Source organism: Pteropus vampyrus, unplaced genomic scaffold, assembly GCF_000151845.1.
Source record: "Pteropus vampyrus isolate Shadow unplaced genomic scaffold, Pvam_2.0 Scaffold620, whole genome shotgun sequence".
Classification (NCBI taxonomy): Eukaryota; Metazoa; Chordata; class Mammalia; order Chiroptera; family Pteropodidae; genus Pteropus; species Pteropus vampyrus.
In genome coordinates, this window is record NW_011889401.1 from 314215 (window position 1) to 376323 (window position 62109).

Below are 62109 nucleotides of genomic sequence, written 5' to 3' on the forward strand. Positions count from 1 at the left end.
CTGGGAGTCCAGTCGTATGAGGTGTCTATAGTCAAATTCATAGAAACGGGGTAGAATGGTGGTTGCCAGGGGCTGGAGCGGGAGAATGGGAGCTAATGGGGAGCTTCAGATTTGCCAGGGAATGCCTGCAGCCACCAGAAACTGTTAGGGGCAGGCAGTGAAGTGTCCCCTAGTCTCTAAGGGGAGCAAAATCAGCTGGCACTCTGATGCGGACTTCTGACCTCTGCGGTGGCGCCTGGACACACTTCCGTGGTTTTTAATGTGTCATGCAGCCACGGGAAACCAATACAGAGAGTGGTTAGAGGCAGGGTGGGGCACAATAGAGTGGCCAAGGACGGCTCGGAGAAGGTGCCATGTGAGAGAACCCCTTTCTTAACGGACAGGTCACACACACCTAAAGGAAGAGTGAGAGGCCCAAGGCTGGCCTGTGTCTGGTGAGTTGCAGAAGGGAGGGGAGACTGGTCACAAGAAGGGCGGGTGGGCCTTAGGTCCCTTAACGACCTCGGCAAACAAGTGGGCCTTTTGAGTAAGGAATGACTTGATCAGACTGATTTAAAATTGATCCTGTCCTGCCTGAACATGGTCACTGTAAATCATGAGGATCAGCAATGGGTACAGAATGTTTTTGTAAATAATGTTCAATCAGAATCAGGTATTTCGTCCCTGCAGTTTACAGGAAATTGAGAAGTTAGAGGACACCATGAGGAAACAAGGCAGATCCAGAACATGGGACAACTGGCTTCGACTTCTCGAAAACTAAAGAGGGAGAAAGTGGAGGGAGTGTCGTCATTTAAAGGAGACTAAAGATGCATAATCTCAAATGAGCCGTGAGCCTCGGCTGGACGTTGCTGTGGTAGAATGTCTGCAGAGACTGGCGCCAGCGATGTCCCCTGCCCCGTTCCACATGCTCTTCTCGCAGAAGGATGGGACCCATTTCCTCCACTGGGATCTGGACTGGCTGCGTGGCTCTGGGGCCTGGGCCTTAAGGCTTCCATTTTCAGTCTCTTGGAAGCCAGTTGACACGGGGTCCGGCACACCCTACTGACCTGCCCGTCATTGGAATGAAGCCATCTGGACCCTCGTCAGAAGAGCTGCCCCAGTCAAGACCAAGAGCACGAAGCCCAGCTGTCCCCACCAAAACCACCCTGTGCAGTTATGCAACTGGAAAAAAGGGTGCTCCCTCTGAACTGGCAGAGATAGGTTTCCAGGATCGATTGCTAGGTTTAAAAGCAAGTTGCAGGAGAGTACACAGTCAGCTGTCTTTGTACTTGCATGAGAAACACTGGAAGACTGTGTAAGACTAAAAGTTGGTTACTTACAGGTAACGTGAATATTCAGCCAATATGCAGCAGTGTGACAGCACTGCTTAAAACAGTGATTCTTCTGTCCTAGCGGGCCACTCTCTGAGCCCTGAATTCCCTCCCCACTCTGTTCTCACGGTTGATACTGGGTTGCCTCATGAGCCAATGAATGAAGAGTTATTCCTGGCAGGAAACCGGTTTGGCAGGCCAGCAGATAATGAGGTGAGTGGTAAAGGTAGGAAGGAGACTTTGCAAACTAGATCTTTTAACATCTTTATTTTGGAACCATGTGACTGTTACCTACTTAAAATAAAAATTTTAAGTTAAAGAAGTCCCTATCACAGTACCGTTTTATGGATTTTAAACCATCAATTGCTGTCTTGTTGGCTTACCCCAAAATGTCCGCTCCATGACAATATAGGTCCTGCCTGTCATGTTCACTTCTGTGTCCCTGTTACCAAGAACCAAATTGGTATGAATATTTGGTCAATGAACACAGATGTATACTTTGATGAAAAAAGATACTGAGCAAAAGCCATGGGATGCAGAGAAGGCAGTGCTCGAGAGAATTTCTAGTTGTAAATGTCTCCATTTAAAAAGAGATCAAATCAATAATCAAACTATATTTTGAGAAACAAAGAAAATTTCTTAAAAAGCAACCAAACTCAAAGCTAGCAGATGAAAGGAACTTACAAAAATTAGAGATAAAACAATAGAAAAACAAGTCAATGAAAGTAAAAGTCAGTTTTCTGAAAAGATCATCAAATTGACAAGCTTTTGGCTAGACTGACAAAAAGACATAAATCACTAAAATCAGAAATGAAAGAATAGTATTGACCCTACAGAAATAAAAATGATAAGAAAATACTATTAACATTTACACACCAATCAATCAGATAACTTAGATCGAATGGACAAATTCCTAGAAACACAGAAATAACCCAAAGTAACAAAAACCAAAACTGGTATGGAATGAACGGCTTCCCCAGTGTCTTCTACCAAACATTTGAAGAATTAACACCAACCCTACTTCAGCTCTTCCAACAAACTGAAGAGAGAACACTTCTTAACTCACTCTGTGAGGCCAGCATTAAACTGACACTAAAGCCAGACAAAAACGTCACAAGAAAAGGAAATTAGACCAATATCCCTTATAAATATAGATGCAAATGTCCTCGACAAAATACCAGTAAACCACACCCAACAGCATATTTAGACGATTATCATGACTGAGTGGGATTATTCCCACAAATGCAAGCATGCTTCAACATAAGAAAATCAGCATAATGCACATTAACTGAACTGGGAAAAAAACACGATTACCTCAACTAATGCAGAAAAGGCACTTAAAACCCAGCCCCCTTTCATCATCAAAAAACTCAGAAAACTAGGAATAGAAAGGAACTTCCTCAACATGATAAAAGACATCTATGAAAATCCCACAGCAAACATACTCAATGGTGAAAGGCTGAAAAGTTTTCCCAAGGTCAGGAACAAGATGAGAATGTCCCTCTCACCGCTTCTACTCAACATAGTACTGCAGGGTCTAACCAGAGCAATTGGGCAAGGAGGAAAAAAACAAGACATCCAAACCGGAAGAAAAACTTGCTCTGTTTATAGATGACATGATCTCATAATATAGAAAATTCCAAAGAATCCAAAAGCTATTAGAGCTAATAAATGAATTTGGTGAAGTTGCAGGGCACAAGACCAATACACAACAAACAAAAGAGAAAATTAAGCGAGCAATTCCACTTACAAATGCATCCAAAAAAAAAAAAGACCCTAGAAATAATTTAACCAAGGTAAAAGACTGGTACACTTGTAAAACTATAAAAAATCTAAAAACTAAACTAAAAACTAAAACTATAAAAAAACTACATAAAAACTAAACTTGTAAAAGACTTGTAAAACTATAAAATAATTTAACCAAGGTAAAAGACTTGTACACTTAAAACTATAAAACATTGCTTAAAGATATTAAAGAAGATACAAATAAATGGAAAGACACCCCATGTTCATGGACTGGAAGACTTAATGTTGTTAAGATGTAAATATTACCCAAAGTGATCTATGGATTTGATGAAATCCCTACCAAAATTCCTAGAGCCTTCATAAACTATATAAATGTCTAACCAATAATAAATTTTTTAAAAAAGGGAAAAATTCCTAGAGCCTTTTTTTTTGTAAAAGTGGAAAAGCCAAACCTTAATTTATATGAAATTGCAAGGGGATTCACATAGCCAAAACAATCCTGAAAAAGAAAAAGTTGGAGAACTCACAAATACTTCTAGATTTCAAACTTACTACAAAGCTTCAGTAGTCAAAACAGTTTACTACTGGCATAAAAATAGCATACAGACCAATGGAATAGAATTGAGATTCCAGAAATAAACCCACTAAACATAGTCAACTTATTTTCAAAAAGGGTGTCAAGTCCATTCAATGCGGAAAGAACCACCTCTTTGGGATAGCTGGAGTTCCACATGCAGAAAGATGACATTAGACCCCTACCGCACATTATATACAAAAATAAACTCAAAATGGATAAACAATCTAAATATAAAAGCTAAAACCATAAAACTCTTAGAAGAAACGTAGAGGTAAATCTTTATGATCTCAGATTTGGCAATGGAATCTTAGATATGACACGAGCAATAAGAAAAAACATGGATAAAATGGACATCAAAATTAACGATTTCTGTTTATCAAAGAACATTATAAAGAAAGTGAAAAGACAACCTAGAAAATGGGAAATATTTGCAAATCATATATCTGGTAAGGGATTAACATCCACAATATATAAAGGATTCCTCTAACAACGAAACCCAATTCAAAAAAAAAAAAAAGACTTTTCTCCAAAGAAGATATACAAATGGCCAATAAGCAAATGAAAGATTCTTGACATCATTAGTCATTAAAGAAATAAAGATCAAGACCAAAATGAGTTCACCTCACACCTACTAGGATGTCTTTAATAAAAATTTTAAAAGAAACTAAGTATTGAGGAGGATGTGGAGGAATTGGAACCCTTGTGCATTGCTGGTGGGAATGCAAAATGGTGTGGGAAAGAGTTTAGCACTTCCTCAAAAAGCCAGACGCAGAATTACTATATGACCCACCAATCCTACTCCTGGGTTTTATAAAAATTATAAACAAGTACTCAACAGATACTTGTAAGCCAACGAATTACTGTAGCATTATTCACAATAGCCGAAAGGTGGAAATGACCTAAAGGTCTGTCAACTGAAGAATGGATAGAAGGTGTAGAAAATCCATACAATGGGTCTGTTCAGTCATAAAAAGCTTCTCCCAGGTGCTAAGTAAAATAAATGACACATAAAAGGACAAATACTGGATGAATTTACTTGTATGAGGTACCCAGAGTTTTCAAATTTATAGAAATAAAGCATGCTAGAGGTTACCAAAGGAGAAGGGAGAGGAATGGGAAGTTACTGCTTAATACTTAGCTTGTTTGGAGTGGTGAAAAGTTTTGGAAATGGTGGTGATAGCTGTACAACACTGTGAATGTGATTCATGCCACTAAACTGTACACTTTAAAAAGACAAAATTTTTCTTCTATATATTTTACCAAACAAAAAAGGAAAAAAACATAACGAAGTTGTTCATCTTCTCCCACTCTACAGATTCTTATCCCACATCAGCCCAACTTGGTTCTTACAAGCATTTATATAGTACTCTCCTTACAAAAACAAAAGAAAAACATCTCTTACTTTGCCTTTCCCTTAATTTAGAAATAGTTCTAAGTCTATAGCACATCAGTGAGTGGGGGGACACAGCCCAGTTACTTGTGTCCTCTATGCAGCTACCATTGTCAGGTGTCCGCCCTTGACGCCCATATCCTCTGCTGTGGCAAGGGCACAGTCCTCGTCTTCCAGTTGGTGGGACACAGAACAGCTCAGGGCAGCACTTTCCTAATGTCAGTCACTTGGATGCCACCTTCCCATACTAAATCTAGGTAATCTAGTCTTTAAGTGAAACCAGTTATTACAAAGAAAACTATCACTGTCAAGAGGAAAACCATTATCACTTGCCATAAAACATCGACGATAAACCGCCACAAATCAGGAAGACAAAGCAGTTTAAGTTCTAGCTTTATCCCACTGCCCACATGAGTCTGAGGTCTGATCTGTTAAAAAGGAAAAGAAGAAAAAGTGGAGTTGAAGACACATGAACATGAAGCGAGACTCTTCCTGGCCGGAATGAGACCTAAGAACTGCAAGGGACTAAGTTTCTCAGTATGCGACTGACGACAATTTGCCGTATTTCGTCAATTTTGAGAGGTATTTTTTTTTTTCACATTTTGAAACAGGCCTGCATCTTATGATCCAGGCGTCCTAGTAACAGCATTTTTTTTTTGCTTTCTTAGCAGTAAAAATAACTTCTTCAAGTGAGTGCCGAGCGCACCGGCTGAAACGGCGCGATAAGCCGGCGGCAGGCCTCGGCGTCCCACAGCGATGCCGCTGCCGGGCTGGGAAACCCTGGTGCCCGCCACGGCTCCGCGCACACCGGGACGCGCCGGGGCCCCCTGCGGCCCACTCTGCCGCCCACTGCCCGCGGCGTCTCGGGCGCGCGCCGCTGCACTAGGTCCCTCTCCGTCCGGCGGCCAGCTCCAGGAGGCCGGGCGCTCCCTCAGAGGCCTCCCGACAGCCGCCCGCAGGAGGCCCCGCAGGCCCCGCGCAGACCCCTCCGCGGACGCGGGCCGCAATCGGGCCGCGCGGCGGCGGCGCGGCTCTGTGACGTCACGACCCCGCCCACGCGGCGGGAGACTTCCCCCGGGGCGGGGCTGCGTGCTGACGCCGCACGCCGGGGCGGGACCCAGAGTTTGGTGCCCCGGAGTGGGGTGTCGGCGCCTCAGTCGGGTGGAGCTGAGCCGGAGACAGGTAAGCGCGCGCTGCCGCCGGCCCGGCTCGGAATGGAGGCTCCGCTCCCATCGGGAAGGGGACGAGAGTCTCGGCAGAGGGCGAGGCCGGCACGTCCTCGTCGTCGCCGACCCCGCGGTGACAGGGAGTGAAGCTGGATGGAGTGGAACTGACCGGGGGAGGTGGGCGGGACGGGGGTCTGACGGGCGGGCATGGCAGCCAATGGCGCGGCGGGCGCCGCCTGGCGGGTGGAGATTGGCGGGCGCGGGTGCGCGCGGAGGTCGCGCGGGGCGCTGCGCGGCGCACCATTGGCTGTGGCGGCGGGGGGCGGGCTGTGCGGCGGATGTGAGGGAAGGGGTGCCGCCGCCCGGGTGACCCCCAAGGTCGAGGAGGCGTCACGTGGGAGCCACTCAGCCGCGTCCTCTGCGCGCCCGGACCGGCTGGCGGACGGCGCGCCCTTGAAGCGGCTGCGGGCTTTGGACTCCGGGCCCCGCATGCCAGAGCACTGTGCGGGGTCGGCGCCTTCCCGCGCGGTCCCTGCGCTCCTGGGGCGACGCCTTTGAGCGGGTTACCGTGCTGCACCCCACGTGCTCGGCGCCCCACCGCGCTCAGTACGTATTGTACTCAGTACCCCACCCATCCTCCCTGCTCCTCGGGGTGACGCCCTCGGTGAGCGGATTACCCCACGAGCACCCCACCATCAGCCCGTAATCAGTACCCCAGCCGTCCTCCCGGCGCGCTCCTGGTATGACGCCCTTGATGAGCGGATTACCCCACAACACCCCACCGTTCTCACCCTTCGGGAGCTCTCACAACCCGTCCGAGATGAAATGCGCTTCTTGGAGGGAGACAGTATTCGATGTCTTTCGCAAACTTACCTGACATAAGGACAAATTGTGTACCCACACTTAGTATGAACTCAGTAGCTGAGTAGGCAAGGACAGAGAAGATGACGCAGGCTTAAGTGCGAACTCTATTGCTGTTTCTCGGATCCTCATTGTCTGGTCTTGTGCCTCAAGGCGGGGACCGGGAACCTGAGCAGCTTTGGGATGAGTGCTGGGAGATGAAGCATTGTTTGCTCTGTGACACACCACAGTTTTGTGCAGACCCTCCCCATATGAAAATACGCAATACTATTTCAGCTTTGCAAACTAGTTGAGGAATAAAACTTGGAAAGGTGGAGAAAGATTGGAGTGTCCTGACATTTTTTTTTTTTCCCAACTCCTATAGCACCTAGTCTTCCTAGGTGGTCTCCCATGCAAGTACTAATCAGGCCCGACCCTACTTAGCTTCCAAGATCAGACAAGGGGCTTGTTCAGGGTGGCGTGGCTGTAGAGCATGGACCTTGGCTCCACTGGGGCGTGAACCTAGGACCTTCTGTGTGTAAAGCAAGTGTGCTAACTGCTACACTATGGAGCCATGTCCCAGTCCAGTTATTTTTAAAGACTAACTTTAATTTCAGGAACATGAGTTTCTGTTGGTTTCATTAAATTTGAATGCTCAGTTTACTAAGTACCAAATATTTGCTGTGTTGTTATATGTATGTCACACATATATGTACATGCATATCAGAGCTGCTTTTAACCAAGCTCACACGTTCCATTTGAAACAAATATAGCACTACCATTTACATTTTTAGATTTTGGAATAATTGTACAATTATTGAGCTATTTATTTTGAGAACTACAGTTTTGAGAAATTGTGCATACAAATCTGTCACGTGCAGTTATAACAAATAGCACAGAAAGGTCTCCGTGTCCATTCACCCAATTTCCTCCAGTGGTAAAAAACTGCAGCACAATATGACAACCAGAAACTGACATGGATAACAGTCAAGATACAGAGCATTTCTGTCACCACCAGGGACTCTGTGTTGCCTTTTCCTAGCCACTCACTCTTCCCTCTTGCCTCCAACTCCTCAGCTCCTGGCGACCGCTACTGTCTTCCATTTCTATAATTTTGACATGTTGAGAATGTTATGTAAAGAGAATCATACAGGATACAGCCTTTGGGTTGGCTTTTTCCACCTAGCATAATTCTCTGAAAGGTCAGGTAGGTTGTTGCCTACATCTGTAGCTTGTTCCTTTTTATTCCTCCAGTCTCTGGATGTACCACAGACGGTTTATCTGTTCACCCACTGAAAGACATCTGGATTGTTTTCATTCTTTGGCTGTTATGAATAAAGCTGCCACAGACTTTCAGATACAGGTGTTACATGAACATCGGTTTTAATTTTCTCTGGGATAAATGCCCAAGAGTGCATCACTAGGTCATGTAAGTTGCACGTTTACTTTTTAAAGAAATAGCGAAAGTGTTTTCCAGAGCAGCTGGACCATTTTACGTTCCCACCAACAATGTATTTGTGATTCAGTTTCTCCACATCCTTGCCAGCATTTGCTGATGTGACTATTTTTTATTTTATCCGTTCGCATAGATGTATAGTAATGTCTCATTGTGATTTTAATTTGCATTTCTCTGATGTCTAGTGATATTGAACATCTTTTCGTGTGCTTATTTGCCATCCATATATCCTCTTCAGTGAAATGCCTGTTCATATCTTTTGCCCATTTTGTAAGTGGATCATTTGCTTTTTTTTTTAATGTTGAATTTTGATCATTTCATATATATTCTAGTCCTTTGTTGGATATGTGTTTGCTAATATTTTCTCACAGTCTGTAGCTTGTCTTTATTTTCTTTTGCAAAGCAAAAAATTTTAATTTTAATGAAGTCCAGTTTATCAATCATGGCTTGCACTTTTGGTGTCAAGTCTAAGAACCTTTTGTCTAGCTCTTATTCCTACAGATTTTCTCTTATGTATTTTTCTAATTTTCACAGTTTTGAGTTGTACATTTAAATCTATGATCCACTTCTAGTTAATTTCTGTGTAAAGTGTAAAATCTCGAGTGAGTGGTTTTGTTTGTCTGTTTATTTTTGCCTATGGATATCCAGCCAACAGCATTTGTTGAGAAGATCACTCTTCCTCCGTTGAATTTCTTTTTTGCATTTTTGTCAAAACTTGATTGTGTTTTTGTGGGTGTGTTTTCTAGTTCTCTGTTCTCTTCCATTGGTCTTTTTTATCTATCTCATCATCAGTACCACACTTGATTGCTGCAGCTACATAATAAATCTCGAAATCAGATGGATTGATTCATCTCACTTTTTTCTTCTTTTTCATTAATCTCATTCCTTTGCCGTCTCATAAACTTTAGAAAAATCTAATCTATACCTACAAAAAAATCTTATTGGGATTTTTATAGGAATTGTGTTATCCCTGTATATCAGTTTGGAGATAATCAGCATATTTGTTCAGTCTTCCAATCCGTGAACACGGTATGTCTCTCCTTTTTTTTTTTTTTTTACTTTTTTTTATCAGTGTATTGTAGTTAGCATATGTTTTATTAGGCTTACACTATTTCCTTTTTGAAATTTTTGGTTTTTATGTGTTCATTGATAGTATGTAGAAATATAATTAATTTTTGTGTGTTTATTTTGTACCCTGTGACCCTGCTGAATTCACTTTTTAGTTCTGTTTTGTAGATTCCTCGAGGTTTTATACATACACGATTATATCATCTGGAGTAGTTTATTTCTTACTCTCTGATCTGTATGCCTTTTAGTTCCTTTAGTTTCCCTGGCTAAGACTCCAGTACCATGTTAAATAATAGGTGTGAGAGTGGACATCCTCGCCCTGTTGCCAGTTTCAGGAAGAAGTCTTTCACCATCAAGTACAACGTTAATTGTAGGCTTTCGTGCGTGCTTCGTATCAAGGTGAAGTTCCCTTCTATTTCTAGTTTTTTGTCACGAATGGGTGTTGAATTTTGTCTAGTGCTTTATCTGCATCTGTTGATATGATCATGTGATTTTTTTCTTCTCTAACCTGTCAATATGGTAGGTTACATTGTTTTTTGTTTTGGAGTTTTTTTGTTTTTGTTTGGGATTTTTTAGTTAGTTTGTTTTCAATATTGAACCAGCCTTGCATCTCTAGACTAAACTCCACTAGGTCATTGTGTATAATTGTATTTATATGGTGCTTAATTCTCTTTGCTGTATTTCATTAAGCATTTTTTTTTTCTTTTTTTTTGGCAATCTTTTGTCTGGGTTTGATATCAGGGAAATACTAGCTTCATGAAATGAGTTGGTACGTATTTTCTGGAAGCGATTGTGTAGAATTGGAGTTAAATCATCTTTAACATTTGGTCGTATTCTCCAGTGAAATGATCTGGGCCTGGAAATTACTTTGTCAGGAGCTTTTTAATCACAAAATAAAGTTTTTTAATAGTCGTAGGGCTACAAAGTTATCTGTTTCAAATGGGTGTGTTGTGGTACTTTGTACTTTGTTGAGTTTTTCTATATCTTTGTTGATCTTATGTTTAGTTGTTCTGTCCCTTTGAAAGAGGGGAGTTAAAGTCTCCAACTATAATTGTGGGGTTGTCTTTTCCTCCTTTCTCTTTAATTGGTATGAGTCAGATGTTTTGCACTATGACGGTTGGTGCACATACATTTAGGATTGCTGTATCTTCTGGGTGGATTGCCCTTTTATCATTATGTAATGGCCCTCCCTGTCTCCGGTAATTAATTTCCTTTGCGCTGATGTCTACTTTATCTGATGATAATGTAGATAGCCCTGGTTTCCTTTGGTTAATGCTTGTGTGGTATATAATTTTCATTCTTTTACTTTCAACATTCCTGTATTCTACTTGAAGTTTCTGGTAAACAGGCATACAGTTGGATCCTGTTGCATTCACTTTGCCAATCTCTTGTCTTCTAATTGGTGTATTTAGATCATTTACAGTTAATGTAGCTATCGGTGTGTTAGGACTTAAGTCCACTGGTTTATTTTTTATTTTCTATTTGGCTTTGTTTCTCTGCTTTCCTTTCCCTGTCTCGTCATGGGTTACTCACGTTGTTTTGAAATTCCATCTTTATTTATATGTAGTATTTTTGAGTATTTCTCTTTGTATAGCTTCTTTAGTGATTGTCGTGGCATTACATTATACATACAAAACTTCCCTCAGTCCACCGATGTCATCATCGTATCAGTTCGGGTGAAGCGTGGGAACCGTGCCTCCTTTTATGTCCCTTTACCCGCCTCTGTTGAAAACTCTTAACTTTTCCTGGACGTACATTTAGAACAACATCAGAGATGTTGTAAGTTTTGCTTCAACCATCACACATAATTTGCAAGACTCAAGAAGAGAAGGAAATTATGTTTACTCAATGCTTGTTCTTTGCATGTTCTTTATTTCCGGTATTGCAAGATTCCTTCTTTTATCGTTTGCTATTCGTGTAGAGAACTTCCTTTAGCCATTTGTTGAGGGCAGGTCGGCTGGCAGCAAGTTCTCTTTGGCTTTCCTTCATCTGAGAATATTTTGATGCCACCTTTCATTCCTGAAGGATATTTTCACTGCATGTGGATTCTGGGTTGCCAGTCATTTTCCTCAGCATATGAAAAGTGTGCCACTTTCCGTTGGCCTCCATAGTTTCTGATAAGAAATATGCTGTTCAAGTAGTGTGTAGTTTTCAGAAGTTTGTTTATGATGTGTCTTGGAGCGAATTTCTTTGGATGTATTCTCTTTGGGGTTTACTCAGCTTCTTGAATCTGTAGGTTTATGCCTTTTGCCAAATTTGGAAAGTTTTCATGTATTATTTCTTTGCAGACTTCTGCAGCACCTCCCTCTTCTCCAGAGATTCAGATGACACGTTTATGTAATCGTTAGATCTTTTGTTATAGTTCCACGCGTCCCCGAAGCCTTTTTCTTTTTTTCCTCCCAGTCTGTTTTCTCAGTTCAGATTGGATAATTTCTTTGTTCTAGCTTTGTGTTCACTGATTTTCTTCTGTTTCCATTCTGCAGTTTAACGCATTCATCAAATTTTTTATTTTGATTCTCATATTTTTCAGTTCTGAAACTTTCATTTGGTTCTTCATATATCTGTTTCTTTGCTGAGGCTTTTTTGTTGTTGATTCAAGAATGTTTATAGTTACTTATGGAAGCATTTTGATGTTGACTGCTTTAAAATCTCTGCCAGGTGATTCTGGCATCTGTGTGGCCTTGGTGTTGGTGTCTGTATATTGTCTTTTTTCGGTTTCATTGATATCCCCTTGGTTCTTGATGTGGTAAGTGACCTTTGATTGCAACCAGGACATTTGGTGTAATGTTACAGGACTGGATCTTATTTAAATCTCTGAGCAGATCAGGCTTCCTCTGACACTGATGGAGTACAGGTGGTGCTCCCTGGCCACTACTGAGCCGGAGGCGGACTCCTGGCTCCCCACCCAGCCTCCTCGGTATCTGCTGCGTGGCTGTAAGTTCCACGGAGGGCCTTTGTGATCCCGCCCTGCCTGGGACGGAGCAGGTGCTGCCTTGTTTCTGCTGGGCGGGGTTGGGATCCAGGCGTTCCTCCTGGCCTCCGCGGGTATTGTTGGGGTAGGGGGAGGGCTCATCGTCACCTAGTGGTGACAGAACTCCCTTATCCCCTGTGACATTACCAGGTGGGATGGGGGTGGGCCACAGTGTTTTCTGAGGGGCTGACCACAGTAGGGCAGTTATTGTCTAAAAATGTTCTGTCCTGCTAAGCTGCCCTGCTTGCTGGTGCTCTGGCCAGAAGGAACTGGCTTTTGTCGTTTTTGTCTACATTAGTTGGCATTTCTGGGTCGCCAGCTTCCCCAGCGCCTCATCCGGGATAGATGAAGCCAAAGAAAACGAAGATCTCGGTGCTCCGTCTTCGTTTGGGCCGCAGAGCCCCTTCGAAGCCTTTCTCCTTCGCTGTACCTTTCAGTCTTATGTTCTGTTTTGTTTTAAATATAGCATCTCATGTTTTTAGCTTCATTTATTGGGAAACAAGTCCTGTTTATGCTTTAAACATTTTTAATCAATATTGATAAATGACCTTGCTTTCCTTAAAAATGGAACACTTTATCCTGGAAAGTAACTTTGCCTGCAGCCTGGAGCAGCACCATTAGGGCCCCCCCCCCATCACGGGGTGCTGTCAGCCCGCGGACCCCTCACTGCAGCTCGCTCGGAGCTGTGACGGACGGCGTCCCCCCGCCAGTCGGTTCTGGCGAACTGCCTATGCAGCATAAAAGTGACCGCCACCTCCCTACCTCTCAGCTACGTTTGATGAAGCGTCACCAGTGACACACGCTGAATTCTTTGAGGTTTTGGTCCTTGCTCCCCGTGCAGACGTTCTTGGCGTCACTGCTGAGCCTGGGGTGGTCGCACGCGTGCAGCAGCAGCCAGCACTGTTCTGGGGGCTCCTCACGAATTAGACACAGGTCAGGCACAGGTCCGTCGCGCGTGCCCTTCCGTCGGAGGCCGGGTTCAGGGGAAGCTGTGTGCAGGCCGTTCTGCCGGGGAAGGTGACCTTGGGCAGGGCGCATGCGGCCTGGCTGGGGAAGGAACAGGCACGCATCAAGTTCTGTTCGATTTCAGCATCTCGTGTCGGAAGGGCAGGGCCCCTGAACCGTTAAAAACAAATTTTGCTTCAGTTTTTACTCTTTCAATCTTATTTTTCTCAAATGCGTAGGTTTTTACTTGCATCTCGAAATTAATAGGTTGCAAATAGTGTCATTTTGTGTACTTCATTGATATCGATAGGTTCGTTTACATTTTTCTTGTGCTTGTTCTTTTTTAGAGATAACTTCATTGAGGAATGATCGATAGGCCATACGATTCACCCATTTAAATTGTGCAGTTGAATGTTTTCCAGTGTGTTAGAAGGTTGTGCAGCCATCACCACAGTCTAGCTGTGGAGCATTTTCATGCCCCTTAAGGAAACCCCCACACCCATTAGTCCCATCTCATCCCTGCCCACCCCTGCCCCAGCCCTAGGCACCCCCAATGGACTTTCTGCCTGAATAGATTTTCCTGTTCTGAAGATTTCCTGTAAACGAAATCATACAGCATGTTTTTTGTGAATGACTTACTTCACTTAACATGGCACTTTCGGGGTTCATCTGTGTTGCAGCTCGTATCAGTGTTTCATTTCTTTTTAGTGCCTAATTCCCTTCTGTCGCGTGGCTGGACCACATTCATCAGTTGGACATTTGGAGATTTTCCCGTTTGGTTCGTGTGGATACCGTTGCTCAGGTTGTTCATGTACACGTTTTCGTGTGGACGCTTGTTTTCATTTCTCTTGCTCACGTCCCCAGAAGTGGAACTGCTGAGTCCCAAGGTAACTCTGCAGACCTGCCGGACTGTTGGCAGTGTCTGAGGTTCCATCCAGTTTGTCCACACCCTTGCCAACACTTGTTAGTTTCTTCTCGATTGCATCTAGTCTGCATGAATTGGTATCTTATGGTTTTGGTTTTCATTTCCCTACCGACTAATGATGTTGAGAATCTTTTCATTGCTTATTGGCCATTTGTCTATCTTCTTTGGAAAAATGTCTGTTCATTTCCTTTGCTTATTTTTGGATTGAGTCATGTTCCTTTTTATCACTGAATTATAAGAGTTATTTGTGGATTCCGTATAAAGTTCCTTGTCAGTCACACAATTTCAGCCATTCTCTCCTATTCCGTGTCTTCCCTTTCTTGCTGGTGTCCTCCGAAGCACAGAAGTTCTCATCTGGACGGAGTCCAGTTTATGTTTCGTCTCTTGTTGTACTTCTGGTTTCTAAGATTCAGTTGCCTGACTTAAGGACGCAAAGATTTACTCCGTTTTTAGCTTAGAAGTCGTACAGTTTGAGCTCTCACATTTAGGGCTTTGATCCATTTTGAATTAAGTTTGTCTACTGTGTGAGGTAAGGGTCCAGCTTCTTCTGTGTGTGGACGTCCAGTTGTTCCCATACCATCTGCTAAAAAGGCTGTTTTTTTCCTCCACTGAATTTTTTGGCACCTTTGTCAAATAGAAACATTCTTCTAAACCCAGAATCAGGATGCTTGTACTTTTTGGATCACCCAGAACTTTGATGGAAGTGTTTGAACAAGTGGGTGTCTCCAGCAGACGATGCGCTGTTTGCAGAGCCGGCGCCGCAGTTGGAGGGCAGGACCCGGGTTTGGGGTCGTGGACAGGAAGCAGCTGTTCCAGCCCCGCTGCGTGGGGAGGGGTGTGAGCCATCTGCAGTGGAGCACCTTTCCCAACGCGTCCCCTGAAGGGGTCGGGGTAGAGCTGCCGGTGGGCTTATTGCAGCAGCTGGGTGATGACACAGTTCATAGAGATGACGCTGCTGTGTCCTAGGAGAAAAACCCAGTGCAGGCCAGATGAAAGTGCCACTGGAGGGAGAAACACAGGTTCCCTTGGACCTGAGTGAAGTTTCATGCCGAAAGCAGTGGTGGCGGTGGCGGCGGCGGCAGAGTGTCCGAAGACCCTGGGTCTGCCTGATGTTTGTCCGTGGGAAATTGGAGCGCATTCAGATGTGGGAAGAATCACTGAAGTAACTGGAAACTTTGGCTTTTAAGGGACCAAAACCACAGGGGTGGAGATGGCATTCTGGAGCCGTATCCAAAACCTAGTGCTTGTTCATCTTCGATTTCTAAGGAGCAAGTTTTTGTTGTTGTTTACTTTGTCATTAAAGTACCTGTTTTGCTTTCCCTTCTGCTGACCTGTCCTTCCTGAGCCCTAGAACAGCAGACGCTCTGTTTCCCAGTGTCCTTGTGCCCGCTGTGGTGCCGTTTGCGCGGGGAGACAGGGTCCTCGCCAGCAGTGCGGAGCACGGTTTAGGTCCCTCTCTCCCTGAGTCGTTCTTGGCACGCTCAGAGCTCCGGCTCCCCACAGGTGGGTGTGGAGGTGGGGTGTGATGCTCAGCTCCAACGGGGAGCCCGGAGCCCCTGCCCCAGGGCCCCTTTTGCTGACTGGCAGTGTCCTCGTCCCTTCCTGACAGGCTCACTACCCAGATGCGTGCCTGATTGTTGGAAGTGGTTCAGGACCCACTGGGAACAGTCTAAACTCTCTCATGGTCCGGTGGGCAGTCAGCTTTTATAAAATGGCTACTTTTCGTAGTTATAAATTAGGTTTAGGATTACAACCATCAAGTGCAAGATCCGTTCAGATCAGAGGCAGATACATTAACCCCCCTCCCCCCGCTCTCCCTCGGGCCTGGGTTCATTCACTCTCCCTTTCTCTCCCCCTCTCTCTGTCTCTCTCTCTGTCTGTGTGTCCCTCTCTCTTTCTGTGTGTCTCTCACCTCTGTCCCTCCCCCCTACCCCCCACACACCTCTCTGTCTCTAGTCCAGGCCGTCCTCCCCTCAAGCCCTGGCCTCCTCCTCCCTCTCTGGACTGTGGGGGCTGTCACTGAAGGGCCAGAGAGGACAGAGTCTGCCATCAGGAGGCCCAGGCTGGGAGCCTGGCTCTGCTTGGAGTGGCCTGTGACCTTGAGGGAAACTTAAACCGAAACTCGGAGAGATGATCTATAAAACGGAAGGGGCGTCTGCGGGCTTCGCAAAGCGTGCTGCCGTGTCAGGTCATCGCCCAGAGTGCCAGACAGGTGGACGTGTCCTTCTATGAGGCACGAGGGCTTTCCGTCTGAAGCTGTGTGGGCCGGGTTCCTGTCCCCTGCCCCTCGCCGCGGTCCCTGCTTGTGCCTGTGCTCCCAGCCTCGCCTTCAGCGGTGCTCGCTCTGATCTTCTAAAATGTTTTTTTCCTGCTCAGAGATAAGTTATTCGAGAAGTTTTTCCCAATTTGTCTTTATTCTCCAGAATATGTGAGTCCAGCGGGTGCTGGGCGGTTTCCGGATGGAGGAGACGCCTTTCTCACTGTGCGTTGAGTCCTCATCGGCACCGCGGTGGCTCAGCTTGTTGCCTTTTCTGTTTCTGTGATCGTTTCCCACACGTGTCAACGTGGGGAAGGTCACAGGTTGACATCGCGTCATGGGTCATATCCCTCCGACGAGACCTCCCCTCGTCCGTGGAGACCTGCAGCGCGTCCGCGCCCTCGGAGTCGGTCCCCACGGAGCCTGCGGCTCCCCCAGGAGCTTCGTCTGCCAGACGCCCTTTCACCTTTCCCTTCTCTGCGCAGGCGGCCGCGACACTTCAGGACGAGAATGTTCCACCTAAGGACTTGTGCTGCTACGCTGCGGCCGCTGACGGCCTCCCAGACCGTCAGGACACTTTCCCAGGCCAGGCCGGCAGCCGCCAGGACGCTGGGGCAGACGCGCTGCTACACGGCGCCCGTGGCCGCCGAGCCCTTTCTGAGCGGCACGAGCTGCAGCTACGTGGAGGAGATGTACTTCGCCTGGCTGGAGGACCCCAAGAGCGTCCACAAGGTAGGCCCCGCAGGGCAGCGGGGGGCCCGGCGGGAGCCGCCTGCTGTGGGGACGTCGCGCTCTGGACGGGCAGGGTGGCCCACCAGCATGGAAGCAGCCTGCGCCACATGTCCCAGACCTCACGAGACGGCCGGACACGACGCTGCTCCGCCCTGTGCCGAGGAGGGCCTGCAGGTCCTCTCGTGCGACGTCCGTGTCACTCACGATTTACCTCGCTGTTGTGCTCCTGTTTTCCGTCGTGTTTGAAAGTGAATTCTGCAGTGCCGCCTGCTGACTTCTCTGTGTCCCTGTGAGGCAGGGGTTGGGGACGGTGCCGCTCTGGCCTGTTAGGAGCTGGGCCGCCTGGCAGGAGGGGAGCGAGCGAAGTCTCGTCTGCATTCGCAGCCACTGTCTGCGCCGGCATCGCCGCCTCGGCTCCGCCTCGGATCATCCGGCCCTGGATTCTCACAGGAGCAGCGGTCCCTGGTGCCACAGCGGTTGGGGACCGCTGGGAGAGCTCCCGGGTGTACACGAGGTGACACGAGCGCCTGGTGTCCCGGGCGCGCTGTGCGGAGAAGGTCACGTGGCTCTGCGGGCAGGTGGTGCTCTGGAAGGGGTGGAAACGAGGTGGCGGCTCCTGCTGGGCGCTGCTGGGGAGGCTCGGTGGGGGGCACGGCCCTGGAGCGGGCTGCGGGAGGCGCCAGTTTCCTCTGGAAAGTCTCCTTCCCGCTGCTGAGCCTCGTCACTGCCAGCGTGGTCAGTGTTGCGGTGGCTCCGTCGTTGCTGTCGCCTTTGGTAGTGGGACGTCCTCCTCCAGAGGAGCTGAGGGGAAGGCACAGAGGGTCCCAAGCACCCTCTGCCGACGTGCAGCCTCCCCACTGTCCACATCCCACCGGCGACGGAACTCGCACTGACAGTCGTTGTTAGCCCCGGTCATCGTCTGCGTCAGGGTCACTCCTGGTTTGGACCGAATGTATGATGACGTCCGTCCTCATGGCATCATGCAGACGTTAGTTTCACTGCCCTAAACTCTGTGCTCGCTTGTTTCTGAAAAGTGTCTCAGCATACAGTGTCAAGGAAGGCACTGGGGGGGTCCTTGGCCGGCGGGGTCAGGTTGGGGCGGCATAGTGGGGGGTCTGCCGGGGGAGAGGCCAGGGTTGGATGGGGCCCTGGGGCTCTGAGGGCCGTCTCTGCCAGGGGTGTCTGAGCGTGCTTTGCCGTAGCAACACATTCCCCAAACTAACAAGGTTGTGCTCGACCGTGAGGCAGGTCTCAGCCTCCGTTCAGCCCCTGGGGCCATCTTACAGCTGCCTTTTGACCCTTGGTTTTATCATTTACCTGGTGGTTAAAGAAAACTTATTTTTGAATGTTTAATTGTGAAAGTGTGTTTGCGGTGAAGTCGTCAGCGATTCAGAGCTGCGGTCACCCCTCCCCGCCCTATGCCCAGGGTCCACCCCCCGTGGTGCTGCCATCCCTCCTCCTCCTCTTCCTCGGGTGCTCTCTCCCCATCATACCCGTCAGGAACCAGCGCCTGGGTCTGTTCTGTCAGCTTCGAAGCCCTCAGTAGGGCATCAGCCATGCTAGGGACAAATCACATGGCAGCATCTTGTTTTTCTTTAGGTCTCAGAAACACTTATAGTCAGAGCCAGATTGCCCTTGCTGGCGTCCAGACAAACACGCGGTGGAGGACCGCTCAGTCCTCAGGCTGTCCGTGCGGGGGGAGGCCAGCGCCACCCACAGGCGTAGCTGAGACACAGCCTCACTCCGGAGCTGCGCTGGCGGGAGGGCCCTCTGCCCCGCGCCCACCCATGGTGCCCGCTGCCCAGTTCCTGAAGCCTCTTCCTCTCCTCGGTCCCCACATGCATCTCTTCTCACGGGATGACAATAGCTGCGCCCCGGCCTGGTGGCACCAGCAGAGGTCCCGGGCTCGGCCCCGCAGTCCTGCGCAGCGGCTCACTGCTCCTGCCGTGCTCGTGAAGCGCCATCCTGTCGTTCCGGCAAGCGAGCCGACGGTGGAGTGAGACGGACACAGCTTGTCTCTAGCACGGGGAGGGCGACACGTCCTTTCACTCCGCAGCGTGACATGGCTTCAGCTCCACCGAGGTCACCCCGGCTCTGTACTGGCCTCGGGGAGAAATGTGTATTTACAGTCTGTGGTTGACTTGGTGGGATCTCGGTGACCAAGGCTGTGGAACAGCATCCAGGGTGACACTCGTGTCCTCTGTTAGCACAGCTCCCGGCGTTAGCACAGTGTCCCACCCTCACGAGAGCGTGCTGCCCCATTCGTCAGGGAGCCGCAGAGCCGCGTCCTCCCCCCGTGTGTGCAGGACACTTCTTCAGACGGTCGGGTGGCTGCCGGGAGATGGCTGCGTGCGGGGCTGGGGCCCCCAGGCCCGATGGCTAAATGCAGGGTGAGCCCGATGGGCATCAGTGGTTCACATTAGCCCAGCACCCTGAGCTTTGAAGTGCCCTCCTGAGCGGCATGTGGTGCTGCTGCCCTCCAGGCCCTGCCATCCTCAAGGGCCCACAGAGACCCCTCACGAGGCCTCGGAGAACCTGCCAGGGGAGGGAAGGGGCTGTGGGCCAGGGATGCCAGCCCAGAGGTCGGCCAGCCCAGGCCTCCCCTGTGCTGGAGGGGCCCGGGAGGGTGGGCAGCCACTGGACAGACCCCCGCAGGCCTTTGTGTGACATCCAGTGCGGCTGCTGCCTCCGTCCTGGGCAGAACCAGGGCTGTCCTGTGCTCCGAGCGGGCCCCACGGCAGAGCTGGGCAGTGTCCCTTGGCCGACGTTGCCATTTGTTGACACTTGGCTTGCGCACTGAGGGCAGAAGACGGTGGGGTGTTTGGCAGCACCCTCACCTCTGTCACCCGTGGGCTGGAAACGACACCTCGCTTTTACCAAGTGTTGACAGGCTTGGCTTCTGTAACAGGAACTCTCCCAAGAGGGACCCTAGTTTTAATTGCTTCCAGTAAAAACCCGTCCAGAGTGACAAGTCTGGCAGGCCTGAGCCCAGTGCCCCCTAGATACGGTGAGGCAATGTTCTTAGCTGGCTCTGGGCACGGCACGGCCATCCTTGGCTGGGGACAGTTTGAGTACGGCCCTGCCGTGGGGCGAGGGTGTGAAGGCCAGCACTCTGCATCCTGTGGCGCTGTCTTTTGGGACCACTGAGCCCTAAAGCAGGAGCCTCTTGTGCAGGTTCTGTGGAGTGGGCAGTCGGCCACAGGCCTCCCCACTAGACGTCCCAGTGGGACGGTCACACATGGTTCTCAGGAATGCCTCGGGCCCAGCAGTGGGCACAGAGGGCACAGAGGGCACCCCAGAAGGTTGCAGATCGCCCAGTGCAGCCGTTTCCTGCACAGTGGTGACGTGAACGGAGCTGGCCACATGCACGGGAACCTGCCACTCAGGACAGTGTGTGGGATTTGCCGGCACATTCTCAGCTGGGAGAGTCCCCTGCGCGGGGTGGTTGGCAGGACACTCGCCTGCTGGCCAGTGAGACCCCGGCAACCGTCCTCGGCTTGGAGCCACTGCCCGCCCACTCGTTTGACCAAACGGCCAAACCCTTGTTTCAGGATGACCAGGCATCTGTTTTTCTCGCTGCCTCGTTGCCCTGAATTTCATGTTTGTAGCAGTTAAAAAGCACTGTTAGTATCAGAACTTAGCATGGCTGTCCGTGACAGAGCTGGAGTCCGACGCGGCCCGGCAGTCATTAGTTTATCGCTGTGTGATGAGGCTTTTGAACCTGGGCTTTAGTCCGCTCTAGGATGACCGTCAGGTGATCAGGCTGAATGTGTGGGCGGGTAGGGCCTGGTTCCAAGCCAAGGTGGGGGCAGCAGGGCAGCCTCAGGGGTAGCATCAAAAGGGGACTTTGGACAAGAGGAAATGGTCCGGCCTGTCCAGAACCCAGAGTCGTGGAATTCGGCAGCTGGTGTCAGCGTTCACACCCAGGATCGAGCTGATTGTCAGCTTCTCGAACAAATCCAGGTGTCCCCACAGATGCCTTTGACAGTGTAAAGAGCTGTGCAGGGACGGGATGTCCTAAGTAGCTGTGCTCCTGCCTTCACAGGCAAGGTATTGGGCACAGAGCCCAAGCCACATCCCTGGCGTCACCCAGCCTGCGGAGCTGGCAAGGCAGGCCCACCGCGGCGGGTTCCGTCGGCATGTGGCCCTGCACCAGGTGACACACCCACACGGCGGAGGCCTTGGAGACTGGCGAGGGCACCAGGCAGAGTGCTCGCCGCCATCCAGAACTGGCGCCTTCCACGAACAGTCTGACGTGAGCTCACGGCCAGGAGCTTGGTGCTGAGGCTCTTGTGACGTGGCGACAATAAACAGGCAAAGTCCACGTGCCTCACCGAATTTCTCATAGCTACATTCCTGCCGAGGTCAGCATCTCTCTTACCTGGGGTGGAGGCTCTGGACTCTAGGCGCTCCGGGTTCATAAAACCGGTGCCCCTTACACTGCACTGGAGACCCCACCCAATACCCGGCCTGGCATTGCATCTGACATCACACGTAGCACCACCACACCTGATGCCACACCTGACACCCCAGCTAGCACCACCACACCTAACAGCACACCTAACACCCCACCTGACACCCCAGCCAGCACAAACACACTCAACACCACACCTGACACCCCAGCCATCACCACCACACTTGATACCTCAGCCAGCAACACACCTGACAGCACACCTGACACCCCAGCCAGCACCCCCACACCTGACACCCTAGCCAGCACTGCACCTGACATTGTATCTGACACCGCACCTTTTGGTCTGTTTGCCTGTGAAGGAGGCTGAACCTGTGGATTTGACTCAGCAGGTGTGTTAAGCACATCCTGTGCACTGGACTAGCTCCCTAAGGAATTTACAGGGGACCAGGGACCTGTTTATAGTCTGCAGAGAGCTTCCTGTACTTTGAGAGAGGGGACTGGTGACTGCAGGGAAGCCTGTTGTGGTCCTTAGCGGTCTGGGAGACTTGGGGGCGCAGAGGACGATGGCTTGTGCCACCAGCTTGAGCTCTGCGGTTAACTGCGCAGTCACCTGCAGTTAGGTCAGGGTTCTGGTTTCACATCGACCAGGACGTTCGCTTACTCCTGCCTGAAACCTGCCGTGTTGTGTTTTGGTTTGTCATTTAGGCAACAAGGTGATGGCGTTAAAGCCATTCGTGGGCAGCAGTCACAGGCTCACGCCTCTGCTGCCCAGCTGTCACTGTCCTGCCCTCCCCACTCCCTGACCCTAGCCAGGCTTGGGCCTGCCCCCAGCACAGCAGCCACTTCCTCAGAAGGAACGCCGTGACATCGCTCACTGCCAGGCCGCCGAGACCTGGTCCCAGACTCTTTGCTCATCCTGTCTGCCAGCTGACCTGTGCTCCCTCCGTGGGGCCACGCCATGCGGCTGTCCTCAGCTCCGAGGACGGGCCCTCCCTTCATTGCTTGGGGCTGGCGCCTGCTTTGAAGTCGCGTTCCCTCGTCCTCCTGCTGTTCCCGGAGTGAGGGAGCCCATCGTGGACCTTTCCTGTCCCCAGACGTCAGGGCTCGCCGCACACAGGTGGCCTCAGTGCTGTTTGGTGTTTGTTCGAGTGATGGTGTCACTTTTCCATGCAGTGTGTCCTGCACTCGTCCGGGAGACTTCTCTCAGATGCCAGGAGCGTCGCGGGGCTGCGGCCCTGCCGGTGGAGGCGCTGGCCCACTGGGGCACGCGCCTCTCCTCGTCCATCTCTGCTCGGCCAAGAACTGGTGTCTGCGTCCGGCCATCAGTCCGGCCGAGGCCACGCAGGCAGCAGGTCGATGCAGAGGTTAGAGGTTGTGACGACGGTGCTGGGGTGTGTCGTCTGTCACCGTGACCGGTGAGCAGTGCCTGTGCCTCGTGTCACGCTTTAAGGAGGAACTCCAGCAGCCAGGCCCGGTGTGACGCAAAAGGCACCTGCCCCGCACGGAAGCCTAGGTCTGACCCTGGTTCTGCCCACTGAAGGTGCACTGCATGGCTTTTGCCAAGTGTACGCCGTCCAGAACTTTCTGCACCCAGATGTGAAAGCCCTTCAGGTCATGGGGGAGGGGAACTTGCTGTTGTTGGGGTGGATGCCTCATCTGAGGGCCGGGCGGGACGGGGCACTCCTGAGTGCAGGTGCCCGCATGGTTGCCTAGGACAAGCGAGGGAGAGCAGGTGGTGGTGCGTGCAGCGGGGTGAGTCATAGGAAAGGCGGGGCCTGCGTTGCTGGCACAGGGGCTCCCAGCGGTGCCCAGCTCTCAGCAGTACCGGTATGCACCGGTTTTTTCCGGCTGCCTCCGGCTCCAGCAGGTCTCGCTAGCACTGCCCTGTGCAGTTGTCCTCAGCCAGTTACAGATCACCTGGCGTTTCCTCCTGGGCACTGCACCCAGGTCAGGGAGAGGAGGCTGAATAGCAATTGCTCCTCCCAGGGCTGGACTGGAAGGGCCTGCGCCCTCAGCCTCCGCCCTGGTAATTCCTGGCGTGTCACTTCCCCCTGGCTTTGGCATGAGGGCCCCCACCAGGTGGCGCTGTGTGCATATCCTCCTGCCCATGGTTCCTGGGAGGTGAGGGTCACAGGCGTCCTGCCCAGCCTTGGGAGGAGAACCACCCCCACCCCTGCTGCCACCCTGCTGCCCTTGTCACACAGAGCTTGCTTTTCTGGAGAGAGCACAGCTTGTGGTTTTCCTTTGCCTTTTGGCTCTGGACCCATGAGCATCTGGTGCCATCAGGATGAGGAGCCAGCATTTGGCCAGGGACCCTCGGTCCAAGCTTTCACTGTTGGGCAGCTGCCACTGCATCCCTGGACGCGTCTGCAGTGTTCCGTGAGGTGGGCACAGACCGTCTGCTGCACAGCTTGGAGCGGGTCAGGTCGCGTGTGCCACCTCCAGCAGCTACTTGGTTTTAGGGTCATGCCCTGCCCCCACCCCCCACCCCCCGGGCCCCTCGCAGCCCCAGGGCACGTGTCCAGAGCAGGACTGGGTGTGGACACAGGTGAGGGTGGGGATGCCAGCACTGGAGCAGATTTGGGGTAAAGAAGAAAGTTGATGCGGTTTGCGTGGCAGAAGCAGCTCGCTCTTGGTCTCTGCTGTGCCAGGCTGGCTCCTGCCCCACTGGCTACCATGTTGGAGGGGGGGCCCCTTGTAGGCCTGGGGGACCCTCCCAGCCGCTCCCAGGATATAAGGCACTCCCACTTGGGCCTGCTGTAAGAGCTCCCAAAGTCAGGAATGTCAGGGTATCTGGTGTGCCCTTGTAATGAATCAGGCGGGGGCCTCACCTTGCCCTAGGGAGTGGACACTGAGCTGCCTCCCCTTTCCCTCGTGAGAGCCCGTCCTCTGCCATGTTACCTTTTTTTTTTTTTTTTTTTAGGCGAGGCGACCCTTGGTTGACCTCACAGATTGCAAGGACCTTGTCAGCTTACAACCTCTTATTTTTTAAATTTTTTACGCCTACAGCGCCTGGTCTTCCTAGGTGGTCTCCCAGCCAAGTACTAACCAGGCCCGACCCTGCTTAGCTTCCGAGATCAGATGGGATCGGGCTTGTTCAGGGTGGTGTGGCCGTAGACCCGTCAGTTTCTCTTTCCAGTGGACGTAGCAGGGCTTGGTGAGTGTCGGGAGCCACCTCCATGGGGGAAGTTTGGGAGAATGGCCATAGAGTGCCCAGTCCCTTGAGGGTTGCCTGGCCTCAGGGTACATGGGACAATGGACTTTGTAGTCAGCATTGTGGCTGGCGCCAGACGGGCATCCAAGTCTCTTTCCTCCTATCAGCTGACACACTGACCATCAACCAGGCAGGTAAAAACAGGAAGACCTTGAATCATGGGATTTGTTAAAACATTAAAAATGGGTGTTAAAATGTAATTCACGTAAAAAGTATACACCCATCTCTGGGTTTTGCACGTTCACCGTGTCGCGCAGTCATGGTAGCTTCTTTTAACTTCGTGAGGATAGGAGGAGTGTATTCATAACTGTGGAATGACTCAAACATTCTGCAGAGCTCCCCGAAAAACAGTTTTAGCGAGAGGCCAGACTGCCCTGTGTGAGGCGGGCGTTCCAGGTCACAGCAGGTTTTCTGGTTTCTGACCGGCGGTAGCGGTCCTTGGGAGCCGTCCAAAGCAGGTCCGTCTGTGCCCTGGACAGCACTGGGAAGAGCCTGCCACAGAAGCCAAGGGACCGGAACCCCACATTGCCGCCCCGATCCACTCGATCCCCATCCAACCACAGGCAGGCGCGCCCGGACAGCAACTTGGCGGCACTGACCAGGAAGACGAACTCAGACTTGGTGCCGTTTCTCTCCTGGCGCTTCCAGAAGTTCATCGACGGGAGACTGTGAGGAACAGGAAACGGGAGGCCGTGTCTTCGTGTTCGCAGCCTCTGTGCCGTTGAGTGGTTTGGGTGTTGTCCTGCACCGGACTTCTATCAAGTCTTAGTTCCTCTGATCCCTGAAGTATTTTTTAAATACTCATCACATCTTCGTGTGGCACGCATGAGCTATTACAGGTCACGGTGTCTATGCGGGTTAGACATCGAATCATTCAAACACGAAATAGCCAAAAATAGCAAAAGGGGTAACTGGGTTCGTCCACGTGAGCACAGAGGTGGCTGACACAGGTGGTTACGTGCTCACAGTCACCCGCTTGCGGTCCTGCTGCCACAGACTGCGTGCTGGCACCTGCGCCGCGGACCTGCGAGGGTGCAGTGTGGCTCTCGCTTGGGGCCTGGAGCGCGAGGGGCTCGCCAGGACGCCGGAGCCCAGACTGGGAGCGGCCGCCCCGCAGTACAGTACGGGCGACACGACTTCCTGGGGGGGCTGAGCCCGGGCGGCCTCCTGTGCAGAGGCCTGGTTCTGTGTCCAGGGATGAGCACAGGGGCCGGGCGACCCATGCGAGCCCTGGGGTCCGAGAGCCCCCTTGGGCTGTTTGTTGCAGTTCAAGGTCCAGGCACTGCAGCCCCTCAAAAGGGTCGAGGGAGATGGGCATCGCCTCCTGCTGTGGGCTTTTGGTGGGAAGGCAGCCGTAGGGCGTCGTGTCCCAGGGTGAAGGGGTGCGGGAGGTGGGGCCGGCCGCCGGGAGACCCGGCCACCCTCGGGGATAGAAGCGGCTGCCCGGGGAGGACATCGCCCAAGCAGCCACCAGCCCACGGACAGGCGTCACCAGGACTCGACCGGCCTGCCAGAACTGTTCTTTTTCTGGCAGAAAGTGGGTGCTGGGTCCCGGGTGAGCAGTGGAGTGACATGTGTGTTCCTTCTGTTCTCCAGTCATGGGACATTTTTTTCCGAAACACCAATGCCGGGGCACCGCCGGGCACCGCCTACCAGAGCCCGCTGCCCTTGAGCCCAGGCGCCCTGTCTGTCGCAGCACGTGCACAGCCCCTGGTGGGTGCCCAGCCCCACGTGGACAAGCTGGTGGAGGACCACTTGGCAGTGCAGTCGCTCATCAGGGCCTACCAGGTAAGGCAGGTGGCCAGCCTCCCGCCAGCGTGTCATTAGTGACCACCACCTGCGGCATGGGGCGGTCTCCCTGCCCTGGGGCCTGGGGTCCAGACTGAAGCGTGACAGGAGAGGAGCCAGGATAGTCGCCCTCTGAGCAAGCCCTCTGCCTCCTTGAGCTCCTGCCCTGAGCCAGCCCCCAGTCTCTGTCCCTCGGCTGTCAAGGAAGGTCTGCGGGCCGCGCCAAGTCCCCGCGGGGTTCCCGCGGGAGCCGTGCAGGAGGAGGGTGCTCTCTGGGAGCCGGGTCCCCTCGGCTGCCAGCGCCCGTGTCTAGGGGAAGCGAGCCTGCAGAGGCGGGTGGGGCTGGCAGCTCTGGAGCATCCCAGCCTACAGCCAGCCCAGGTGTGTGTCCCAGGGGGTCGCTCAGCACAGTCCGGAGCCCAGACCTTAGTGCCTGGCCTGCGAATGGTTCCGAGGATGAGGGACCCTCAGCCGGACCGCGTCCTGGCTGCCGCGCGTCCTGGAGCCATGCTGTGGCCAGGCATGGGCCACCTCTGCCCTCGTACAGCCACCACGGCGTCGGGACAGGCGGCCAGCGAGGCCTCCCAGGCAGTGACATCACGGCCGTGCAGGAAGCCATGTGGGCAGCACACCTCGCCCTGAGGGGTGCTCACGGTGGCCGCCGCACTCAGCCTGTGACCCTGCTGCTCTCGCACCCTCTCACGGTGCCAGTGGCAGGTCCAGGGGGCATCCAGGGCTCAGGGGACAGACTTCAGGGGCTTCCTCTCGTCTTTGTGTTTTAAACGGTGCAGGCCAGACGCTAAAGTCCTTGTCACAGCTGCCCGTTGTCTGCCACTGTGCCCTGACCCCTCAGCAGGAACCCCGGGCCACCCCCACACTGGCTCTGTGCCGCCCGCCGGCCCTCCTCCTTCAGGAGCTTTTTCGTGGCCTGAGCTGACTGAGCATCACACTGGGCGGCAGTCCCCAGCAGAGCCCATTTCCTTTTATCCAGGGAATCGGTGAGGACCCCGAGACAGGGCCTCCTGGACTGCCGGCGGAGCTTATCCTCACGGATGCGTTTAGCACGGGCGCCCGAGGCTCGTTAAGTCAGCTTTGTCTGGGGTTCGCGGGTGCTCTCAGGGAAGGCGCGCAGGTGTGACTTTTACCCACAGCTCGCGGGATCTGTTTAATGACTGCTTGTGTTATTGCTTCCAGGTCAGGGGTCACCACATTGCAAAACTTGATCCTCTCGGAATTAGTTGTGTAAATTTTGATGGTGCTCCAGTAACTGTTTCTTCAAACGTGGGTGAGAATTAATCTGTAAACGCTAATTTTAATGTAATTTTACTTTTTTTTACCCCTTCCCTCTTTTTTTTCTCCTGTCCTCTTGTGTGTGTCCTTCCCTCTCCATCGCTGGCCCTTTCGTAGATACGAGGGCACCATGTAGCACAGCTGGACCCCCTGGGAATTTTGGATGCCGATCTGGACTCCTCCGTGCCCGCCGACATTATCTCCTCCACAGACAAACTTGGTGAGGGTCTGAGCGGCCAGCGCCGCGCTGCTCGGCGCCTCTGTGCCCCCGCCGTGGCGGCCAGGGCCGCACGGGCAGAGGGCGAGGCTCTTCAGTTTCCTTCGTTCTGATCACTTGGAATCTATCGCTGATGCAGCCTCACGAGCCTCGCGTGTTTGGGGCGAGTTATTTTTATCCCAGCTTTTCAGCCAGATTGTACGAGTTCGATTGTCTGAGTGTCAAAATTGGAAAGTGAAATTTGGGGCCAAAAAGGTTTGTGACTCAGGGAAAAAGATGATGCCCCTGGGCAGCGGGTCAGAAGGTTATCCAGTGACTCGCTCTTCTGGCTGCAGGTCCCGAACCTCAGTGCAGTGCTGCCTCTGCCTCCTGTCACGGGCCATCCGCTCCGCCACACGGCGTGGCCTGCCTGTGACAGGCGGAGTCCAGAGCGAGGACACATTGGGTCTCAATGCTTAAATGCCGGTGATCACACTGAGGAAACTGGCAAGGCGTCCCCAGTGTGCAGGAGGCACTCGTGTGGGGCACAGGTGGCCGTCACGCTCACGCGCACCCCTCCGCTGCTTCGTGTGTGCAGGGCGTGGCTGGGCTCACAGCGCAGCCGCCCCTCAGGTTAACCCTGTCTGTCACCGCGCTGCTAACCAGAGCTACAGAAATAACGACGTGATCGGTTTCAAAATGGGCGGTTTCACAGGAAACACTGTGCATGCTAATCACACTGACTACTTTCTTCCTGCCTGACGCAGCTCTGTGGGAGGGGACAGTCTCACCCCTGTGCCCTCGTAGGCGTGGCCAGCGGTAACCTGGCGGGCCAGGGCCCTCAGGTGAACAGGTCGGTCGCAGCTCTGTCTTCAGACATGCGTGGACAAGACGGCGTTTCTCTGCGCTGCCCCCACTCTCAGTCCCTTAGGGGGACAGGTTGGAGGAGCCCCTCTGAATATCATTGAATAGGGCCGGTTCAGGTCGTAGACTGTAGTTGGAGGTGACAGCTTCCTGCTTCCAGAAGTGGGCTTCTCTGTGCAGTGTCCCCTAGGGCCCCGGAGCCTCCTCCCTCTTCCCCACCACGTAGCCCTGCAGCACCCTGGCCCGACACACCTGTGCTCACCTGTCCTGAACCCTCCTGGGCACCGTGAGTCCTCCGGGCAGGGGCCTGGCCCACAGCCCTGCTGGGGGCCCTTTTCAGAGCTCGAGGTCTGCGGACCTGGCCCAGCTCTAACGTGGCAAAGCATTTGAAGAGACCAGAAGGGCCCGTGGGAGGGCGGGGTGTCCTCGCCCAGTGGCATCTGGGGGTGCCGTTCCTCAGTGTCAAAATGGACCTTTTCTAGTGGTTGCTCACTCTTGTTAAAACGGCCTGGGGACCCTAGAAGTCTCCTCTATGCCACCTGCAGCTGGTCAGGCCAAGCAGTGCCACAGCGACAGGCCCGGACAGGGAGCCTGGCAGTGAGGACTCAGGCCTGTGGCACTGCCCAGCGCCCCAGCCCTCAGCTCCTCAGGCAGGGGCAGCGCCTCTTTCGTCCTTTCTAGCTCTTGGCCGTCGCAGCCTTGCTTTACGTCCCAGTCTGGAATGGTGTCTCTGAGAGTTTGTGCTTCTCATGGTGAGAGTGGACATTGCAAACCAGGGACACACAGCAGTGGCCCCAGAGCCTCCTAAGCTCATTGGAGGAAGAGACGCAGCCGCCTCTGGCCCAGAGCCCTTCAGAACCACTCAGAGAAAGTCGTGAAGCAGCCCCCCTTTGCAGAAGAAAATACATTTTCATCCCAAGAATTTGAAATAGTGTGACATAAAGGTTATCAATTCTTTCTTCACGAAGGTGCGGAATCGCAAGTAGTGTCAACCCCGAAAGTACGAGAGTCTGAGGGGAAACGCGCCGTGGTGGGCACGGGTCGAGACAGCAGCAGCCCTCGTTGGCCAGGTTGTTCAGAACTCAGTTACCTCCTCGGGATGGCACCTGCAGCCTCCTGAGCCCCGCCAGGGCGAGGGCTGGGCGACTGTCGGCGGTCTTGGGCAGTGGTGCTGGACTCTCTGGTAGGGAGACTCAGAAACGGGGCACGCGGTAGGGTGACATGCCAGGTCTCGTGGTGGTCAGTGGCGAGGATGGGGCTGCGCCCGAGTAACGGGACACGGCGGCGCAGGAGTGGGCCCACGTGTGGACTGGGGGAGCACGTGGCTGTGAGGGGTCCTGGGTCCTCTGCCGCTGCCCAAGCCCGGGGCCCCCACGCCTCCTTCGTAGGTGTGGGGAAACAGGCGGGAGATGCCCACGGCCACACGTCAGCAGGCCCGGGCGGAGGCAGAATGCCCGTGCGCAGCGGAAGCGGGCCGTGGTCTGCTCAGTGTCTCCAGCAAGGCGCCATGTGAGGGGGACTTGACTCTGGGAAGTGCCGGCCTAGGTCCTGTGCCAACATCTCAGACGTTCCCGGCCCCTGAAGTCGAGGCCTGCCCCTGTCCATGGGACAGGACACTGCGTGTGGGATGGCGCTGCGGGCGCAGCAGCGGGGGGTTGGGGAATGGGGGCCTTGGTGCACCCTGGCTGAGCTTGACCGTCGGCACTGGGACGCGCTCTTGGGTGTGGGGTGCCTTCTCGATCGTGCCCCGTGGCCACGGCCCAGCACCCCGTGTCCAGCAGACACGGCTCTCACGTCTCCACGGGCCGGGCGGGGCGACCTGCGCGCTCAGAGCCCGGCGGCCGGGGCATCTGCCCTTCCTGCCCTCTGGTTCGTGTCTGTTCTTTGCAGTTTATTTTAAAAATACCTAAGTGCAGACGCCCCCTTAGCCACGGGATCTGTTCCAAGATGCCCAGTGGGTGCCCGAGGCTGTGGGTAGAGCCCAGCCCTCTGCAAGCTGTTGTCCCCTGTGCACAAAATTGCGATGGCGCTGGTTTGTAAATTCGGCACAGTGAGATGACCGACACCGGACAAGGAGACGGGGCAGTTGGGACGGTACTGCAGTAAAAGTTCCGTGAGCGCGGTCCTGCTCGCTCCGCTCACCAAGACGACTGCTCGGTGACGGGCGGCGTGACCCCGCTGGGCGTGGGGACGAGTCACGTTCTGGGTGGGATGGAGCCGGCCACGCAGTCTCATCACGCTACTGAAAATAGTGTGCACTTGGAAACTTACAAGTTGTCTACTTCTAGAGTTTTCTGTTTGATATATCTGGGCCAGGGTTGACGGGGGATGACTGAGCCCACAGAGGAGGGGACAGCTGTAGAGATAGAAACAACAGCAGCCACGTGCCCGGCACCCTGGGAACAAGCGTGGACATTATCACGTTGCCTTCTGGTTTTTCACGGAGATGGTGCAGGTGCGGCCCCCAGGGACGGGGCGGGTGGGGCAGCGACACCGGGTCCTGTGTCGGGTTCCAGGGCAGGAAAGTGGAGCCTCCATCCCGCCTGGGGCAGAGCCGCTGCCGCCCGAGGCCTCTGGTGGGTGCTGTTGTCCCCAGCAGCAGGAATGAATCAGTTCCTGCCAGGTGCGACACAGCCTTTGGTGCCCTCACGAGCAGGACGTGACAGCAGGAGCGGGATGGCGACCACACTCTGCCCCTGGCCCCATGCACCCTGTCCCACGGCCCATCAGACCTGGGGAGGAGCTCTCCCAGCGCGAGCCTTCCCCTCGGCCGTCCTCCCCATCCTGCCCGTCCCCGTGCCCCTCCAGTGTCTGTCTGTCTGCGTGTCCGTGCTCCCGCGTCCTGCGTCCCGCGCGCCGGTGCCGCTGGGGGTGTGGCCCTGACTAACCCGCCTGTCTTTTTCTCCCGCGCCCTGCGCCCCCGCCCTCAGACCTTGCCGTTTTCCAGGACCGACTTCGAATGCTCACAGTCGGAGGTATGGACACATAGCCTCTGCTTACCGGAGCTGAGGACGCGCCCGGACGGGACGTGCGGCTTTTCCAGCATGCTCTGGGGAAAGTCGGCACGGCACTGTCACGTGCTCTGAAGTCTGATTGTTGGGAAATATGTGTTTCTCTTGCCATTTAGTTTTTAACTAGCAGGTAGAGCTGCTTCTCTGTCACGTTTGTTTCCGTCCATTGTGTTCTGAGAGCATCTCCACCTCACATGTGTCACCATCGCTTGGCTGAGCTCCCGTGGGGGGACTCGCTCGCTCCTGCCGTGGCCGCCCCGCCCGCCCTCGCCGGACTCTGGATTCCCTCAGGCTCTGCGCCCGGGACAGGGGGCCCCTCGGATCACCCCACGTTAGAGGGACGACGGAAGGGAAGCGGAGGCCCCTCAGCGACCCTGGGTTCTGGGCAGAGCACCTCTGAGGAATCCAGAGTGCGCGCTGTGTCATCTGCCTGCTGTCCCCCTCCATGCTCGGCGGCCCAGAAGCTGCCTTTCCCTCCGCCTCTCATCGTACCTGTGGGACCCCGGGTTGGTCAGCTCACGATTTCGAGATAACTGTAGACTCGGAGGCAGCAGCTAGGAGTGACAGATCCGTGTGTCTTCCAGCCAGGTCCCCAGTGATCACCCCTCGTCAAGCACAGCACATCGTCGCAGGTTGCCGACACAAGTGTGTGTCTGTCCCCACGGGGCCTTTCCTGCTGCCCCTCTGTAGTGACACCATGTCCCCTCTGCCCCACCCTTGTGGAACCCCTGGCCACCACTGCTCTGTTTTCCGTTTCCATAACTGTCATTTCCAGGATATTACGCAAATGGGGTCGTGATGTGCGATGTTTGGAATTGGCGGTTCCCGGTCAGCGTGATTCTCTGGAGTTCCATCTGGGTGCTTTCCTGTCAGTTTGTCCCTGTCGTTGCCTGTGGCCTACTGTGGCTTTAACCGTTCACTTGTCCACGGACCTCGGGGTCGTTTCCTTTCGTGGACTAACGGGGTCTTTTGAGTTGCAAAAGTTCTAAAGTCTGGCGGATGCCACGTGTCGGCCTGCCTTCCTCGGTCGTGCTTTCTGTGTCGGGTCACGAAGGTCCCTAGCTCGACCCCAAAGGTTTTCTCCTGTGTGTTTTTCTAAAGATTTCATAGTTTGGCATTTCCGTTTAAATCTAATTCATTTTTAGTTAATTTCTGTATAAGACAGGAAGTCCAAGTGAAGGGGTTGGTTCTGGGTTTTTGGGGGGTACCTGTGGGTGTCTGGGGGCTCCAGCACCAGCCACTGTGAAGGTTGGCTTCCCCTCAGGGACTCGCTTCTGCACCTCTGTCAGAAATCAGCTGGGCGGATCCGAGTGGGTCTGTTCTGGGGTCCACTGTTCTTTCCTTCGGTCTGTGACTGTTACCCACCGGTGCCATCCTGTGTAGACTGTTGTAACCGCTGCACTTGGCCTTCCCTTCTCAGAACCGTCTTGGCCGTTCGGGGTCTTGTCTCCGTTTCCAGGAAAGCTCGCTGACATCTGGTGGGAATCGTGTTCAGCCCACAGATGAGTGTCGGGGCGTCGACAGGTGTGCAGATCTGCAGCCTCCCTAGCTGCTCAAGACTTGACACCTCCCGTCAGCCTTGTGTACTTTTCAGCACACGAGGTCCGTATGTGTTTTGTTAGATTTACACCTAAGTGTTTCTTTTTTCTTTTTGATATTAGTGCCTATGCATTCGTCACTAATCGTTAGAAGTAACAGTTGACTTTTGTGTCCCTGTTACGTCCTATGACCTTGCTGAGCTCACTTAGTCTAAGGGCTCTTTTTTTTTAGATTCCTTAGGATTTTTCTATGTAGGCAATCATGTCATCTGAAAATAGAGACAATGATTTCTTCCTTTTCGATCTGCGCCTTTTCTTTTCGTGCCTGCTGTGCCCTAGCTGGGACTCCCAGCACTGGGTGAGTGAGTGGGACAGTGAACGCCCTGCTTTGCCCCCGATCTCAGGATGAGCGCTCAGACTCCACCGTTAAGGTTCACGTCAGCCACGGGTTTTGTAGATGCCCCATCAAGTGGAGGGGGTCCACCTCTGCTCCTGTTTTTTAATTACAATTGGGGCTAAATCTTGTCAGTTACTTTTTCTGCATCTCTTGATGCGATCGTGTGATTTTCATCCTTTAACCTGATGGAAGAGTGGATCACATTGATTGATCTTCAAATACTGAACCAACCGGTCCTACTGGAGTAGGCCTTGCTTGGTCATGGCATATGCTGCTTTTTGTGGATCGCTGCATCCGTATATATTTTCTTGCGTTCGTATTCATGAGGGATGTTGGTCTGTAATTTTCTGTTTTTGACTGTCTTTGTTCATGATATCACGGTAATTCTAGCTAGCTTCATGAAATGAGTTCCGAAGTTTTCTTCCGACTTCATTTTCTGGAGGAGATGGTGTAGAATTGCTGTCAGTCCTGTTTAAACATTGGCTAGGATTCTCCGGCAGAGCCATCTGGGTTTGGAGATTCCTCTTGCAGGAGCTTTTTGTTGATGAATTCCGTTTCCCGAGTCGCCGTAGATCCGTTCGGTTGCCTGTTTCCCGTCGGGTGAGTGACAGCAGTTCGTGTTGCTCTGGGCGCGTCACCTCAGTGCGCATGCAGGGACCGTCCGTCGTGTTTTCTTAGCGTCCTCTCGCTGTCTGCGGGGTCCGCACTGGTGCCCACGCGGTTCCTGGCATCGTCGATCCGTGTCTTCTCTTCTTCTTTGGAGCCGTCATGCTGTTGGTCTCAGAACCAGCTCCTCGTTTCACTGATTTTGCTCTTGCTCTCTTGTTTCCAGTTTCATCGATTTCCGCTCTACTTCCTGACTTCTGGTTCCTTCTCAGCTGGGTGGGGCTTTTCAGTGGTGGGAGCTTAGATGACTGGAGACGTCCCTGATGCGCCTGCTGCCGTAAACGTCCCTGTCGGAACTGCTGCAGCTGTCTCACAGGCTTCCATGTGTCATATTTTTATTCGGTTCCACGTATTTTTTGATGTCCCTTGAGATTTCCTCCTTGACCCATGGATTATTTAGTTTCCAAGAATTGCGAGATTTTTCTTTTATTTTTTGTTACGGATAGTTTGGTTCATGGTGGTTGGAGAATGCACCCCGTATGATTTCAGTTCTGCTTAATTCGTTGGGGTTTTTATGGCCTCGTGTGTCATCTGTCTTGGCATATTTTCCACGGACACTTGAATGTGTATCCTGTTGCTGTTGGGTGACGTGTTCTGTAAGCGCCCGTCAGGTCCTGATGGCTGACCGTTGCTGAGTCCTATATCCTTGCCAGTTTTCTCTCTAGTTTTTCAGTCAGTTATCACGAGAACAGTGTTGAAATCTCCAACCATAACTGTAGTTTGTGTCTTTCTCTTTCCAGTCTTACCCGGTTTGGGTTCCCATAGTTTGCAGCTTGGTTGTTTGGTGTGCATACATGCAGAATCGCCGTCTTCTGGGTGGATCGACCTAGTATGTAATGTCGTCTTCTGACTGGTCATTTTCTTCGCTCTGATGTCTACTCTGCCTGATGATTATACAGCCAGACACACCTGCTTTGGTTTGATTGTGTTTATGATATACTTTTTTCCATCTTTTTACTTTCAGTCTGCCCTCATCATTGTATTTGAAGTTTCTTATAGATAAGCATATTGTTGGGTCCTTTTTTGTTTTTTTAATCCACTCTGCTAATTGGTATATTTAGATCATTTATATTTAATGAAATCGATATGTTAGGACCTATGACTATCATTTTATTCTTTATTTTCTGTTTGTTCTCTTTTTCATTTTTTTGCTTTTTTCTGACTTCCAGTGTGTTTTTAAGCCTATGTTTTTAAATTTCATTTTTATGTATAGTAATTTTGGTCATATGTCTTTTGTGTTTTTAACCTTTTTAATGGTTGTCTAGGTGCGACATCATATATACGTATCTGTCACAGTCTACTGGTGTCATCGTTTTGCCAGTTCAAATGAAGTTTAGACACGTACCTTCCTTTATACCCCCTCATTTCCTCTTTTAGAATGTAGTTGTCTTACATGTTTCCTCTACATAACGTTTAGAACCACATCAGCCAGTGCTATAAAATTTGCTGTGACCGTCAAACAATTTGGAAGACCCAGCGGTGAAGGAAGTCTGTTTTATTTACCCATTTTTTGCTTTCCACATTTCTTCCTCCCTCCCCATGTCTAAGATTCCTTCTGATGCCATTTTCTTTCTGTTTAGAAGGAACTTCCTTTCACCATTCATTTAGGTAGCAGGTTCTCTTAGTTTCTTTCATCTGAGAATGTCTCAATTTCCCCTTCATTCCTAAAGGTTATTGTCACTAGCTGTAGGGTTCTGGAGAGACAGCTCTTTCCTTTCAGCTCTGAAAAGTGTGGTGCCACTTCCTTTGGAGTCCATGGTTTCTAATGAGGAATCCATTTGAGTTGTTTTTCCCTCCAAATAAGGTGTCATTTTACTCTGTTTTCAGAATTTTTCTTTAATTTTCAGAGGTTGAATTGAGCTGTGTTTTGGCATGGATGTGTTTGGGTTTATCCTGTGAGTTCACTCGGCTTCTTAAATTTGTGGGTTTACGTCTTTTGCCATATTTGAGAAGTTTTCAGCCATTATTTTCCAAGTCCCTTTTCAGCCACCTCCTTTCTCCTCCCCCGTTGGGATCAACATGAAAGTGAGATATTTTTTCTAAGGTCACATGTCCCCAAGGCTTTCTTCATTCCTTTTCCAGTAAATTTTCTCTCTTCTCTTCAGATTGGTTAATTTCTAATGTTCTGTCCCCAAGTTCACTGATCTCTGCCCCGATTCTGCCACTGATCCCACCTACTGAGTTTTAATTTAGGTTATTACATTCACACTTTCAGATTTTCCCACTTGGTCCTTCTTTGTATCTTCCCTTTTTTCAGACTTTCTATTTGCTGAGTCGTAATCTTTTTCATTTGTCTCTCGTGTCCTGCTGAAATCCGGTGAATCTGAGGTAATTCTAACGTCGGTGTCCTGTTGCTGTTCGCGTTCAGTCTGAGCTGTTCCTGGTTCTTGTTAGGAGTGATTGCATTTTGAAACCAGGACATTTGGGGGTTAGGAGACTTGGCGTCTTAACTTCAGTCTCTGCTACAGCGGTCCCCTCTGAGCGTGCCCTGGAGGGAGGCCCCCTCGTTATTCCCGGGAAGGGACGGACGTCCTGGTCCCCCGAGGCCTCTGCTGACACTGGGTGGGGGAGCAGGCTGGCACACTGCCTCCTGGGGGGGATGAAAACTTGGGCCCCCTCTTGGGCCTTGTCTCAAACCTTGGATGGGGTTGGGGGTCAGAGCACCACAGCCTGGCGAGGGCGTGGGTGGGCTTGCAGCGCTGTGTGTTTGGGCGAAGCGGGCAGTGGGTCTGCCCGGCTGGGCTGCCCCTCCCCTGGTCCTTCAGCAAGAGCAGCTTTTCTTGGTGTTTGCTCTCTGCACCGGCAGGAGCCCCAGGCCGTGGGTCCTCACTTCCAGGTCCGGGACCCCCTGGGTAGTCAGCCTCCTTCTCCACGTGCAGAGTCGTCCTATCTGTGGTGCCTGAGGTTTTAGCTGCACTAGGTGAGGGTGAGGGAGGAGGACATATTCTCCGCCCTCCCGGAAGGCAAGGGCTAGAATTTAATTTTTCTAATGACCGGAGAACTCAGAAGCAGGGCCAACGGTTTTGAGGTTCAGCAGCCAAGAGGGACCTGTTCAGGAGGATGGAAGTGAGAAATCGCACACACGGTGAGGCCGAGGACGCGTCCTGCTGAAAGGTCGTGGGAAGCCAGGTTCTCCACACACTTCTGTCACGTCCACGATCCAGGTGTCGCCACAGTGTGTGCATGCTGGGCTCTCCTGAGGCCCTGATAAGCGTTCTAGGGAGACACTCGGCTCAGAAAATGCCCCCGCGTGGTTTCGGTTTTCCCGTAAACACCGGAGCCGGGCTGTGGATGGCCAGAGGCGGGAGCAGCACCAGGCGCTCGTGACGGGCTGTGCTCGTTCTCGGTAGGATAGCAGCTGGACTCGTCGCCGAGCTGCACGCAGCCGGCATCCCATGCCCGGACCCAGGAGGAGAGCCAGGCTGCTGCTGTTTTACCGAAACAGAAAGTATTTGAAATGTAGGCTTTGCTTGTAAGGCTCAAACTGCGTGTCGTCAGGACAGACACGTTATGGCTGCAGTTGTCACCGAGCTGCCTGCAGGGTAGACTCCCGGCCACCGTGGTGAGCTCTGGGCCTGGAGCCTGGGACTGTGCACGTCTCAGCCTCCGAGACCAGACACACAGCCGTGTTTGTAGGCGGCTGCTGGCGCCCAAGCCAGGGGCAGGCGTCCATCCAGGCTGGGTGGGGGCCGACCCTAAGTGTCACCTGACAGGTCCCTTCAGGTCCCTCCCCCTTTGAGAATTATCACAATAAGAATCCAGCACATGATGCCCGAGAAAGCCCTTCCATCACGTTCCTGTCAGGTCGAAAGACGGTCTCAGATGAGGCGGCCTGGGGAGCCGGCGCCCGGAAGTGGCGGTTACTGTCAGCCTGTCTGAGCGTCGGTCAGCGGCAGGTGGCGAGTGTGTAGTTAAGCGGTAGATCCGTGTCAGCCCTGGATCGGGGGAGCAAGAATTGGGCCTGTGTCTGCGAGGACTGTGCACCGCGGTCTGGCCTGTGTCCCCAGGAGGACACCGCGTGCCCCTCGCTCTGCGGCCCGCAACTCTCCCACAGACCAGCCGCTTCTTGGTGATCGTCCCTCACTTCTCGCCTTTCCGCTTCCTCTCACTCACCGCACACAAACATTATCTCAGTATAAGACACACGTGACCTGTTCTATACTAGTTCCTCATCTTCTACCTCCTTAACTCTCTGTCACTGGCTTTCTGATCGACCTACCCAGTGTCTTTTCAAGCCAAAATTGGTTGGTGTCTTTGGGACCTTGTAATACTTTTTTCTCTGAATTATGACTAATTGGCGCACTGGACTGGCATACACATGCATATGAATCTTATTCTCACTTGCCTATGACACCTAGTAATATTCTCAGCTTCTGTTTGTTGCTAAATTTTGTGTTTTTAGCCGTAAAATGTTATTTTCCCACATAGCAGAAGTTTTTATGATTTTTCTCTTCTCTCTCCTCTCCTCTGGGGAGTCCCTTCCCCTTTCCATAAACTGTGGCCCCCGTGCGGCTCTGCCCGTCTCTCCTCGCCCCGCAGGGTTCTACGGCCTGGACGAGTCTGACCTGGACAAGGTCTTCCACCTGCCGACCACCACGTTCATCGGGGGCCAGGAGCCGGCGCTTCCGCTGCGCGAGATCATCCGGCGGCTGGAGGTGAGTCCCACGTGGGCAGGGGGCCTCCCGGCCAGGCTGGGACTTTCTCGATCTTATACTTTTTAAAACGTAAGGGAAATGGAACTTTTTCCTATTCGTGGTTTTTCTTTTTGCATTCGGCCATAGAAAGGGGAAAATATGTCTGTCGTTCGATCCTCCTGGGACCTGACTTCAGATTGGGAGGTCTCCAAGGCGAAGCATGAGCCCGGGCTGCTCGCCCCTCCTGCCCGCCCCTGTTCCCTATTCTTTCCCCACTCCTTTTGGGACTCGGGCACTAAGCCCGCGGGGCACCTTGCACACACACACACACACACACACGGAGCTGGCCTCTGCCCGTCACAGTGGGCTCTGGGGTGTGTGTGGAAGGGAGGCCCTGTCCTCCAGGCCTGTGGTTGAGCTGGCAGCTGACGCAGCTGGTGCGTCCCATCTGTGTGCACAGATGGCCTACTGTCAGCACATCGGGGTCGAGTTCATGTTCATCAATGACCTGGAGCAGTGCCAGTGGATCCGGCAGAAGTTCGAGACACCCGGGGTCATGCAGTTCACCAATGAGGAGAAGCGGACGCTGCTCGCCCGGCTCGTGCGGTCCACCAGGTGCAAGCCTTGTGGGGTGGGCCTGGTGACCGGGTTGGGTGGCTTTGGGGCATGGCATCAGGCCTGTGACTTGCTCCTTGTGGCGGCCGGGTCCCGTGCAGGTTCGAGGAGTTCCTGCAGCGGAAGTGGTCATCCGAGAAGCGTTTTGGCCTGGAAGGCTGCGAGGTTCTGATCCCGGCCCTCAAGACCATCATCGACAAGTCCAGCGAGAATGGCGTGGACTACGTCATCATGGGGATGCCACACAGGTACCTGCCTGCTCGCCCTCCCACCCTCGCCCCCCAGCTCCAGAGTGTCCCCTACCTCTGCACTCACTGTCACACCCAAGGCACGGTGGTTTCAGACAGCACCTGGGCCTGGCGCTGTGTCTTATAAAAATGAAGCACAGATGCCCTTGTCAGGGTCACAGCAGAGAGAGGCTGACCGAGAGGGAAGGGCACTCGATGCCACGAGCAAGGCGGTTCTGCTGCCCTCCTGCCCGCCGGGGCTGTGGGTGCCGGGCGAGCGGAGCCCGCGTGTCCCATGTCGGCCGTGCTCCCAGCTCCTCCCGGACAGCCAGGCAGGCGCTGCCTGGCCCCGGGGGCGGAGGGCGTGCCCGGGGCACGCTGTGGCCCTGCTCACCCCGTGTGTCCCAGGGGGCGGCTGAACGTGCTTGCGAATGTCATCCGGAAGGAGCTGGAGCAGATTTTCTGTCAGTTTGATTCGAAGCTAGAGGCAGCTGACGAGGTGAGGTGCCCGGCAGCCCACACCCCTCCGCGTGTCCTGGGCAAGCCCCCATCCTCCCAGTGGTGGGTGCAGGGCAGTCGGCTGCTGCCTCGGACTGGGCCTCACTGGTCGCCTGTCAGGGCTCCGGGGACGTGAAGTACCACCTGGGCATGTACCACCGGCGGATCAACCGCGTGACGGACAGGAACATCACCCTGTCGCTGGTGGCAAACCCTTCCCATCTCGAGGCCGCCGACCCCGTGGTGATGGGCAAGACCAAGGCTGAGCAGTTCTACTGCGGGGACACCGAGGGGAAGAAGGTGAGGTCACAGGTCCGGGTGGCCTTGCGTCGGCGGGCTGTAGCGGTGTCGTGGACGGGCCCTGCCAGGAGCAGGGGCCGCGTCCCACTGGCAGGGGCGCTGCCTCCGCTCTGCGTCTGTGGAGCAGCCCGCTCTGCAGTGTCGTGTTGGACAGAGGCGTTTTCGCTGAGTGGGAGGCAGGGCCTGGGCAGGCGCCTAGGCTCACAGACTGGTGTGTGTGGCACTGGCGCAGGCGTCCGCATGGCCCCGTGGGCGACAGGTCTCCAGGTGCGGGACGTGGGTGCTGAGCGCTGGCCGGCCTGCTCTGCACAGAAATCTTGATGTTTGCAACTTGCCCAATTGGCTGTCATGGTAGAGGTGTGTCTGGTGGCCACGTGGTTCTCCTTCCCGGCCCCAGAACTGCTCAGGGTGGAAAATGGCACGTGTGTGAGCGTCCCGCGGGGCGAGCTGGCGGGGAACTTCGGGGGCAGCAGGATCAAGGCAGTCGGAGTGGGCGCCGTCATACCTCACCGAGACGGCAGCGGGGTCTGGGGACGTTCTCTGGAGGTGGCAGGTGGCAGAGATGGAGGCAAAGTGGGGTACTGCCCACAGACGCTCTGGGGGGTCAGATGTTTCAGAAGCGGGATCGGGGATCCATCCACGGGGTTCAGTTTGAGGCACGGAAAGTCCGCGCGCCCTGTGCTCGAAGGGCTCGAAGAAGAGGAAGTGCTGTCAGACGGGACGAGGCCGGGGCGGCCTCGGAGACGCGCCTTCCTGCGCCACAGAGAAAGTGTCTGGCGTTTCCACTGTCCTTGGTGGGACATCGGGAGCCAGGGAGGGGGCTGAGATTTCAGAAAGCTCTGTGTGACATCTTGACATAAATTACAGACAAAAGCCATTTGAGCAGTGTCACTGGGAATGCTGAGGACATCCCAAAAAGGAATGGAGTGCATCTTCAGTGATGGCAGCTGTTGTCCTGTTGGGGGGGCGGGCCAAGGGTGCTACTTCTCCCTGGGTGGTCCAGACATCTATTTCAGGGAGCGGCCCTGTCCCCCACGTACCCATGCAGACAGCCCATCCCTGAGAGCCCCCCCAGACCATCACAGCGGCTCTCCTCACTCCTGTCCCAAACCCCAGGCATGACCTGGCCTCCGTTAGACCCACGACTCAGAGCTAGAGGGCGCCGTGGGGCCCTGAGCAGCTCCGCAGCCGAGGCTGGGCGTGTCCCCAGCCTGCAGGGCCGAGCCAGCCCATTGGGCTCAGGGCCGCATGGTCCTTGGGCTGCTGTGGGCTCGCAGCAGAGACTTACTCCTTCCAGGGTCCAGAGGGGCCACGGGGCACTGTCAGCACACCGGGAGAGGGGACCTGAGGCAGCTGGGCTAGGGCGCAGCCTCTCCAGATCAGGGGGGACAGTGTAATAACAGCGGAGACAGGCCCTGAGGTGCTGACAGGACAGCGAAGGCATGTGATCAAGAAGAAAGAATGTGGCCGCCGGTGACCTTCCACCCAGCAGCATCCATCTGGGGCCTGCAAAGCTGCACCCTGCTAGGGAGGCCCCGCACAGATTCGCCACTGTCCGCTGTCCCCAAAGGCAGGGCATATGGGGTTCTGCTAAAAGACTTAGATTTTGTTCCTGAAAAGTACTCGTGGACCTTCTCTTCCTGGCACTGGGGACCATGGTGGTGACAGGAGCTAGTGAGCATCCAGGAGGGGGTGTGACAGGGATGTGGGACACTGAGCCGGTGGGCGCTGTGTGGAGGGCGGCGAGGTGTCGCACCATGTGGGGGGGTCTGTAAACGTGTGAGCAGGTAGGCACAGGAGGGCTGGACTGAGGTCGAGGCAGCACAGCAATCCTGTGCAGATTCGGACATCCCCACGTGAGCACAACCCTCCACGTCCGTTTTGTGGCTCTGCCAGAAGCATCTGGAAGCGACCATGCCCCAGTGAGCAGTGAGCACATGCACCCTGCTCTCTGCTGCAGCCCATGGGCTCCCCAGGGAGACATGTGATCACGGGGCTAGGCAGGAACGGCACCTGGTGAGCCCCAGAATCCGTGCCACACCCGGGACAGTGCAGGGGGCACAGTGACAACCAACACGTCGGGGTCTGTGAGCACAGGCTAGTGCAGGGAGCAGAAGATGAGGGGTGCTCCGATGCCGCCATGCAGACGTGGGGTGGCACTGGCACCACGGGGGGGCAGGAGATGGGGGTCCTCACAGCACGGCCATAGCCTTGCTACCCAGGACAAACAGCGACTTTAAGGGAGAGGCAGGCGGCTGCCTGTCAGGTGAGGGAAGCGAACATCGCTGGCTTGGAGCAGGCCCACACGGGCATCTCCCGGCGAGCAGCTCCCCATCCCTGCGTCGGGCCACAGAGGACCCCCAGGACCCAGGACCCTTCCAGGGTGTGGAGAAGGACGAGATGTCAGCGGGAATGAAGGGGGTGGCCCTAACGCAGCTCCCCATGCACCCAGGGTCTGGGCCAGTGCTGCCTTCAGGTGGGTCCCGCATGGCACGTTCGGGGCTGGGTGTGCTGTGCGGCCGCAGGCCCGAGGCTGGAGGGGTCCTGGGCTGGCGGTCTCCTGCCATGTTCTTTCTAAGTCGGAAATTACTTCAAAAAAACATTACGTGAAAAGCAGACTGCAACTCGTTGTCCAGTGGCCCTTGTGGAGGTGGTTGTCGGGACCATGCTGGACTTGGGGTCTTCCTTGCGTGTCTACAGGTCATGTCCATCCTTTTGCACGGGGACGCTGCATTTGCCGGCCAGGGCATCGTGTACGAGACCTTCCACCTGAGCGACCTGCCATCCTACACGACTCACGGCACCGTCCACGTGGTCGTCAACAACCAGGTACCTGCTCTTTGCCGCAGGGGAGGCCCTCAGGCCGCCGTATCGGGCTCCTAGCCACACTGTCCCGAAGGCACTCTGCTCAGGTCTCTCGCTCAGAGTGACACCACTCAGCTGTTCGGAACGTCCGTGGTTTTCTTACTGTAAAAAAACTTGATGACACAGAGACTCAAAGTGGAGAAATTTTCATTACCCTGTTTAAGATAGTGATGTTTAGAATATTTTTTCTAGACCCACAAGAGTATATAGATGGCTATTATTTTTTAAAAAACTCGGATCACACCCACTTCTTATTTTCTCACGTCATTGTCATATACTCTTAAAACGAGTTTAGTGGGAATATCCATTATAGATTGCTTCACAGAATACACTTGCCGTGTTCTTAGGCTTTTAGGATTCTCATTTTTCCCTGTTTCAGATAAGGCTGTGATGGACGTTCTCGTAAGTACATATTTCTGCACACCTCTGCTCCACGTCATTGTTATTTATCTGTTATTTCCTCCGCCAGCCATATCCAAGGGTGCACGTCACCAGCTCGTGTGAACTGTCGTAGAATAAATGTGACCGCTCTGCGTTTCCCTAAATGCTAACGGCATTGGCACTTTTCCGTGACACTAGTCGTCTGCTTGTCTTCTTGTATGAAGGGTTTGTTGAGAGTTTTGCCTAGGGGCGGTGGTGTTTGTTGTTTTATTAAAATTTGAGAGTCGTCTACTGATTCTGGATGCAAGCCTCGTCAGAGATGTGTTTTGTAAAGATTTTCTCCTAGTCTGGGGTTTATCATGATCATTCCCTTACCAGTATCTTTCACAGAGTACAATTTTTATTTTGGTGAAGTTCAATTTATGAATTTTTTCTTTTTACGGATCGTGTTTTTGGTGTCAGATCTAAGAAAACTTTGCCTTACCAAGGTCACAGATTTTCTCCGTATCTTGTAAAAATTTCTTAGTTTTGTGTTTTATATTTAATCTATGCTACATTTGGAGTTTTTTTCTCGCTCATAAATATCCAGTCGTTCTAGCACAGTTTGTTGAAAGGACTTTCTTTTGTTGAAATGAGGTGACCGCGAGCACGTGGGCCTTCGTGAGTCTGTCCTTTGCCAAACCACACTGTCTTGACCCCGTAGCTTCGTTGTGAGGCTTCAAACCAAGCCGTGTGCGTCCTCCAACCTGGCTGCTGTCCTCAGCCGTTCTGCCTTTCCGGATGGTTTGCTGCGTCACGAGAGCTTCAGAACCTGTGTCCATCCCCGCGGAAACTCGTGCTGTGTCTTGATGGGAAATGCGCCGAGTCAGTAGGTCTGTTTGAGAAGAATCACAGTCAGAACAGGGCCGAGCCCTCCAGTCTGAGAATACAATGGGTCTCGCCACTTAGATTTTCTTTTTTTTTTACGCCTAGAGCACCTGGGCTTCCTAGGTGGTCTCCCATCCAAGTACTAACCAGGCCCGACCCTGCTTAGCTTCCGAGATCAGCCGGGATCGAGAGATCGGGAGATCGAGCGTGTTCAGGGTAGCATGGCTGTAGACTTAGATTTTCTTTTGTTTGGCTCATAGGTATTTTGTAGTTCTCAGCACACAGATCCTGCACGTGATTTGTTAGATTTATACCGGAATATTTTATTATTTTGGAGCTATTAATAGTACTTTAAAATTTTTTTCTAATTGTTACTAGGATATAGAAGTAACTTAGTTTTACATTTTGTACAACTTTATTAAACTCAAAAACTTAGGTTTTTCTGAGGAGTCTTTGGAATATTCTGTACAGATGTAATCGTGTGGTCCAGTTGGAGAGTTTATTTCTTCCGTTTTGGTCGGTGTGTATGTGCTGTGTGCTTCTTTTCCTTGCCTTACGGCACTGGCAGGGAACGCATCACAGTGTCACGTGGGCGATGTGCAGGCCCTGTCCCTGGCCCCAGTCTTAGAAGGGAAGCGTTCAGCCTGTGGTCTGACCTGGTGATAAACGGGGCGCGGGGCTGTGGGGTTGTGTGGGTGTCTTTTGTCAGGCAAGGGGACCCCCTTCTGTTCCTAGCACGTGGACAGAGAATCGGGAATGGACATCGACTTTCGTCATATACTTCTCTGCATCTCTTAAGGTGGCCGTGTGGTCTGCTAATGGTGGTTGTTTTCTGAATATGGAATTTTCGTGTCTGTTCCTGAGAGATGTTGGTCTGTAGTTTTGTCCTACCGTCTTTCTGGTTTTGATATTAAGGTGATACTGGCCTCATAAAATAAGTTGGAAAATGTTCCCTCCTCTTCTGTTTTCTGGAAAAGTTTGTATAGAATCGATACTATTCGCTCTGTAAATGTTTAGTAGAATTTGCCAATAAAAGATTTCTGTAAATGTTTAGTAGAATTTGCCAATAAAAGAATTTGCCAATAAGAGTTTTCTGTATGGGAAAGTTTTTTTTTCCCTTTGTCCTCAGTTTTCAGAAGTTGGGCCGTGTGTGTCTTAGCCCTGGCCCCCACATGCCCTCCAGCACCACGCCCAGCAGCGTGTCTCGTGCCCCCTGGCCAAGCTGTATGTCCCTTGCAGATCGGCTTCACCACGGACCCACGCATGGCCCGCTCCTCACCCTACCCCACCGACGTGGCCCGCGTCGTGAATGCCCCAATTTTCCACGTGAACTCTGACGACCCGGAGGCTGTCATGTACGTGTGCAAAGTGGCTGCCGAGTGGAGGAGCACCTTCCACAAGGACGTGGTAGTGGACCTGGTGAGTGACTCGGGCCCTGTCCCGGGGCGTTCCCAGGCCGTTCTCGTTTCGTCTCACGTGACGGTCCAGGCAGCTGTAGTGTGTGGAGGAGCGATAGACAGGACCCTGGGCCTAGAGGTAAACCCCCGAGGCCTCACCCGGGAGGGCCGGGCCCGGCCTCGCAGATGCCGAGCCCAGCCCCAGGGTCCCTGACACCGGTGTCTGGCTGCCCCTAGGTGTGCTACCGGCGCAATGGCCACAACGAGATGGACGAGCCCATGTTCACGCAGCCGCTCATGTACAAGCAGATCCGCAAGCAGAAGCCGGTGCTGCAGAAGTACGCGGAGCTGCTGGTGTCTCAGGGCGTGGTCAACCAGCCTGAGTACGAGGTGCGCGCGCCGGGCCCTGTCGAGCTTGGGGGCCAGGCCAGCTCCGGGCCGGCGCTCCCGGCAGAGCCGCCGTCCCAGTGAGGACGTGCAGAGTGCTTGGTGCTGCAGCGCTGCGCCGCATGGCTTCTCCGACGGCACGGCACTGGGCGGTGGCGCCGTGTGCCTTTCTAGCTGGCAGTGCGGTGTTTGGGGTGAGAGGTGCCACGGGCCCTGCTCGGAGCGGGGCCGTGCTAGGTGCTCAGGGGCGGGGCTGGCAGTGGCTGCGTGGCAGGTGGGGCTGCGGCCGGTGCCCATGGGGACCGCCCTGACGCCCATGGGGCCGCCCTGCAGGAGGAGATCTCCAAGTATGACAAGATCTGTGAGGAGGCCTTCGCCAGGTCCAAGGACGAGAAGATCCTGCACATCAAGCACTGGCTGGACTCTCCCTGGCCTGGTGAGTGGGGCGTCACGCGGGGGTTCTGCGTCAGGGGCCTCCGCGGGCGACGCTGCAGGCCTCTGCACGGTGCTGGTGTGGCCGCGGGGCGGGACTCGCAGCGTGCGGCACAGCCAGCCTGCCCCTCCTGTCCTAGGCTTCTTCACCCTGGACGGGCAGCCCAGGAGTATGTCCTGCCCCTCCACGGGCCTGGCGGAGGATGTCCTCACGCACATTGGGAACGTGGCCAGCTCTGTGCCCGTGGAGAACTTCACCATCCATGGAGGCAAGGACCCCGCACTGACCCTCGGAGACCCTCTCCAGCGCAGGACCGGCTTCCCCGCCGCGGTCCTCACTCACCCAAGGCAGGGGGTTGATGGTGGGGAGCCCGCTCCCCTCCCCACCGCCGGGCGTGGCCCTCACTGGTGTCAGTGGAGGGAAAGGTGGGACGTCCAGCCTCTCCCTGGCCTGTCTCCACGGGCGCCCCTCCCCGCCCTCCCGACAGGGCTTGCTCAGCTCACGGGAGGGCAGGGACGGCTGGCGAGCACCGTGTCTCTGCAGGGCTGAGCCGGATCCTGAAAACCCGCGGGGAGCTGGTGAAGAACAGGACTGTGGACTGGGCCCTGGCGGAGTACATGGCCTTTGGCTCCCTGCTGAAGGAGGGCATCCACATCCGACTGAGCGGCCAGGACGTGGAGCGGGGCACCTTCAGGTAAGGTGCTCGCGGGCCCTGGAGCGTAGGTGACAGCGCAGGGCTCTGGCGCTCCCGTCCCCAAAGAAGACGGCCCAGGCCCCGGGCACGCTGTCCCACTCGATGTGGCTGCGTCGCAGGAGCTGGGCTCTGTGGCTCTCAGGCCACTGCCTGTGCGGGGTCTGTGTGTCGCACAGGGCCAGCCGGCTCCTGCCTGCTCATCTGTGCTGTCCTGCTGCAGCCACCGCCACCACGTGCTACATGACCAGAACGTAGACAAGAAAACCTGTATCCCCATGAATCACCTGTGGCCCAACCAGGCCCCCTACACCGTGTGCAACAGCTCGCTGTCGGAGTACGGCGTCCTGGGTGAGTGCCCGGCCCACGGCCTCGCCCCCGCCCTGTCCCCGCCCCTGCCGCGCCCTGACGCCCTCGCTCCGCAGGCTTCGAGCTGGGCTTCGCCATGGCCAGTCCAAACGCCCTGGTGCTCTGGGAGGCTCAGTTTGGCGACTTCCACAACACAGCCCAGTGCATCATCGACCAGTTCATCTGCCCTGGACAAGCCAAGTGGGTGCGGCAGAACGGCATCGTGCTGCTGCTGCCGCACGGCATGGAGGGCATGGTGAGCCCGGGCCTGCCCTCCGGGGACCTCGCGATTACCTCTTAAAGCCGAGCGGTGGAAACCGGTCGGAGCCAGGAGCGCAGGCGCTGGCCTGGCGCGGTCGCCCCTCGGCGCCGGGGCAAGGGGGGTTGCCGAGGCGGGGTCGGGGAGCGGAAGCCGTGCGCGCGGCCGCCACCGTGACTCACGTCTGGTTCTAGGGCCCAGAACACTCCTCCGCGCGGCCCGAGAGGTTCCTGCAGATGTGCAACGACGACCCGGACGTCCTGCCGGTGAGTGGCGGCACCCTGCCCTTTGGGTGGGCGGGCCGGGCGAGAGCACGGCGCCTCCTGCTGTGGCATGGACTCGCTCTGGGAACAGCTGCCAGAGTCACACATGCTTCGGGGGTGTCGGGGCTCGGCTCCGTGAAACTTGGTTGGCCGAAGGAAAGCGAGGCGCGGTCAGTGTGCGAGGGAGCCCAAAGCCGGCTGTGGGCAGCGGCGATCAGGGTCCTGAGCAGGATTAAGAGCAGGGCCGATGGGGCAACTCTGGTCAGGGTCCCCTCGCACGCCCTGAGGGCCCCTGGCCGTCACCTCCTCGCCATAGGACCTCACGGAAGCCAACTTTGACATCAGCCAGCTGTACGACTGCAACTGGGTGGTCGTCAACTGCTCCACGCCCGGCAACTTCTTCCATGTGCTGCGCCGGCAGATCCTGCTGCCCTTCCGGAAGCCGGTCAGTGGCGCCCCTGCTGGGGGGCCGGGCAGCCCCGCGGGAGGCTAGCCATGTGAGCAGGCGGCCGTGGGTGGCACGCTGAGCCCCAGCAGGGGCTGAGGGGGCTGGGGCTCCCCAGGGAGTGGGCTCCTGCGTGGTGTCCAGAGGGCGAGTGGGAGCAAGAGCAGAGTTCGGGGGAGAGCACCTGGCTCCCACAGGTCCAAGTGCAAGGCCAGATGGGCCCACAGCACAGGACAGCTGCCCCGGGCAGGGCCGCCAGAGCAAGGCTCAGGGCTCTCTCCTGGGTGCAGGTTGGGGATGCCTGGGGCTCAAAGCAGGCTAGATGGGCCCTGGAGAAGTGGGTGCTTGACCGAGCAGGGTCCAGCCCCCCCGGGGTGGAGGAGAGCCAGGCAGAAGGAAGCGGCATCGTCCATTTCCACTCTGCGACCCCGACCTGTGCCTCGTCTTGATGGCACAGTGGGGAGGACAGTGCCAGAGCCCCGTCTGAGGACGAGACCCGGACAGCCCCTGACCGCCGACCCCCCTAGAACACTTCGAACCTGGCCCGACGTGAGCCTGCGGTTCTCTGTTTCAGTTGATCATCTTCACCCCCAAGTCCCTGCTGCGGCACCCCGAGGCCAGGACCAGCTTCGATGAGATGCTTCCAGGTGGGTGAGCGGACAGGCCTTGCGGGGTCTCGGCTGCTGCTGTGGGGCTTTGGGACACATACCTGTGCATCTCTCTGTGGCCTTTGCCACATTTTTGGTCTTTGGGTAAGGATCGCAGAACACAGGCATCAGACTTGGTGACAAAGTATGTCTTGCGGTTGCACGAGTCTGTCATCTTCTCCTGGGTGCGTGCCCAGGACCCCTTTAGAGGCTTCCAGAAAACGAGGCTGAGTTTAGAGTCCCCCACCGCCTGGCACTGCTCCCAGAGGCAGCTCCCTGTAGCCGGGGACAGGAAAGGCACAGGAGTAGGACCTGCCAAGTCCCACGCCAGCTTGTTGTTTCAAGGGCAGGCCCACGGCCTTGGGCTTCTTGCCCGAAGAGGGGACAGCAGGTGGCTGACACCGTGTGGGGCGGCCCCGATGTGCCTCAGCTCGTGGGGCCAGGGGAACCCACCCGCTCCCAGCCGTGGGCAGCTCAGTCTTCCGTCAAGGCCGACTTCCTATTTGTGTTTCTCCCAGTGTTTTGTTGTTGTGGTGAAATACACATACAAACGTCGTCATCTTAACCACGCGCATTTCAGCATGTTAAGCACATTCATGTAGTTTTTCAGTCATCACCACCGTCCATGCTCCTAGTTCTCTTCATCCTCCCGGACTGGGACTGTCCCAGTCAGCACCGATGCCCCCTCCTCCTCTGCCATCTACTGCCTGTCTCTCTGGTCTGACTCCTCCAGGAACCTGCTAAAGGTGGACTCAGGATTTGTCCTTCTGTGATGGGCTTATTTCACTCCGCACAGTGTCCTCCAGGGCCGACCACACTGCAGCCTGTCAGAATCCCCCTCCTGTTTAAGGCTGAGTCATACCCCACGGTGCGACACACCACACGTGGCCATCCATCACTGGTCCCTGGACATCCAGGTTGCGTCCGCCTTTTGGCTGTCCTGAGTCGCGCTGCTGTGAGCATGACCACACCGACACCTCTGAGACCTGCATTCAGTTCTTTCCTGTGCACACCGAGAGGCAGCGCTGCAGGGTCGCGTGGTCCCTCTTTAGCTGTTGGAGGGGTGCCGTCCCACCTCCACGGCGGCCGCAGCCGCTCACATTCTCACCGGCGCGCAGGGGTGCCGCTTTCTCCACATCCTGGCCAGTTTTTTCTCTGTTCTTTTATAATAGTCACCCTAATGGCCACAAGTAGTGTCTCCTTGCGGTTTTGATTTGTGTTTCCTTAAATGACGTGGAACATCTTTTCACGTGCTTATTGGCTGTTTCTGCATCATCTTTGGAGACATGTCTAAGTCCTTTGCCCGTTTTTTGATTGTGTTTTTTTGTTGTTGTTGAGTTTTAGTTATTTCTAAATGCTGAGTATTAATACCTTATCAGATATATGAATTGCAACTGTTTTGTCTCATTCTGTGTGTTGTCTTTGGATGCACCAAATTTTAAAATTTTCATGATCAAATTTGTCTTATTTTTTCTTTCGTTGCCCATGCCTTTGGTGTCATATCCAAGGAATCACTGCCAAATTCAGTGCTGCGAAGCTTTTGCCTGGTGTTCTTCTCCGAGTTTTATAGTTTCAGTTCTTACGTTTAAGTCTCTACTACATTTTGAGTTCATGTTCGTATGTGGTATAAGGGTCCAGCTTCATGTACACAGCTGTCCGGTTTTCCCCGGACCACTTGTTAAAAAGACTGTCCTTTCTACACGGTTTGATTATTGCAGCTTCGTAGCAGGTTTTGAAATCAGAAAATGTGAGTCCTCTAGTTTTATTGTTTTTTTAAATAGTTTTGGCTATTTGGGGTCCTTTGAGATTCCACAAATTTTAAGATAGATTTTCCTATCTCTACAAAAAATGAGATCGTGATTGGATTGCACTGACCCCGCAGATCACTGCGGGCGGTGCTGACATCTCGGCAGCGTTAAGTCTTCTGGCCCATGGACACAGGTGTCTCTCCACTTCTGGTGTCTGTGTCCGTGTCTTCCAGCAAGTTTTGTAGTTTTCAGTGTACAGATCATTCACCTTGCTGTTTAAATTTATTCCTAAATGTTATATTTTTATGCAATTTTAAATGGGATCATTTTCGTGTTTGAAACTAATTTTTAAAAAGCATATAGAGATACACATGTGGGAGTTTGCAGAAGGACACGGAAGTAGGTGCTCGCTTTCTGTTGTAAAAAGATGGAGTCGTTTTCTCCTTCGTTTTAGGTGGTTCGTCGTTACCGTGCGGAGGTGCAGCTGAGTTCTCACTCTCGATTTTTTATCCTGAAACTGCTGAATGGTTTTTTGTGGGATCTTCAGGGTTTTCTACACACACTATCACGTCATCTACAAATATGATTTTCCTCTTTCCGCGATTCGTATGCCTTTTACGTTCTGTTCTCACGCAGCTGCTCTGGCTGGGACTTCAGTGTGTGGTGACTGGAAGTGGGAGTGGACGCCTTGTCTTGTTCTTAACCTTGGAGGAAAAGCATTCGGTGCGGCCACTGAGACGATGCTCGCTGGGCTTCGTCCCTGGCCTTTGTCACACAGGGGCTGCTCCCTTCCGATGCTGGCGCGTTGCGTGCACATCACTAAGCCCTTCGTTTTGGACGCAGCCTCCCGAGGTCGGCTCTGTGCCCGTGGGCACGGTCCGGCCGTGTGCGAGTGTGCGCCTGGAAGCTCCTGAGCGCGCCCAGCAGAGCGCCCTGATGCCGCCCTGGACGGAGCCCCCCACGTCCGAGATGGGCTGCTCTGAAACACCAGGTGCCATCACCTGCCACCTACGCCGGCCTTGCCCACATGGCCTGTTTTTAATGCGCGCTTCCCATCGCCATCGGTCCGGACCGTTCGGAGACATCAGAGGCTGGCGGGAGGGGCACAGCGCTGGCACTTGGCTGCAGGGCCGTCACTCCGGCACCGCAGCCGCGGGAGCACCCTGGCGTCCTCAGCCAAGTCCCTGGGGCTTCTCTCACAGGAACCCACTTCCAGCGGGTGATCCCAGAGGATGGCCCCGCGGCCCAGAACCCAGGAAACGTCAAGAGACTTCTCTTCTGTACCGGCAAGGTGTACTACGACCTCACCCGGGAGCGCAAAGCCCGCGACATGGTGGAGCAGGTGGCCATCACGCGGATAGAGCAGGTGAGGGCCGGCGGCGGCTCCAGGCATCCGGACCCTGAGCTCTCCAGGGGGCGCCGGCCACTCTGAGCCTCTCTGCTGACAGCAGCCCCTCCCTCTCCCCAGCTGTCCCCGTTCCCCTTCGACCTCCTGCTGCAGGAGGTGCAGAAGTACCCCGAGGCCGAGCTGGCCTGGTGCCAGGAGGAGCACAAGAACCAGGGCTACTACGACTACGTGAAGCCCCGGCTGCGGACCACCATAAGCCGCGCCAAGCCCGTGTGGTAGGTTGGGGCCGGGGCTGGGGACCGGGTCCAGGCCGCTCCGTGGCCTTTGCCCTCACCGCCCCGTCACCGCCCCTCAGGTATGCTGGCCGGGACCCGGCGGCGGCTCCAGCCACTGGCAACAAGAAGACCCACCTCACGGAGCTGCAGCGCCTACTGGACACTGCCTTCGACCTGGACGCCTTCAAGAAGTTCTCGTAGCTGCCGGTGGCCTGGTCTCCGCGCCCACGCCTGCCCCCGCTTCTCACTAAAGACCTGTGCCTCGGCGCTGCCCGCTCCCGTGTCTGCCCCTGCACTGCACACGCCGCTCGCTCACCTAGGAAACAGGCCGCTGTCCCCTCCCGTGCCTGGCCGTCCACACGGCCGGCGCTCCCCAGGCTCTGACGTCTGTCCGGCAGTGGCCTTCGTGGGGGTGCGGGGCGAGAGGAACAGGAGCCCCGCGGGTGGTGGGGGCAGCCCGCTGACCCCAGGGCCGCAGGCGGGGGGCAGCAGACAGCCTGGTCTGGCGTGGGGAGGGGCCGCGGGCTGCGTGGTCACGAAGCGCCGCTCAGGGCCCATGGCCAGGACACAGCTGCTGGGCTGGGTCCTGCACTCCGGTCACCTCCCCGGTGGCTGGCCGCCTGCCCAGTCTTCTTTCCTGGGTCCTTTTCACACGATGGAGACTCTGGAGCATTCTCTCTGCTGTGCCAAAAGCCAGTCAGGAAGGGACAGGAGGGACAGGTGAGGGGAAGTGTCCTCTCAGCTGTGACAGGGACAGATCTATTTATTTTGGTTAAAAAACAGCAGAAACAACTTTGCATTGCATTTGGCTTGACCCATAAACTGAGTGGTCCGCGGGCCGGTCTGCTGTCATTTTTTCCACCTGGTCACATCCCTGGAGGCCAAGGCTGCCCACGCCCCTGCCCAGCCCACCTGTGTCCCTGCAGAGCTGAGCATCAGCTTCTGTCTGCCTGTCCCCATCATTGATGCAGGCAGATCGTGTCCGGGGCACCTCTTCTAAGCCTCCCCTGCTCCCCGGTCCCTGTCCCCACTCCACTTAAGAAGCTGCTTTGGTCTGTGCTTGGTCCAGGTGTCTGGTGGGTCCTCCTGAGGCATCTGTTGTCATTCAGCACCCCACTACCAGAAGCCCAAGCAGGGTAGGGCAGCTGGCCATGCCAGCAGTGCCCCCATGGAGCCCATGTCCCTCTTCACAAGAGTTTCACTGTAGAGCCCACAACGTCCCAGCCATGGCCTCTTAGAGTCAGTGGGTCTCAGCACTGGGGGAGAGCTTCGGGGAATGCCTGGGGGTAGACATGGGTCTCCCTCCAGTAGCAGGGCCCGCTGATGCTCACCCTGTCTAAGCCACACGAGGGTCCTTCGTCCTCGAAGCCTCTTCAGAGCCTGCCTTTTGCCCTGTGTTCCCTGCAGCTTGTCCAAGGACCCGCCGGCCCCAGCATGGTGGAGCCTCTGTGCCCAGGAGCACACATCTTCTGAGTGCAGTGTGGTTGGCGAGTGGGTTTGAGCTAAGAGCCGAAGCACAAGGTGGCTTTTGTTGCTGACTCTAGGCTCACGAGCTCTGTCCCCTGCCCACTGCACATGGGCTAGGGTTCCACTTGCCCTGCAGCGTGGCACCCAGCCTCTCACTGCTTCCAGTCTGTCTGGGGACAGGGTGGAGCCAGGCACCACAGGGTGGGGGCCACAGGAGCAGAGTTGGGGGCTGGGGTCATCTGAAGGTCTCCCACTCCCGTGGCTCACTGTGGGCCTACAGCCCTGCCCCATCCCAGGAAGATGGGGTCACAGGCCCGGAAAGGTGAGGGCCGTCAGACACACCGAGCCTACAAACACTTCTAGGTGGCCATGTTCTGCTTGGGTTTTCAGTGGCATATTTCCCAGAACCAAGAAAGCAATCGTGAGAGGAAAGAAGCTTCAAAGTCCGGGGGACCCAGGCCGTGCGTGCGAGTGCACGTGTGCACAGGCATGGGTGCGTGCCTGAGTGGTTCGTGCGTGTATAAGTGTGGGCCTGTTGACCAGGTTCCCTGGGCCCTTGTGGACGGACAGCTGCACCACCGAGGAGATGCTGACCACGGGGGAGTCGCTGGCACAGGGCTGAGGCCTCACCCATCGTGGGCTCCCATCAGTGCCCAGCTGCCATGTGGTTCCGTCTTCAAGGGAGTTAGAGTCAATGTGAGGCCGGTCTGCTGCTGCTCTGCTGGGACTGGGAACCCTCGAAGCTAGCCCAGCTTCTCCGGTTTCCACTGTGGCTCCACGCAGGGACCCTGCCCACATCCCCAAATGAGAGCAGAGTGGGGGTCCCTCCCCTCCACGGCCTCCCTCCCTCGGGGCCCTTTTCAAATTAGGGCGCCAGTTTGAGGTGTGTGACGATGAATGGGTGCTTGTGTATATCGTGACATGATCACCATGGTTCTTCCTCCCTGGTGGTCCAAGATGCCTTTTTTTTTTCTTTTTTTTTTTTTTTAAATTTCCTTTCTACTTAGAGAACTTATTCTAGCTGTTCTTTTAAGGATAGGTCTGCTAAGACTGTCTTGACTGCTTCCTAACTCCTGAGGGACATGGGACTCTGGGCTGATGGCTCCTGCCTTTCAGCTCTGATCTGCTTCTGGCTCCGTGCTTTCTGGTGAGAAATTTTCTCTCATATTAATCATCCTGCTGTGAACAGGTTTTATTTGCTTTAGGTTTCAGAAGTTTGTTTACGATGTGTCTTGGCGTTGGTTTCTACGGGCTTATCCACTTTGAATTTGCTCACCTCGAGTCTGTAGATTGATGCCTTTTGTCACATTTGGGACTTTTTCAGCTATTATGTCTTTGAGTACTTTTTCAGCCGCCCTCTCTCCTCTCCTTCTGGGACTCCATGAACGTGAACGTCAGGTCTTACGGTCCCGCGAGTCCTTGGGGCTCCGCTTATTTATTTGTGGTTCAGTTTCTCTGTCGTTCGGGATAGCGCCGGTTCTTTCTTCCGGCTCCCTGATCGTTTGTCCTCTCCATTCTGCACTGAGCCCATCCGACGAGTTAAGTTTCTGTTATTGTGTTTTTTTACTTCTAAATTTTCCATTTGGTTTTTCTTTATATCTTCTATTTATCGAGGCTTTCTATTTTTAAATTTTGTTTCAAGAGTATTCATAATTGCTTGTTGAAGCATGTTTTTCATGGCTGCTTTAAAATCTTCGTCAGATCTTTCTAACATCTCTATCACCTTCGTGTTAACATCTATTGATCGTCTTCTTAAATTTAGTGTTAGTCTTGGTGTACGACAAATGATTTTTGATTGAAAACTGGACATTTTGAGTGTTGTGAGACGCTAGATATTTAAATCTTTTAAGTGGCTGCTTCTCACATCCATCAGCATGACATGGGCGAGCACCTCATTACTGCCAGGTTGGTGTCCCCACTGGGCCTCCACTGGTACCCTCAGGGGAGGTCTCATTACCACTAGGGGCGGGGATTCTGCTTCCCACAAGGCTTCCGCTTCTACCGCCCTGGCCAGGACCAGTGTGGGCATCTTGCCATTATGCCTGCGTAGTCTCCAGTGATATTTTCAATACCGAGAGTGGCGACAGCCCGCTGACCTCACTGCAGTCGGGGGCGGGGCTGCCACACAAAAGCTAGCTGCGGGGGCAGGGGGGCGGCGTCTAGGTGCTGCACTCAGGCTTTGCTTGGGAGCGAGGAGGAGGCAGCAGTGTTTCTGTGGTGGTTTCTGTGGCCAGGGGAGGGTCATAGTTGTCGAAAAGTTTCCTGTCCTGTAGGCTGCCCCTTCCTTGGTCCCTGGCCAAAGACCTGGCTTTTCTTGGTGCTCTTCTGGTCTGCACCTGCTGGCATTTCTGGATCGCCAGCTCGCTCAGCACCCATTCTGGGATTTAGGAGAAAAAGAAAGCTCAGGGAATTTACTGCTGGTTTTTTCTTGGGTCCTGAGGGCCCTAGTCAGTCTGCCTCCTTCCTCTTTTCAGAGACTGTCTATGATGTGTGTGTGTGTGTGTGTGTGTGTGTATGTAATATTAGGGTTTTAATTATGCCTAGCAGGAGATGTGGAAAAGTATATACTCCATCTTCTTGGAAGCAGAAATCTCCTTCAGGAACTTTTAAGATTACAAAGTTGTCCTGAGACCAAAAAATATGAGAACCACTGACCCAAAGGAAATAAGGGAATAAGCCACATGGAAACCCGGGAGCAGAGTAGCACAGAGGAAAGCACAGGAAGTGGAAAGACAAGGAGGCGGACAGTTTGGGAGTTGACCAATCAACCCATGCGGCTGGAGCACTTTAACCAGGGAGAGTAATGGGGAGCAAAGGCGGGACACAGCCAGGCCAGAGCTTGGGGGCCCTGGTAGGGATCGGGCTTCATCTTCCACCAGCACAACGGGGAATCACACCAGGGCCCCGAGAAGTGCCCTGTGCTGACTCAGGCTTGCAGGGCCTGCTGAGGCCGTTCTGTTCGCCACAAAAGCAGAGACCGAGAGAGCAATCGCCAGGCTCTTTGCCTGGTCTGAATGGGGGCACTTCTCACCACTTTGATTCATTCTACTGCAGGTGCTAGCTGGGCAATTAGGCAAGAAAATGAGATAAAAGACATGTAAATTGGAAAGAAAGAAGGAAAACTGTCTCCATTTGCACATGACGAGATCTTATATGTAGAAAATCTTAAGGAACCCATTTTTAAACACTATCAGAATTACTAAATGAAGTCAGCTAAGCTGAGGATCAATATGGAAGAATCTCTTGTATTTCTGTACAGTAGCAAAGAACAAACAAAACGAAATCAAGAAAGATTCCATCTACAATAGCCTCGAAAGTAATAAAGTGCTTCAAAATAAGGTTAACAAAAGAAGTGCATAATTTGTACAATGAAAGCTACAAACTATGGTTGAAAAGAATTGAAGAACAACTAAATAAATGGAAAGATAACCCATGTTCACGGATCAGAGACTCAATACCATTAAGAACACATCATTTCCAAACTGACCAACAGATTAAACATGATCCCCGTCAAATTCCCAGATTTTCTGGTAGAAATTGACAAACTGATCTTAAAATTCATATGGAAATTCAAGGGACCCAGACATCCAAAAGAATCTCGAAAAAGGATAACAGAGTAAGAAGACTCACACTTCCCAATTTCAAAACTTACTACAAAGTTACAGTGATCAAGTCAGTGAAATATGGGCATATGGATCAAGGAGTAAAATTGAGTCCAGAAATAAACTTTCATTTTATAACCAAGGGATTTTCGACAAGGGTGTTAACACCGTCAGATGGGAAAGAACAGTCATTTCAACAAATGGTACTGGGACAACTGGATCTCCATATGAAAAAGACTGAAATTGGACCCATAGCTTATACCGTATGTACAAAAATTAGTTTGTATTGGATCAAAGACCTAAATGTAAAAGAGCTAAAATTACAAAGCCGTTAGAAGTAAACAAGTATAAATCTTTGTGACCCTGGATTAGGCAACAGTTTCTCATATATGACATGAAAAATATAAATAACAAATAGAAATACAGATAAATCAGACTTCATGAAAATTAAAAATGTTGTAAGTCAAAAGACACCATTAAGAAAGTGGAGGGAAAAAGTGAAAAGACCACCCACAGAATGAAAGAAAATATTTAAAATCATGTATCTGATAAGGGACTTGTATCTAGAATATATAAAGAATTCCAATAAGTCAGTAATAAAGACAACTGACAATTACACACATAATAGGCACATGAAACGATGCTCGACATCATCAGGGAGGAGAATGCAAGTCAAAACCACGAGACAGCACTGCACATTCACTAGCATGACTAAGAAAAAGACACCGACGTGGAGAGTTGGAGGCCTCGCGCACCGTTGGCAGGAACAAAGTTGTGCCACTGGTGTGGGAAACATCGGGTGGCTCCTCTGAGGCTGAACAGTCCCGTTATGTCCCAGCAAGCCACTTCCGGGTAGAATCCCAGAGAGACGAAAACGTGTCTGCACAGAAGCTTGTGCGTGATGTTCACAGCAACCAAAGCAGGAACAACCTGAATGTCCATCATCTGCTGCATGACTGACAAGAAAGTGGTCTCCCCATGTAGTGGAATGTCATTTGGCCGTGAAAAGGAATGAGGTACTGACACGGGCTGTAACGTGGATGCACCCAGAAAACATTAGTGAAGGCGGCGAGATAGAGAAGACCACATTCTGTATGATTTCGGATGCGTGAAATGTCCAGAGTAGACAGACCCCTAGGGACAGACAGTAGATTACTGGTCGCTGGGCCTGGAGGAAGGTTTGGGGAGTGACCGCCAGTGGGTGCGCGATGTCCCTTGGGGGGTGATGAAATGTGCTCAGGTCGATCGTGGTGGTGGTTTCACAACCCCGAGTAAACATGACCCTGTTGAACCGTGCGCTTTATACGGAGGAACCGTAGGGAATGTGAATTGTATCCCAAGATGTCGTTAAGAACAACAGGGAGGGACGGCAGGGCTGGGCCGGCACAGGGGCCACGCGCTGAGAAGGGTCGGCGGGAGCCGCCACCTCTGCAGGGGGCGGGGGCTCCATTTTGGACACGTGGAGGTTGGTATGAGACAGAGGAGGGGACTGTCAGATCAGACACCAGGTTCTGGGGAGGCGAAAGTGGCCGGCAACATGCGTGAGAGTCCTTTTCACACAGACGGAGCAAAGGAGCCACACAAACCACTGCGGAGAGAGTTTTGGGGAGAGGACACCTCCCGCAGCTGGCACCCTCTCAGGGAGGAGGGGGAGAGCCCACTGAGAACATGCCTTCGGCAGGCAGGCAGGCCCGGGTGGGGGTGGGGTGGGGGAGGAACAGCGAGTCCAGATAAAGGAGAGTGTCTCCAGGGAGATGGGACATCCAGGAGGGTGGTCAGCAGTTTTAGGTGGGATGCTGATGGACCTGACAAGGACAAGGGATGTTGGACCCAGGAGAAACAAATGCAGGAGTGTGCGAGTGTCCCCAGGCGGCTGTAACCAAGGGCCACAAACTGGGCGGCTTAAAGCAACGGAAAGCTGTCCACAGCCTGGAGGCCAGATGCTCAAAATCCAGGCTTAGGCAGGACCCGTCCTCACACATCCAGCCTCCTTGGCTGGCACCCCACCATTCCGTCTCTGCCCTGTGGTCACATGGCTGTCCGTCTGCCTCAGTCCCCAGGCCTCCAGTGCTCTCAGGGCCAGCCCAGACGATCCAGGACAGGCTCTTCCTCTCACAGCCCTTGACTTAGTCATGCCATTGGCGTAGAGGCGCTACTCACAGGCTCTAGGGACCAGGACACAGACATGTCCTTGGAGGCCACCGTTCAACCCAGTACATGGAACAGAGCCTGGAGACAGGAAGTGGAGACCGGGCTGGCAGAGGCGAGGTGGGCTGTGACTGGGCACAGCTTGATGGGGATGTGAGCCATGGGCACCTGTGGAAGTTACTTGCAATTTCTCGTGTGCCTGGCACGCAGCAAGCCCACCACATTTGTTCTGTGAACTAATGGTTCTCCAAAGAAACAGAGCACAGGGTCCAGACAGCCCCGAGGGAAGACATTTCATGAATATTAAAAATTAATCATGGGGCATTTCTCGATGAATGGATAGAATGTGGTATATGCATACAATGGAATATTATTCAGCCTTAAAAAAGAATGAAATCTAACATACAACAACATAGACGAACCTTGAGGACATAAGCCAGACACAAAAGGGCAAGTGTTGAATAATTCCAGTTATACGAGGTCCCTGAGTCATCAGCTCCATAGAGACAGCAAGTAGGAGGGTGGGTGACAGGGAAAGGGAGTGAATGTTTAATGGGGACAGAGTGTCATTTGGGAAGTTGAAGTTCTGTAGGTGGACGGTGCAGATGATAAAGCTAATGTCATGTACGTTAACACAATAAAAGAGTTAATTGTAGGTAATCATGAGAATGTGGCCTTCTCAAAGGAGGGCAGGAAAAAGTGGGGGACTCCCTCACAGGGTGGGGGCAGCATGGGGAAGGCTACACACAGCGTGAAGAGCGGAGGGCTTTAGAAAACAGACTCCAGCGGGAGATAGTACTGTCCGCTGGCACCAACCAAGTCAGGGTGGGAACGTCCTTAGGGCGTGTCCGGAATGCCTCAAATCACAGAAATGTCACAACCAAATGGCAGGAAAGGGCCGCACAGCTGCCAGGCTGGTGACTGAAGAACTCCACCACTGAGGGCTATGTGAGCTGAGGCCCCAGAAAGGCGAAGCCGCCTTGCTGGAGGCCAGGACCCCGCCCTCTGCGCGCCCGGCCATCCTCACGCCGGTCCCGGAGCTCGCTTCAGGAGCACAGGGCTTCCACTCTGTCTCGTGAGCCTCCGTACCTCCCCTCTGTGCGCGTCGCGTGTTAACCTGCGTGGACACCTGATTGGTTTATCTGAGCAGGTGCTACTCAATATACCTGCCACTGTGGAAGCCACAAAGGCGGGAAGGATTACTCCATAGCGGCCTTCCCTGCTGCGACAGGCAAGCACCGATCAAAGAGAGGCGGCTTCGTCTGCTGGAGCCGAGGAACATTTCTCGGGGGCTCTGGGAAGAGGGAAGAGCAGCGCAACGGGACTCGTTCGGTTCCTCCCAAAGCGGCCTGCTAACGCGGGTCATCTCGCCTGTCCCTTCTCCCGGTCCCCATCAGCCTCAGGCCCCGCCCCTTCCGCTCCGGCCCCAGCTTCTCCGCTTGGACCCCGCCCCTCGTGCCGCCCCGCCTGGCCGCCCCTGCCGCCCTGACAGGCCCCGCCTCC

General features: G+C 53.8%; 1 protein-coding gene, 1 non-coding gene and 1 pseudogene across 3 annotated transcripts; 1 reads left to right on the top strand and 2 right to left on the bottom strand.

The window, feature by feature from the left end:
- Nucleotides 1-6087: 6087 nt before the first annotated feature.
- OGDH (oxoglutarate dehydrogenase) lies at nt 6088-54226 on the top strand. Of its 2 annotated transcripts, XM_011384758.2 has the most exons (23): nt 6088-6205; nt 17137-17383; nt 26608-26799; nt 28207-28309; nt 39301-39416; nt 39856-40010; nt 40112-40258; nt 40646-40736; nt 40856-41035; nt 43736-43864; nt 46388-46567; nt 46783-46935; nt 47266-47368; nt 47505-47633; nt 47909-48059; nt 48280-48407; nt 48482-48660; nt 48858-48929; nt 49243-49371; nt 49946-50018; nt 52969-53132; nt 53235-53389; nt 53470-54226. In XM_011384758.2, exons 2-23 carry the CDS (start codon nt 17162-17164, stop codon nt 53588-53590), a joined length of 3072 nt encoding a protein of 1023 aa, XP_011383060.1. In that variant the 5' UTR covers nt 6088-6205; nt 17137-17161; the 3' UTR covers nt 53591-54226. The 2 variants fall into 2 exon arrangements, with proteins under 2 accessions (XP_011383060.1, XP_023381535.1); XM_023525767.1 differs by lacking the exons at nt 6088-6205; nt 17137-17383; nt 26608-26799; nt 28207-28309 and adding an exon at nt 28066-28084.
- On the bottom strand, nt 24798-24916 carry LOC111733707. The gene has a single exon (XR_002778126.1). It is a non-coding gene; the product is annotated as a 5S ribosomal RNA (ribosomal RNA).
- LOC111733702 lies at nt 45247-45381 on the bottom strand (annotated as a pseudogene).
- Nucleotides 54227-62109: the final 7883 nt, after the last annotated feature.

What these genes read in the sequence shown, in the direction of transcription:
- OGDH (XM_011384758.2), top strand. Translation starts at nt 17,162, where the DNA reads ATGTTCCACCTAAGGACTTGTGCTGCTACGCTGCGGCCGCTGACGGCC. An exon ending in GAACTTCACCATCCATGGAG is followed by an intron (nt 47,634 to 47,908) that starts GCAAGGACCCCG and finishes GTGTCTCTGCAG; the next exon opens with GGCTGAGCCGGATCCTGAAA. An exon ending in GTCGGAGTACGGCGTCCTGG is followed by an intron (nt 48,408 to 48,481) that starts GTGAGTGCCCGG and finishes CTCGCTCCGCAG; the next exon opens with GCTTCGAGCTGGGCTTCGCC.